The sequence below is a fragment of the Bubalus bubalis genome, chromosome 19, assembly GCF_019923935.1.
Source record: "Bubalus bubalis isolate 160015118507 breed Murrah chromosome 19, NDDB_SH_1, whole genome shotgun sequence".
Taxonomy (NCBI): domain Eukaryota; kingdom Metazoa; phylum Chordata; class Mammalia; order Artiodactyla; family Bovidae; genus Bubalus; species Bubalus bubalis.
In genome coordinates this window covers 7147068-7219156 of record NC_059175.1, presented here as the reverse complement: position 1 = coordinate 7219156, position 72089 = coordinate 7147068, and the positions used below count along the sequence as shown (strand labels likewise).

Sequence of the window (72089 nt, the reverse complement as noted above, 5' to 3'; positions counted from 1 at the left end):
ACTTCCTGATGTTCAAGCTGGTTTTAGAAAAGGCAGAGGAACCAGAGATCAAATTGCCAACATCCGCTGGATCATTAAAAAAGCAAGAGAGTTCCAGTAAAACATCTGTTTCTGCTTTATTGACTATGCCAAAGCCTTTGACTGTGTGGATCACAAGAAACTGTGGAAAATTCTGAAAGAGATGGGAATACCAGACCACCTGACCTGCCTCTTGAGAAATCTGTATGCAGGTCAGGAAACTACAGTTAGAACTGGACATGGAACAACAGACTGGTTCCAAATAGGAAAAGGAGTTCGTCAAGGCTGTATATTGTCACCCTGCTTATTTAACTTCTATGCATCATGAGAAATGCTGGACTGGAAGAAACACAAGTTGGAATCAAGATTGCCGGGAGAAATCTCAATCACCTCAGATATGCAGATGACACCACCCTTAGGGCAGAAAGTGAAGACCTAAAGAACCTCTTGATGAAAGTGAAAGAGGAGAGTGAAAAAGTTGGCTTAAAGCTCAACATTCAGAAAACGAAGATCGTGGCATCTGGTCCCATCACTTCATGGGAAATAGATGGGGAAACTGAGGAAACAGTGTCAGACTTTATTTTTTTGGGCTCCAAAATCACTACAGATGGTGACTGTAGCCATGACATTAAAAGACGCTTACTCCTTAGAAGGAAAGTTATGACCAACCTAGATAGCATATTCAAAAGCAGAGACATTACTTTGCCAACAAAGGTCCATCTAGTCAAGACTATGGTTTTTCCTGTGGTCATGTATGGATGTGAGAGTTGGACTGTGAAGAAGGCTGAGCGCTGAAGAATTGATGCTTTTGAACTGTGGTGTTGGAGAAGACTCTTGAGAGTCCCTTGGACTGCAAGGAGATCCAACCAGTCCGTTCTGAAGGAGATCAGCCCTGGGATTTCTTTGGAAGGAATGATGCTAAAGCTGAAACTCCAGTACTTTGGCCACTTCATGCAAAGAGTTGACTCATTGGAAAAGACCCTGATACTGGGAGGGATTGGGGGCAGGAGGAGAAGGGGACGACATAGGATGAGATGGCTGGATGGCATCACTGACTCGATGGACGTGAGTCTCAGTGAACTCTGGGAGTTGGTGATGGACAGGGAGGCCTGGCATGCTGCGATTCATGGGGTTGCAAAGAGTCGGACATGACTGAGCGACTGAACTAACTGAACTGACAGCATATTAAAAAGCAAAGACATTACTTTGCCAATAAAGGTCCATCTAGTCAAAGCTATGTTTTTTTCCAGTATTCAGGTATGGATGTGAGAGTTGGACTATAAAGAAAGCTGAGCACCGAAGAACTGATGTTTTTGAACTGTGGTGTTGGAGAAGACTCTTGAAAGTCCCTTGGACAGCAAGGAGATCCAACCAGTCTATCGTAAAGGAAATCAGTCCTGAATATTCTTTGAAAGGACTGATGCTGAAGCTGAAACTGCAATACTTTGACCACCTGATGTGAAGAACTGACTCATTTTGAAAAGACCCTGATGCTGGGAAATATTGAAGGCAGGAGGAGAAGGGGATGACAGAGGATGAGATGGTTGGATGGCATCACTGACTCATTGGACATGAGGTCTGAGTAAACTCCCGGAGTTGATGATGAATTGATTGCCATGCTGCAGTCCATGGGCTTGCAGAGTCAGACACGACTGAGCGACTGAACTGATTTGATGCTGGGCGTGGTGCAGGAAAGAGGTATGATCTGTGGGCTGGAGCGGTGAGTGGGAGCTGAATCCATGTGAAACCATAGCAGTCTCCCTGATAACTTGTGAGTTTTTGTTGTTTTTGGTTTCAGTTTTACTTTTAAGTATTATTTGTTGTTTATGTTTCAGGGTAAGAGTATTAACTAGCTTAAGGCATTTGTTTATAATTGTGTAACAATGTTTCATGAATACATCTTTGAAAACTCACAGTGTTCTTTGAAGTTATGCTATCTTAACACTGGAAACATCCTTTGTAGCAGCTAAATCAGCCTGCAGACATCCTGTATATAGTATTGCAATCTTTTGCAATCCTTCTGAGTAAAGAGGGTAAGTGACAACAGAACCCTTCCAACTCCTCAGAGGAGGGAGAGGAGACGGATCACATGTACCTAAACTTCTCATGTGAAAAAGTCAGTATGTGCTGGAGGCAAATGAGGGTTTAATATTTGACCAGGATGGTTCTCAACCTAAGGTGCACCATAAAATAATCTGGGGAGCTTTTAAAAAGAAATGCCAATGACTGGGGTCCCCCTGGGCCAAAAAGCCTCTTGATGAAAGTGAAAGTGTAGAGCAAAAAAGTTGGCTTAAAGCTCAACATTAAGAAAACGAAGATCATGGCATCTGGTCCCATCACTTTATGGGCAATAGATGGGGAAACAGTGGAAACAGTGTCAGACTTTATTTTGGGGGGCTCTAAAATCACTGCAGATGGTGACTGCAGCCATGAAATTAAAAGACGCTTACTCTTTGGAAGGAAAGTTATGACCAACCTAGATAGCATATTCAAAAGCAGAGACATTACTTTGCCAACAAAGGTCCATCTAGTCAAGACTATGGTTTTTCCTGCGGTCATGTATGGATGTGAGAGTTGGACTGTGAAGAAGGCTGAGCGCCGAAGAAATGATGCTTTTGAACTGTGGTGTTGGAGAAGACTCTTGAGAGTCCCTTGGACTGCAAGGAGATCCAACCAGTCTGTTCTGAAGGAGATCAGCCCTGGGATTTCTTTGGAAGGAATGATGCTAAAGCTGAAACTCCAGTACTTTGGCCACCTCATGCAAAGAGTTGACTCATTGGAAAAGACCCTGATACTGGGAGGGATTGGGGGCAGGAGGAGAAGGGGACGACATAGGATGAGATGGCTGGATGGCATCACTGACTCGATGGACGTGAGTCTCAGTGAACTCTGGGAGTTGGTGATGGACAGGGAGGCCTGGCATGCTGCAATTCATGGGGTCGCAAAGAGTCGGACACGACTGAGTGACTGAACTGAACTGAACTGGGGTGGGATCTGGGCAGTGGTACATGTTTTTAAAAAAAGCCTTTATTGAATTTGTTACAATATTGCTTTTGTTTTGGTTTTTGCCATGAGATATGTGGGAGGTTAGCTTCCCGACCAGGGATTGAACCCTCACACCCTGGATTGGAAGGCAAAGTCTTAACCACTGGACCACCAGGGAAGCTCCAGTGGTATTTTCTTAAAGCTATGAGAACCACTGGGCTGGGAGGGTTTCTCAGGCCCTCCTTTTGTTCACCTGACTTATGGATGAAAGTAGAAGGGAGAAAATGCTCCAAAATGGGACAAGTAGGTCACCCCGGTGAGCCTTGATGAGAAGAGACAGTGGAATAAGTGAAGGACCACCGGCCTAGGACCAGGAGCACCTCCACCTAACTGGTCTGTGCACAGGTCCCACCCACTAGTTTGGTTCTCTCTTCTTGTTATGAGATCTCAAGGTTCTCATGATCCAGAACCCAATTTTCTTCTGTCTTGCACTGTCTTCTGGAGCCATGGGTCACACCCTACCTCCTCTCAGTACGGTTGTCAAGCTGGGATCGCTGGCTCCAGCCTGAGTTTCTGCTGGTTTTATCCTCACTAGCATTCATTTATTTATTTATCATCTCCACAAATCTTCATCTTCACTAGCAAATTAGCTGGTACCTGGCCTATGCAGGTAGAGAAGTAACCAGATTTGAGGTTCCACGCTGGACCCCTGAGGTTATGGTGCTACCTCTGTCCCGAACCTTAGTGATCATTTCCATTGTCAAAGACTGGCTCACAGGACGCAGCCTGCTGATGGGCTGTAACAAGCTCCCCCAAACCATCCGTGCTCAAGAGATGGAGGCTTCGATCAACCAACATGGTACATAGCCTGATAAAGGATGATGCCGACCAGTGCTACCCAGGGTTTGGAATCATCATGAGCTAGAAATTTTCCTCTTTGATGGTAACCCTTTTTCCTGGGCCATGATTTCAAAGGAAAGGCATTATTTGGTATAATTTTTTTTTTTCACTGATCCTTTTCTTTGGGTCATGCAGACTGACTTTTTGTCACCATTTCTGCTGCTGAAGAGGTCTCCATCCACAAGACATGAATAAATGAGGGTACGTTTTGTAGCTTATCAGAGAAAGAACAGATCAAAACGCTCCCTTTGAGTGTGCCACAGGTTGATTATTTTATAATTGCAATAGGTACATGCCTTTAAAAGTTTTCAGGCCAGGGACTTCTCTGGTAGTCCAATTGTTAGGACTTAGCCTTCCAATGCAGGGGTTGTGGGTTTGACTCCTGGTAAGGGAACAAAGATCCCACATGTCTTGTGGATGAAAAACTAAAGCATAAAACAGAAGCAATATTGTAACAAATTCAATGAAGACTTTAAAAATTGTCCACATTAAAAAAAAAAAAGTTTCCAGACCAAAGTTGACTCAACTTTATTTTATATGGGAAATTTCAAACTTCAGTGGGATAGCTGTTCAGATAATTATTTACCCATGATAAATTCTAGCTCTAACTGTATAAGTAGGGGGGATTTTTAGCCTAAAACCAGGGAAAGGAGAGTCCTACCTTCATGAGGAAGAAATGTTTATCTCATGATAAGACTTCAGACTTGACACCTGCACATCAGAGCATATAGCTCACTTTGCTTTCCAACACATGGACCAGTCTCCAGATTTTGTCTAAGGATTAGCAGAAAAAATGAGTTCTTGAGAGCCAGTGTCTCTGAGTCATGTTAAACACCCATTCCTCTAGGCTGTCTGAGCTCTATCTGTATGTTAAGATAAATCACCTGAAAGTTATGGATCTGGACCACATTAACTAAACTCCCCAAAGAAATATCTTCCCTGAGTTATGATTTAATACACAGCTTGTCCTCAGTGCTCATTGCAGTTTGGTGGAAGAAACGGCTGGAAGAAAATCATCTCTACATCTTCTACAGAAGCCATTTTCATTCTATCTTGTTATTTATATAAAAATCAATTAAACAAAAACCTCTAAGAATTTTTGCCAGGAGAAAACAAGTTCTACCAAAGAACTCACACACTTTCCGGGTCAGACACAAAAGTGTGAAACTCAACATCTCTCTGCTTTTCCTCTGATTGCTGTGAGTCTTAAAGCTCACCTCAGGGCTCACTCATGGTAAATCTTGGGTCTCTGATGTGCTTCTCTCCTCTCCCTTCTAATTTCTAGCCTCCGACTGGTTTTGATCCTTATTTTCATGGTTCTGTTACATGTGTCTTCTTTTGTAAATGGGTAACTGTGGAAGTGGGCTGAAGCATCTACGCCTCACTGCTTGACCTTCCTGACGCATAGGCTCATGTGGCTCTTGTCTCCCAGGAGGCAGGTCCCGAAGGAGCACGATGTGAATCGTGTGTATATTGATAGGGTTTGGGACCACCCATAGGAGCTGCAGTGGGGAGTTCTAAGCACCGTGGGGAAATTGTTCTCTGAGTTAGGGAGACTGAGAGTGCTAAGTGTGGTAAGCGATGTGCTAAGCGATGGGTCCCTGAAGACACACTTGTGGTCTGGAGTCAAAACCATCAGCTCTCAGACTATATCAACTATGTGTACTTTTGCCTGTTAAAAATGACATGTGCTGAATTGTCATCATAGTTCAAGGTCATCAAAGCAGTACTTATTATAGGTACATTCATTTTATTTCCTTCTCATGAACAAACCAAGAGTTAGAGACCAGACTATCATGTACTCCTAGGTCAGTGGGTTCAGGGTTCAGGCTCATGCCTATTTCTAGTTACATGTAGCCCTTTCTTTATGCAAGGGGGCTGATGGTTGCAGGTGTGGAATATCTGGGTCAGAAATACAGGTCCTCTGTAGATTTCCCACACTCTGTGGATCGAATGGAGGGGGAAAAAAGGAAGAACAACCTGAAGGACATGTGCAAAACCTTGGGTAACAAAACAAGGCAGAAGGAAAGTTACCCTGGGGTAGAGGCGGAAATTTACCAACGGGAATTGGACTTGAAGTGAAGGCTGAATGTGATGAGAAGCAGGTAGAGCAGAGGGGCAGAGAATGGTTAGAGCTTTGGAAACTGAGAGCAGAAGTTGGGGGTTGAGGGCTTGCAGACAACGGTTTCAAACAGGGAAGTGAGAAGTAATTGCCAAAGAAAAAAGATGATGAATAGAGACACTAAAAAAACAAAACAAAACAAAACAAAAAACCAAAGGTCAATATGCATGGCTCAGGCAGGTAAGATCAAGAAAATGATCCTCAAAGAATGAGCAGGTATGTATAGGTTCTGTGGCATTGTTTTAAAACTGAATCAGTAAAATTCATCTTGCCAAGTTGTAAGACTATTTGAATTATGTGAGCTCTAACTTTAGACCTGAATTTAGGTTTCTGTATAGATACAACGGGATCTTAAGTTTGAAAGAAAACAGGATTATTAGTGGAGATCAAGAGTAGTTTTGGACATCAAATGGTTCTTACAAAAGGACATTTTGATTGGTTATGTATAAATGAATCAGAAACACATGATAAAATTTGTCTTGAAGCATATAGATGTTTTCAAAGAATTAAGACTGGAGAGTGCTGACACAATGCATTTGGTGATCTGACGAATAGAAGAAATGGAAAACGGGGTTTGAGACATTCTGCTCAACCCAAACCACTAACAGGATCTCATAATCCTCCTTTGTCATTTGGGGAGTAAGATTCCTGTTCTCTCTCAGTGACTGTATTTTGTTAACCTCACTGAATGACTCACTCTAACATCAGCCTGACAAGTTTTTAAAACTTCCTTATACTTCTGAAAATGCTATTAATATTTCTTAATCTGAGACTAGATCAGGGACATTGCCTTACTCTGAGCCGCTTTAATACCTAGCAGAATTTGTAGCTTTCCTTGCATCTCTTAGAAATGCCCTTGTTCCATTCTTCTGTGATATATTGATTATATGAGTGGCTTTGGTCATGCCTCTGGTGGCAGAGGCAGCCTGCTGCCTCCTGTTGTCTTTCTAGGGAGGGATGCTAAAGCATGAACAGTGTTGGCTTTGTCTCCACTGTGAAATCCCTGGTCCTGGTGATCTGGGCAGAATTATGGACATATGAGGGAGCCTGAGGTAGAGCTAGTGGTAAAGAATCCACCCCCCAATATAGGAGACACCTGAGATGTGAGTTCGATCCCTGGGTTGGGAAGATCCCCTGGAGAAGGAAATGGCAACCCGCTTCAGTATTCTGGAGAATTTCATGGACAGAGGAGCCTGGTGGGCTATAGTCCACAGGGTCATGGAGAGCTGGACATGACTGAGCACACACACCCATGCATATATGAACACTAAGTCTTCTTCTGCCTCCATGCACTTGGGCTGGAATCTAGCCCTCTTCACCCCAGTTGCCTAAACCTGCACCATCCAATAGAAATACAATGTGAGTCATACATGTGAGTCCCAGATATGACTTTAATTTCCTAATATCAGCTAATTAATTTTAATATATTCTGCTTAATCCAATATATCTAAAATATTACCATCTCAACATTTGATCAATGTTAAACATTTATGCATAAAATGCTTTACATTTTAAAATTTGTATTAAGTCTTTGAAGTCCTATGTATAAATTTTGCACTTAGAGCCTACATTTCAAGTGGTCACTGGGCTCTTGTAGCTAGTGGCTGTTACCATCTTAGCACATTTCTGGGACTACATTTTAATACTGGTCTTGAAACTGTATCACTGATGATGAGAGAAGAAATAAGATGTTGAATTAAAAGAGTGAAGAAGCTAAGAAAAAGGAATTTTGTTCCTTTAAGAAACGTTTCTCAGAATGCAACCAACAAACTTCCTGTGTCAAAAATCACCTGGGATACATTTTGTTTTTAATAACAATGCAGAGTCCTGGGTGTGACCCTAAAACTACTTAATCAAAACCTCTAAGGAGGCACCCAGGAATCTGCATTTGTAAAGCCCCTAGTCTCTTTCTCTTGTGTACTTAATCCTCTGGTGCCCAGAAGAGGTCACATCCATGGGCCATTCTCTTCCCAGAGCAGCTCTATTTGCTTTGTCCCTAAAAAGTGTTTTTAAATTTCCACCATAAAATCAAGAACACATACATGCACACACAAATTTTTTAATTCTTTTCAAAACTCAGAGGATCTACAAACTGAGGCCTGCTTTGCCACCTGGGAACAACTCGCTGCAGGTGACCAGTGGGCATTCCTAGAGGCAAGAGCTGGCTAGCTTGTGACTGCCCCCAACGTGGCCCATTTCATCCCTCTGAGTTACATGCTAGCCCCCAAAGACTTTTCATATTTAGTTTTATAGTAACTTTATACTTATAGAAAAAGTGCAATGCTATTTGTGGTCAGAGATTTCTCCTACCCTCTTCGCTCAGCTCCCTCGGTGTTAACATTTTCCATAACGATGGCATGTTTGTTGAAACTAAGACCTTAACATTGGTGTAAGATTATTAACTAGACTGCAGGCTAGTTCACCATTTCTTCCATTCCTGCCCTTTTCTGTCCCAGGATCCAGTCGGAGATTCCTCATTGCATTGAGCCACATAGAGCCTTCTGAGTTGACCCTCCCGGGTCGAGTGCAGTGGTCGTCAGCTGTCCGCTGCATGCCTCCTCTCTTCTGGACCTTACCCGGGTCCCCTCAGGCCCACCAGGGCTAGGCAACTTGTCCCAAATGGTGGGCAACCCCAGACACACTTTATCACCACCAGCTGCACTGGCTGTGCGTAACAGCCGCGGCTGTAAAACGGAAGAAAATCTCACATTCAGTGTGGGGAAAACTCGTGCCGTTGGTCCTGCAGGCACGCCCGCGCTCACAAACGGCACTGCCAGGGGCACCATCTTCTAGCAGGTTGGGCGGCAGTGGGATATACCTGGGAAGATGCTCATGCGTCTGTTGGGTTCAGGTGGGACCAGAAGCCGGTGGATTGGTGGCCACACAACTTTGTATGCAGGCCCTTTCCAGTTTCCAGAACCCAGTGTCTTTTTGGTGTGTGGAAATGCTTAAGTACATCCCTTAACCTGAGTCTCCCATCCTGAGCAATGAAATTGAGACACACAGAGCTTTCCTCTCCTTTTCTGGCTCAGCTGAACCTGTAAATGCTCTTTCAGTCCAGTAGGACTAAACCTCTTGAGAAGGTGCTTTTTGTTTCTTGGCCAACCTTTCCTGGAGCAAAATTCCAATTTTGCGATGCCTGAAACCACTAGCTAGCATATATGCTGATTTGTCTTAAATGCAAGAGCAAATCCAATTAACAAACCCCCAAGGAACAGGCTGGAGCCGAGCCATTCTCCCAGGTGGAACCAGCTTTCTGTTAGCCCTGCCTCTTGTACTCTTCAACCCTGTCCTCTACATGTAATCCTTGTACATATAATCCATGGCCTGCCTGGGGGAATTTGGAGTCTCATACATCCATCTTCACAAGATCTGGGGGCCAATGGCTAACATGTTCAAAACCTTTTTTTCCCCTTATTTTTATCATTTCCAGGGCTGTATCCCGCTAATTCTGACACCTGAAATAGTTCAATAAACAACTGAAAGCAAAGGCTTTTTGCACACAGTGAAATTCTGGAAAGGAAGCCAGTTAAGATCACATAAAAGCCAAGATCCAAACAAACTGAAATAACTCAAAGCCTTGATTTGGTTTTGTTTTGGGCTGCTGGGTTGTTGCCATAAAATGTCTTCTATCTGAAGTAGCTGTTCATGCAAACCTGGAGTCACTCAGTTTCCTGAATGACTGTCTGGCAGTTTAACCACTGGGTGTTGTTGTATCTTAAAGGTGATAAGACCTCCGAAGAATGCATGCACTGTTTATAGACAACATTCTGACTTTTAAAAGTATCAGTTCACTTCCAGTTTACCAGTTAGTACTTGTTCATCTTCAAAAGGTCAGCTCTGCCTTGCACACAACAAGAGAAAGACCTTAGAAAATAATAGCTCAGATTTGCAAGAGTCTCAGGTTTTCAAAATATTTTCAAACCTATGATTTCACTCTATTCTCTCATTGGCCTTGATTGGGGGTGAATAACATGTAGAATGAGTATTATAATCTGTCAGAGGAGAAGCTTCATTCCTAAAAGGCGTTAAGTAACTTTCCTAAAGTTATAAACCTTCCTAGCAACCGTGAGTCTGGAAAGAGAACAGCTAGCTTTGTCTCAAGACGTCTGAGCCCTATTCTTCTGTCATGGTGCCCCATGGGCCCCTTGGGCCTTTGTGATTTCTCTCTTCTTCCCAGCAAGATGCCTCACTTGGGACACTTAAAGGTGTTACCTATTCTAGAGCTGTTTGTATTTTAATGGAATTCAGAGCTTTAAAGTGAAGCTACAGCAGTAGACTTTCACAATGAACTGGAAAATTCTGAAAGAGATGGGAATACCAGACCACCTTACCTGCCTCCAGAGAGATCTGTACGCAGGTCAAGAAGCAACAGGTAGAACCAGACATGAAACAACAGACTGGCTCCAGATTAGGAAAGGAGTACGACAAGGCTGTATACTGTCACCCTGCTTATTTAATTTATATGCAGAGTACATCATGCAAAATGCAGGGCTGGATGAAGCACAAGCTAGAATCAAGATTGCCGGGAGAAATATCAATAACCTCAGATATGCAGATGACACCACCCTTATGGCAGAAAGTGAAGAGGAGCTAAAAAGCCTCTTGATGAAAGTGAAAGAGGAGAGTGAAAAAGCTGGCTTAAAACTCAACATTCAAAAAGCTTAAGATCATGGCATCTGGTCCCATTACTTCATGGCAAATAGATGGGGAAACAATGGAAACAGTGACAGACTTTATTTTCTTGGGCTCCAAAATCACTGCAGATGGTGACTGCTGCCATGAAATTAAAAGACGCTTGCTGCTTGGAAGAAAAGCTATGACAAACCTAGGCAGCATATTAAAAAGTAGAGACATTACTTTGCTGATAAAGGTTCATATAGTTAAAGCTATGGTTTTTCCAGTAGTCATGTATGGATGTGAGAGTTGGACCATAAAGAAAGCTTAAGACCAAAGAATTGATGTGTTTGAACTGTGGTGTTGGAGAAGACTCTTGAGAGTTCCTTGGACTGCAAGGAGATCAAAGCAGTCCATCCTAAAGGAAATCAGTCCTGAATATTCCTTGGGAGGACTGATGCTAAAGCTGAAGCTCCAATACTTCGGCCACCTGATGCAAAGAAATGACTCATTGAAAGAGACCCTGATGCTGGGAAGGATTGAAGGCAGGAGGAGAAGGGGGTGACAGAGAATGAGATGGTTGGATGGCATCATTGACTCAATGGACATGAGTTTGAGCAAGCTCCGGGAGATAGTGAAGGACAGGGAAGACTGGCATGCTGCAGTTCAGGGGGTCACAAAGAGTCAGACATGACTGAGCAACTGAACAACAAATTTGTGTTTAGAGTCTGGGGACAGTGGAAAGGGCCTCCATTCATTCAAGAACTCAAGATAATTCTGGCTAGGTACAGACCTGCTGGTTGTTAACCTTCCAGAACTGTATTTCAGCTCCAAAGTCAAGCTCAGTTTCCAAAGTCAGGGTCAGTAACAAGGCCTGATTAAAGAGCTTCTTAGATTTGTGAAATCAATTAGATTGAAGAAAACTAATTGTCTGAGGAGTTTGTCAATTCCAAGTCAGTCTTTGTTTTATTTTTACTAGCTGGACAAACTCATTATACCATTGCTAAATAATTAATTCTCTGCTAAAATGAAAAGTTAATGTTTCTACTGTAATTCCCAAGACAATGCTTCCAACCAACCAATCAAACGGTGTTGAAACTGGGAGAAAAAGAGAAAATTCCAGAACTGAAATACATTTTACTCTCACGTTAATTTCTTGTTAGAGGCAGTTCCCATTGTCTGCCTATCTCCCTCCCTCTAGGGGTTTTCCATGGGTCTTTGTTTTCCCAATACCTCTGAGTACCTGAGGTCCCACTGATGTCTCTTCCTCCCAGAAGTGTTTTGAAGACCTTGGGGGTGGGGGTGGGCCCTGCACCTCTCCTGCAGAAGCTAGTGGCCCTCATGTGGTTTGCATGTGTTCCTAATGACATGCTCGGAGTGTGTCAGCCAGTACCATCTGGGGCGCCCAGAGCAGTGTCTAAGACCCTGTGACAACTCAATCCCAGGCCAGAGGACAGGGGAATATATTGGATGATTGCAATTCCCTTTCAGGCAGAGAGACTCTCTGGCATAGAGTGTCCACATCTGCTAAACTCATTATAGCCCCTGTTCCTCATGAGTATTATAATAAGAAGAGCCATCAATCTGGCTAAATCACAGCTCCTCTCTGCCCACTATGCTCCAGTCTGATCTGGTCTGTGCTGCCTAAGCACATTTAGTGTGTGTCAGGCTCTAGTGGGGGCTCCTGACCAGCCTTCCCCCTGCCTATGTCAGAGAAGTCAAATCTGACAGTCCCTGAAAAGTCAGAGGCCTCATATCACCCTGGATGTTAATTGCTGGGAAAAGGACCTGTATTCTGAATTTAGCACATCTGGCCCCTAAAACGCCATGTCTCTACCAGGGGCATCTCAATCCTTAGAATGCATAAAAATTACCTGGAGAGTTTATTTAAACATCATTCTTGAGCCCCATTCCCCATGAATTCAGATTCAGTGGGTCTGGGGAGGCACCTGGGAATCTGGTGATCACACTTTGAGTAATATTGTTATATCTCCTTGTAACAAAAAGTGTGGCCCCCAATACCACCAGCACTGTTGGAACCTGGGAACCTATTAGAACTACAAGTACTCAAATCCACTGAATCTGAATTTATTTTTTAATAAGGATATTCTTTGCACCTTATAGTTTGACAGTCACTGGTCCATACCATTCATTTTGTGCTGAACACAGAGTGGCATATCATGGACTAGGAAAACCATTAGTTGAGATGCTCTAGGTCCTTGCCTTCAAAATGTAAGGACTTCTATTGTGTGCTGTGCTTAGTCGCTCAGTTGTGTCTGACTCTTTGCGACCCTATGGACTATAGCCCACCAGGCTCTTTGTCCATGGGGATTCTCCAGGCAAGAATACTGGAGTGGGTTGCCATGCCCTTCTCCAGGAGATCTTGTCAACCCGGGAATTGAACCCCAGGTCTCCTGCATTGCAGGTAGATTCTTTACTGTCTGAGCCACCGGGGAAGGCCATTTATTAGGTTGGTGCAAAAGTAATAGTGATTTTGGACCCTGAATTTTAAATCCTTATAACTAGGTTTGAACACATCTTTATTAATCAGAACAGGAACCATTACAATCAACACATTTTTGCCAACAAGAAATAAGTTTATTTATTTCTGTAGCAAAAATAATCCATGCTTCAAGACTCAGTGAACTCTTGGAAAATATTTTATGCGTCCTACTGGTTGTGGAAGCATTTTCCCTGCAAAAAATTGTTGAGTTGCTTGAAGAAGTAGTAGTCAGTTGGCCTGAGATAAGATGCATATAGCAAATGAGGCAAAACTTCGTAGCCCAATTCATTCAACTTTTGAAGTATTGGTTGTGTGCAGCGGGGCATTGTCAAGGATTGGGCCCCTTCTGTTGACCAATGCTGGCTGCAGATGTCACAGTTTTCAGTGCCTCCCACTGATGTGCTGAGCATATTTCTCAGATGTAATGGTTTCACTGGGATTCAGAAAGCTGTAGTGGATCAGACCGGCAGGAGACCACCAAACAGTGACCATGAGCCGTCTTTGGGTGCAAGTTCAGCTTTCGGAAGTGCTTTGGAGTTTCTTCTTGGTCCAACCACTGAGCTTGTCATCACTGGTTGTTGTATAAAATCCACTTTTCGTCACACGTCATAAACCGATGGAGAAATGGTTCCTTGTTGTTGCATACGATAAGAGAAGATAACACTTCAAGATGATTTTTTTGATTTGCGGTCAGCTCACAAGACACCCATTTATCGAGCTCTTTCACCTTTCCAGTTTGCTTCACATGCCAAATGACCATAGAGTGGTGGATGTTGAGTTCTTGGGCGACTTCTCGCGTAGTTGTAAGAGGATCAGTTGGTTGTTGTCAGCTTCTGATGGTGGGCTTCTACGCACCTCATCTTCAAGGCTCTCGCCTCCTTTCACAGCTTCTTGACCCACCACTGCTCTGCATGTTCATTAGCGGTTCATGTTGCCCGTTGTCTCTGCTGCTCGATGATCCATTTTGAACTTGAATAAGAAAATTGCTCAAATTTGCTTTTTATCTAACATCAATTCCCTAGTCTAAAGTACATATACAATAAACAGCAAGGCATAAGTCATTAGCAAAAAGCATAAAGCAAGAAAAATACTTTAAATTGATCTATATAACGTAGCCACATTTATTTAAGAACATATTCCAGTATCAAATGACAAAGTTCAACAATGCAAAACCTCAATTACTTTTGTACCAACCTAATACATTGCTTTGGTTTATCAACTTTCTATGGATACCTGTGTCTTTCCCCTAAATTGTAATAACCTCAAAAGGCAGAGGTCATGTCTTAAAATCCTTGCACAAAATATCCTGCTTATAGTAGACATGTATCAAGCATTCATCAGTCAACTGGTTGATTGTGACAACATTGCATAGACATCGCATAAAAGGAAGGTACGGTCTCTGTTTCATTCATAAAGAAAGCTGTATCACCAGCTGTCATCTGTGTTTAGTTTTTCATGTAAATTTACAAAACAGAAAGCTGAATAACAATGTCAGATTTCGTGTCTAAACTCTCACTGGCATAACCCCCATGTACCAAGGCGGTGTTTATGGAGAAGGTAGCTACAGTAAATAAAGAGTTGGCTGGGAAGCCCTTGTTCCTCTCAACTCCATCCAGTGCTGTATTTGAAGTTTTACTTAAAGGAATGATGTAAACTCTAAATCAGGAGAACTTTAAACACAAACAAGCAAAACTCCAGTCAAACACAGTAACTGATTTTATCATCAGTCATTCCAAATAGACTAGTTTATCATTCTTTTGGCATTTTAATAAAGGGAAAAGGCCTCATCAAACCTTCATGCTTGAATGAGAAATATCTTTCAGTACTAGCTGGCTTGCTCTCACCTAAAGCTGGAGACTTGGCTCTTTCCTGCCCCTGGGGGCTGGGAGGAACAAAAACATAACCACAAGTGTTTCATCAGTGGCCTACTAGGATTCAGTGTGGCCCACCAGCAGCATCAGCATCTCCTGGGAGCTCCTTGGAGAGGTAGAATTTAAGGTCCAAGCCCAGATCTACTGAATCAGAATCTGCATCCCAGAGATTTGTGTGAGCACTGAAAGACGAGAATAACTGGCATAGAAGGGCTCTATAAGGGCAAGGTACAACATTAAAGTCAAGACTCAGTGATAAAAAGAAGAAGCCTGCTATTTGTCTGGTCAGGAGCAGAGCAGTCAAGCACAGGAAATAAAGTTTATTGGCCCAAGACCTGAACTGTGGAGAAGAGAAAGAAGGCCAGTGTGGTTGGAGCAAGCACGAGAGAGGCAGATGGTAAGAGAAGTAAAAGTCAGAAATAGGAGACTGATCTATTATTCAAGAAGGAGTCTGTCCTTCCTTGAAGACACTGTTGGGAGATAGATTTTTTTCTGAGGGCAAAACACGGCACTGATAGATTTCAGGCAGGGAAGAGTCACGATCTGATTCAGATTTGGGATATGCTTTTGAGATAAAAATCCTCAGGCTTAGTTGATGAATTGGATGTGGGATGGGACTTCAGCGAGTTGAGTATGATAAAACAGAACTTGAGGAGAATTACTTGATTTTTGGAAGATTATGAAACAGTGGGTAACAATTAGTCAACTCCATTTCACCTGTCTTCACTAATCAAGGTCATTTTAAGACCTACCTGCCCTTAAGTGCATGTGGCCTAAACAAGAAGAGGTTTGCCCAAGTTGTTTTCCAGGAATTGGAGTCGGCTATGTCTAGCTGAAGCTGAGCTGGTTAAGACTGGATAGGACCACAACCCTCCAGCTGGGAATGCATGAGTGTCTTTTTGTGACCTTTTGACATCAGAGGGCTGAAACTTCACCCTCCAATTGCACTAAGCGCCTCCATTTTAGAATGTGCTGATCCCTGGAGCTTAGTTACACCTGAGCAGAATGATGACTTTTGCAGCTTTTCCCAACCCTTTCCCCATCCTCCCCACGCCTGAGACCACTCTACTTCTTTACTCACGATTCTACAAATACCCTTAGTCCTTGACTTTGCAGAGGTGGGTGTGAGTTTTGTTCTGCTGTCTTCTCGGTTGCTGCCAAAGCTCAGTGTCTCAACAGTTTAGTTTGCTGTCCACCAGGCAAAACAATCCTGGTTACAGCATTACTTGTTAAGATGGGGATACTAGAGGAAGAGAGTGTGGAGTGGAGGCAAGGGAGGGCAATGGAAAGTTAAACTTCAGGTGCTATGAGACATCCACATTGGGGGGACTTGGCAGCTGGATAGCAAATCTGAAGATGAAGGCAGAGCAGACCCAGAGATATGAGCTTGGCGTCTCTAGACTCTCAGCTGCCACACTGTCCTCAGTTTTTAAGTTGCAGGCAAAGGGCCCTTCGGCATACTGTCAACATCCTAGTTCCAGTAACGTTATGTCATTCTCAGTGTTATCCTTGCTATTCTGCGGGAATACAGAAGCTCCACCTTTCCACAGGGCCATGAAGCCAACAGTTGCTGTGCTTGAGACTTACTCAGAAGTAAACAGAGATAGACTCTGAGCATGCAACATTTTGAAATCCTGTTTATCCTTAATTTATCCGTAGCTCCCCTAAGTGTGATTATTCACATTCCCAGACCAAAGCAAATGAGAGTTGTTCGTGAGCGTGCTTATTGTTTGTCTCTCCTGCTGGCAGGGCTGCTCCATGGGGCCTGAGTCTTGACCGCTGTGGGCAATAGGAAACATTCAAAAATAGGCCTCGAATAAGCGTGTGGCGCGGGGGAAGGTTCCTAGAGACAAGTACAGCAAGACAGTGAGGAGTAAAGGTCTGCTATCTAGGGAATGGTTAGAAAAACTGTTAGAGCTCAATAAATCTAAGACCCCAAGACATTTACCTAGGAATTTTCCCCGTGCAGCTTATAACTCACCAGACTCTGACGTCATTGCTTCTCTGTCGGGCAGTAAAATTATCCACATTGACGGTGATGATGCTGAGTCATCAAGAAGAGGTTGAAATATGTTCAGTCACTAGATTTAAAATGGCAAGAAATATGACATCTTTAAAGTCTCTTTTTCAAAATAATGGTTGAGATGAATGTTTTGGACCTGAAGTCTTAGGATAACCCAGCAACACGTATAAATGGAAAATGTTATCACCCTCTGACACTATCTGTATAAGAGACAAACTGCCCTGTTCTTCATAAGCAATTACCTTCTGCAAACCGTAGTCAATTTATGTTTGTGATGAGTACATGGTTCTAATTACCTTGCAATGTCACTGAAGATGAACAAAACTCTTTTGGAAAAATTACAGACTCTTATTCTGTGCTAACGAGGGCATTCTCCTTCTGAACATGGTTACCACAACAAACAGAAGAAGGCTGGAGGTATCTGCCAGAGAGTAAACAAAAGCAAAACCCCTCCTGAGGATCGCCAAGCAAAGGGATGGAAACCATGTGCGTGATTCCCCTGGAAAGCCTGGCTGAGGCAGCCAGGAGCACAAGCCGTGCTCATGAATCCCGGGCTGGGAGCAAAGCTGCATGTGCCTTGCACACGGTGGGCGCTTAAGGAGAGCACCCACAGGAGAGGACAGATACAGACACGCTTCTTTCCTGCTTTGGAAGGGCGAGGATTAGAGCTAGGGTGCAGGCAGTTTCAGTCCTGGGAGCTTTTTCATCTGTAAGGGGTCAGAATGGGCGTGTTAAGATGGCCATCTCTGAAGAAACTACCTAAAACTTTGTCATCATGGAAATATTGAGCTTGGGATGATGGTCAACGCCAGGCTGTGTGCACACGTGCCATCACTTCAGTCAGGTCTGACTCTGTGACCCCTGTAGGGACTGTAGGCCTGCCAGGCTCCTTTGTCCATGGGATGTTCTGGGCTAGAATACTGGAGCATGTTGCCATTTCCCTCTCCGGGCCATCTTCCTGACCCAGGGATCAAACACATGTCCCCTGCATTGGCAGATGGATTCTTTACCACTGAGCCACCTGAATGAGTGAGTGAGTGAAAGTCGCTCCGTCGTGTCCGACTCTGTATGACCCCATGGACTGTCCATGGAATTCCCCCAGCCAGGATACTGGAGTGGGTAGCCTTTCCCTTCTCCAGGGGATCTTCCCGAGCCAGGAGTAGAACCAGGGTCCTCCCGCATTGCAGGAGGATTATTTACCAACTGAGCTATCAGGGAAGCCCCCTAATGCCAGGTTGAAAAGCCAAAGTGAAAGTCACTCAGTTGTGTCTAACTCTTTGCGACCCCATTGGCAATAGAGTCCATGGAATTCTCCAGGCCAGAATACTGGAGTGGGTAGTCATTTCCTTCTCCAGGGGATCTTCCCAACCCAGGGATCAAACCCAGGTCTCCCACATTGCAGGCAGATTCTTTTTTAATTAATTTATTTTTTAACTGAAGGGTAATTGCTTTACAGAATTTTGTTGTTTTCTGTCAAAGCTCAACATGAGTCAGCCAAAGGTATACATATATCCCCTCCTTCTTGAACCTCCTTCCCCATCCCACTGGAGAAGGCGATGGCACCCCACTCCAGTACTCTTGCCTGGAAAATCCCATGGATGGAGGAGCCCGGTGGGCTGCAGTCCATGGGGTTGCTAAGAGTCAGACACAACTGAGAGACTTCACTTTCACTTTTCACTTTCATGCATTGGAGAAGGAAATGGCAACCCACTCCAGTGTTCTTGCCTGGAGAATCCCAGGGACGGGGGAGCCTGGTGGGCTGCTGTCTCTGGGGTGGCACAGAGTCGGACACGACTGAAGCGACTTAGCAGCAGCAGCAGCTCCATCCCACCCCTTTAGGTTGATACACAGCCCCTGTTTGAGTTTCCTGAGACATGCAGCAAATTCCTGTCATCTAGCTATTTTGTATATGGTAGTATAAGTTTCCATGTTACTTTCTCCATACATCTCACCCCTCCTCCCCTCTCTCCATGTCCTAAGTCTATTCTCTGTGTCTGCTTCTCCATTCAGTTGGGTCACTCAGTCGTATCTGACTTTCTGCGACCCCACGGACTGCAGCACACCAGGCTTCCCTGTCCATCACCAACTCCTGGAGCTTGCTCAAACTCATGTCCATTGAGTTGGTTATGCCAGGTTAGCACAGATGAAAGAAAGCTCCTCTTGAAAGATGCTTACTAAGTTCTCCTCAGTAGCATTAGTCACCACACACACACACACACACACACACACTTACTCCTGAGGGCTGAGACTGTGTTCTACTGCAGGAAATTTAGGCTTCATTTGGGGGCTGTAGGTGAGATATGGGTTTGAGAAGCAGTTGTTTATTTCTGTCTCACCTTTTGACAATATTTGTTAGCAACTTGAAAGTTCGAATGTTTTAGGTCTAGGCCCATTGGACAGCACAGGGATGTGTGTTTTCCAGCATCCCTGCCAGGCTGGCATTAGGTATAAGCGTGCACGTAATACGCAGTTCAGAATGACTACACGTCTAGCCACAGTGAGTCACTGAAATCAAAAACCGAATCTCCTGAAGAACTGCATCTAGGGGGAAAAGATCTGTCAGCTCCCAATAAAAGAGGCCCACTGGAGCATGAGCTACAATCATAATAAAAGCTAATGATAATCCCCAGTAAAACTTTATAGAGAACTTCTGTGTTAGCACAACGTTAAAGCATCTTAACGGACCATCTCGTCTAAACTCCACGGCCCCTCGCAGAAGGTACGATTAGCTCTGCACCGGCAGCTGGGGAGACAGGGAAGCCAGGGAGAAGGCTCCGGCAGCAGTTCAGGTGAGAGCGAAGGGGAGCAGAGCGGGCGGTGAGGCTTGGAGAGGAGGAGACTTTCCTGAGGTCTCGGGACAGCAGCTAGCTGGTTGGGGCAGCAAGCACTCCCACAGCCTCCCTGTGAGGGGCCCAGGCTGGGCTCTTGGTGGGCTCCAGGATTGTATACTGAATGCGTCAGGCCCCCAAGCAGACCCCTAAGCTCACTGGAGCTAAATAAAGTGAAATATGGAAGACAGGCAATTAATAGGGCAAAGAGAGCCTTTTCAATTCTTCTCATAACAGCTGGGCCAAGATGTTAAGTTTTATACATATCAGAATATGGTGCTTTGAGTATTAAAATACCTCCAGATACACAGACATGTCTTTACGGTTACTTGGGGAAAAGAAGTTTGATAAGAGAGAGCTACCACGCCCAGGAGTTTAAAAAAAAAAAAAAAGTCTGAAACTCTAAACTTTTGTGAAGCTGGCTAAGAGCCAAATGTCAGCATTTTTCACCTCTTTTCCCATATGGCAGGAGGCATTTCACACTGCTTTCCATAATTTCAATAAATCTGGTAAGTGATATGAGTACTCTGCATGCCAAGAGACATTTAATATGTGTATCAAAATAGATGTCTAGGTTGGCTTGTGACAAGAACCAGATTTCAGCAGCTGAAGTGAACAAATGTGGCCTGGCTCTGGCTCAGCGAATGGGTACACAAGATTCAGGATCACTTTCTGCTTATTTTCTTTTTCCTTCAGTTTTTAGTTATGTTTCTTTTAGGTTTACTCATTCTCTAAAAAACCTCTGACCATCTTGATAATTTCTTCTTATTAGCATTCCCTTCATTACTTAGAGCCTTACTGGGCACTGTTGCCAGCTGATGATAATAAGAGCAGGAAGACCCAGGAATTCATTCCTCTATCCAGTCAATATTTAGTGAGCTCCAGCCCTGTGCCAGAAATTGTTTTAGGTGCTGGGGACAGTGTAGTGAGCAAAAGAAAGCTCCCTGCTCACACAGAAAGGCTGACAATAAACAAGTGGACAAGCTCATGCAATATGTCAAGTGATGATGAATAAAGAAAACAGAGGATGGATAGAGAGTGACTGGATGTGTCAAAGTCCTCTGTGACAAAAACACCATTTTAGCAGAGACTATGAAAAAAAAAAAAGGAGCCCTGCTAGTGAGCGAGCATAGCAAGTGCAAAGGCCCTGGGGTACAGACTTGTCAGAAAGCCAATGAGGCCAGACCAGTAAGAGAGAAGGTCAGAGTTCGCTAGGCCTCATGGGCCCAACTAAGGACTTTCGATTTTATTGAGTGAGATGGAAAACTATTGGTGGGTTTTGAACAGAAAAGGGATGTGGGCTGACTTACATTTTCACAGTTTACTCTGGCTCTTGTTGGAGGGTCTATTGATTGTGGAGTGGGAGAAAGCAAGTAGGGAAGAGGGAGGCTTCTTGCAGAAGTCAGCCTAATGATGACAATGACTGGGGCTTTCTTGAAGGCAAGGACTACAGAGATTGCTGATAAGATGTTGAGTGTGAGGGAAGTTAAGATAATTTCACGTTTTTTTTTTTTTTTTTTTTTTTTAATTTTGGTTACAACTACAAACTTGGCAATCGAAATGCATTGCCTGCAACAAAAAAGATGGTTATACCCCAGCTGACAGCCCATTTTGCGTGGTATTTTGTGCACATTTCAATCCATCAGCAGGGTGATTGGAGCCCAGAGTATGAGGCAACGGGGCCATGCTGGCACTGAGCTCTAATCACGTGTTGTTCTGGAGGGTCCCGAGGAGACCTGTCCCTTTTAAGTTTCCATAAAGTAATTATTAAAGATGAAAATGGGTGGTTCTCTGGAACTCTTTTAAAGGGGTGACTCTAATTTGCACCATCCTGTTGTAACATGATCCCTATAGAAAAGTCAGGAAAGAGCAAGCCAATTTTCACATGAATTTACAAGATTGTCCATTTAGGTGTCAACCGGGCAAGCTAAGCTCTGTGGATAAGCTGCCTTTGTTTCTCTGGGGAATGACGCTAGTTTTCCATGTGTTAAACAGTACAGAGGTGGAAGCAAGAAGAGGTGAAGACCTTTGCCACTGCTTGTCTGCACCTTAAGCCCACTTAGAGGCTTGTTGTCCATTTTAACCCGGCAAGTAGCCTGGAGCTCCTTCAAGGTGGGTCCTATATGCTAATCATTTAGACGCAAGCAAGTTCGGTCTTTCCAGCTGACTTTGATTTTCCCTCTGGGTGATTGAACACACTCCTCCTCTCTGGGCAATTACCATATGCTCAGGAGCAGATCCAAGCCAGGGGACCACGAAGAGAAGCCAGCGGCTCCTGGGGACTACTTCCCTTTCCCACCTCTGCTGACCTCTGCTACTGAGAACCAGAGCGGAGGCTGCAGAAGGCCCATTGCCTGGTGGTCTCTGGCCCTTCTGATCTCCCAAGGAGGACTGTGAGTAGAACCAGAGGGCCCAGGCCCCAGAGTTTTCTTCTCTCCCCCAGTGAGGAGGGCAGAACAGCACAGGGAGGGTACAGAGACGAGTTCTTCCAAGGGAGCTTATGATTTCAGCCTCGCAGACTCCTCCCTTGATCCACTTCATGCTTGTTTTGGGAAGTGCATACATAGAGTAACAGTGGCAGGAGCTTCAAAATGCTATGGGCAATGCAGGGAGATGGACCAGGATGTGGGCATGGGGGCTTGCTGGGGTGCCGCTGGCATCGACTCCCAGTTGGTCCCACTGCACGTGTTCTTCTAGAACCAGGTATGGTGGCTTGAGGAAGAGACGGCAGTGGTTGAGTCGTTGGGGCGGGGGCGCCTGGGAGGAGGTGGCTGGGGAGAGCTCACAGTGAACTCGGTGGCTCTGCCCCTGTGGACCTTACTGAGACTACATGGATCTCAGAGACCTTTGCCCTTACCTGGGCAGACATGAAAAAGATGCGAGGGACTTCCATAACATTTTGCTAAGCATCCCAGGGGGAAGCTCTAAGAACACCTAATCACCAGGTCACATACTAATACTGCAACCCAAGTGTCTGCCTTCCTGATAACTTGCAGGTCTTCTCATTTTGAGGTCCTTAATGTTCAAAAGCAGCAGCTTGAGCTTTCCCCTTCTAACATACTATGGCAGTCCAGATCCACCCATTCCCCTTTTCCTTCTTTTCTCCAGCATCCTTTCTAGAAGCGGGGTGGGGTTCCATTTGGTCCTGAGACAGTTCACACTGCCCTGGTTTTCTGCCGGCTCCTGGATCTGCGGCATCATTCTTGGCTCCTATAGCTCCTGTCCTCACTTGGTACCACTTCTGCCAACTCTAGCCCCAGCTGCTCCACCTTCATCCCTCAAGACACCACTCACTAAGGTATCCTGAAAGGCAGACACTGCTACAAAGTTCTGACGGTGAAGAAGGGAATATCATTGCAGGAAAAAAAAAAAAGTCCAAAACACAAGAGGCCTCAAGTGAACCACTCTGTTTTTCAGCTCAGCCTCCCTGTCCTGAAGCTCCTCTCTCCTGAGAACCTTCTCCATTCCACTTTGTCACTGGTCCTGGACTGCCTGGAAAAGCCAAAGTTCTGTTAGTGTAGTGAGAAAAACAATTAAGTTCTCTGGTTCAACTTGGACTAGGCTCTAGCCCAAGGAGGCCAGGAGTGTTCATTGCCCGTGACCACAGAAGCTCATTAAGGTCATGGTGGACGTGGAATAAAGGGCCTGTCTTGCCAGACTCGCAGCATGTGCTCTGAACCACTACCCCACACTGCCTACTTGCCCTCCCTTTCCAGGCTCAGCAGGGAAATGCAGAGATAACAAAGGAAGGCGGAGGAGGAAACTCTCTCCCCCCAGCTCTCTCCAGGCAGAAGTTGCTGAGCAGAAGGAGACATTGCATCCAAAGGAACAGACCCCATGCCTGCACACCCTCATTAGCTCTCTGCCTGGACCTTTATTTGCCACAACTCCAGCCGTGGTCAGACCGAGAGATCAGACCAAGTCTGGCTCTAGTGTCTCTTGTAGGAACTGCTTGGGGCCCAGACAGCTCCCGCTGAGCTGCTGAAGTCCTAGCATTGGTCACATCCCCTCCGTGGCAACCGGGGCTGCCAGCGGTGTCCTGCTGAATTGTTCCCTGGACTTTCTCTGCTCAGTTCCTGTGCTCCAGCTCTGAGTTTATAAATGTTTACCATACCCAGACCGAGCAAATGTTTACAGTGAACCTTTACACAGAACCCAGGAAAGCTCCCTTTTAATCCAGAAAAGTGTCCTGGCAAAAGGGAAAAAAAAAAGCCCACCGTGTTCAACGTGTGCCCAGCGGCTGCCTGCTGCCTGCAGCCCGCCTGGCTCTTTGTAAAGGCAATGGAGGCCCAGCTGCAGCAAGTGTCCGTGCCTGTGGTCTTTGTGGAGTTTTCAGTGAGGACCTTTATTCAGAGAGAATACTGTTCTTTCACTATTCCCATAAATCAGAAACTGCAGACGTCAAAGAGGATTAGGTCACTTCGGGGGCTCCTGACTGAAGTTTAAGAAAGAGAGAGAGAGAGGAAAAAAAAAAAAAAAAGCATATTATATACAGTGATAGAAGCAGGGAGGTGGGGGAAATGTTATGAATTGTGTTCTGAAAAATTCAGCTCAACAGTGCTAATAGGGCCAATATTTAGGCTACAGTATTTGGCTGGGTCTGTTATGCAATTCATCTTCAGCAGGCAGACAACACATAATCTGACCCAGAGCCAATTTTTTTTTTTAATGGAATTAAATTAGTCACTATTTATAAGCCGAAGAGATTTCAAAAAGGCTGTTTAAGGAGGGGCCATTGTTTTTCCTGCTGGTGTGTTTGCCTTTCCATCATGCTGGATTGCTTTTGTTTGACTGTGGTTTCTGAGGCAAATAGTGGGCAGTATTGGGCAGGATAATTCCAGCTGTCTGAGTACTTGGATCATTCATCCTTAAAATGGGGGTGATAGATTGGGAAACTCTAGACTGAGCAAGCATTTGTGGGTTGGCATGACAATGGAAGAGAACTTCATTCCCCAGAATGGCTTCAATCCCTTTCCCATATTTCTTTCCCCAGTAGATCTAGATCTAAAGAGATGTCCCCCAAGTCACCTGATCCAACACCTGCTGTGACATAGCGCTAAAGCTACCTAGAGACCCACTCCTTAGCCTCCCACTCCAGCTTTTCCAAAATCACCCATCCTTTCTTACTCCTTTCTATCCAAGTTCATCTTCAGCAAACAAATATTGCTGACCCCAGGGAAGATGGTACCAGTGGGTAAAGAACCCGCCTGCCAATGAAGATGTGAGTTTGATCCCTGGGCCAGGATACCTTAGAGGAGGGCATGGCAACCCACTCCAGTATTCTTGCCTGAAGAATCCCATGGACAGGGGATCCTGGAGGGCTACAGTCCATGGGGTCACAAAGAATTGGACACGACTGAAGGCAATGGCACCCCACTCCAGTATTCTTGCCTGGAAAATCCCATAGACGGAGGAGCCTGGTAGGCTGCAGACCATGGGGTCGCAAAGAGTCGGACACGACTGAGCGACTCCACTTTCACTTTTCCCTTTTATGCATTGGAGAAGGAAATGGCAACCCACTCCAGTGTTCTTGCCTGGAGAATCCCAGGGACGGGGGAGCCTGGTGGGCCACCGTCTATGGGGTCACACAGAGTCGGACACGACTGAAGCGACTTAGCAGCAGCAGCAGAAGCCACTTAGTACTCACACAGGCAGGGAAGAACATCATAGAGTCACAGTGTTCAGCTGAATGATCTGAGCAATCATTTGTTAAGAAACCACCTTTTACAAAGCAGACAGCAAGAGAAGTAGAGAATTCACAGCCATAAAAAGGATATCTGATTTAGGGCTAGAACTCAGCTCCCCATAGAATACCCAGGAAGAGACAGCCGGAAGGGAGACACTGGTCTGGGAGGGTGAAGCCAGATGTGGCAGGCTGAACCCACCACCCTGTGGTGCCAACAAGGTCACTCACCTACCCCTCATTAGTCAAAGACCAGGTCACAGAGCTTCTCTCAGGCCAAAGATGCTCCAGACAAGCGTTTCTGAACTGTTTCTCCCCACTCACCTCTCCTGGCTCCTGACTGAATAGCTTCCTGCTCTCCTAGTGCTCAGTAACCATAAATCACTCTACCAAAATGCCCGATTTGTACCCAGATTCTATCCCATTTTCTAGTGGGAGTCATCCAAACACATGTAAATTACAGGACTCGGGAAAGAAGTAATCAGCAACTTTCTTGACCACAGAAAAAGTAACAATGCCTTCCTGCCCCCTCCTCCCGGGTGCTTTCTCTCAATGCCATTACTGTGCTCTCTCTGCACCAGCTCTGGTCCAGGACCCTTCTTCCTCTTGCTCTCTTCTCAGGATCCCCTCATCTTCTTGCCTCCATCACACAAGGACCCAGAAAGCTTCCTCGTTTGCCCCCTCAAAGTTAGGTGATACATTTACAAAGTGCAAAATAAAGAGCCGCATCATGTAGGTACAGTGTCTTATCTCCCATTCTACATTCCAGAATGCTGATCACTAACAAAAAAAGCTGTGAGCACTGATTCAAACCAACTTTGTCATGCATTGTCTCAAATCTGCCACCTTCAGCAAATTACAACCTTCAATTATCACTCTCTCACCTATTTCTCATCTATTAATACAAAGTGGGGATGATAATAGGAACCTATATGGTGACATTTGTTGGGTGCTGCCTGAGTCTCTGGACAAAGGGGAACCCCAGATGAACAAGGTGAGCCCCAGATAAACAAGGTGAGATGCCTACCTTTAGGAAGCTAGTAAAGAGGACTCTGTACAGAGGATGGTCCCCCACATCAGGAAAGTTGCCCACTCTTGCACTAAACTAAAAGTCAGTACCTAAGAACTTGAGAATATTATTAATATCTTTTTGGTTGGAAAGCTACTTGCAGAGAAAATCCATCTTATATTTTAACAATAGAGAAAGTTGAGAATTATTTGAAAAAACTTGCACTGGTTTCCAATTATAACTGTAAAATAGGGCAAATGTAGCAACCTTTGAAACTCTGTAACATTGGAATTTGGGGGTGAAACATTTCTTGTGTTAGACCAGTGTATTTAAAATAAGAACACTGATCAGTAGATAAGATGAAGCAATTCCTAAAACAGCATTCTCTGAGTCAGACAAAACAGCTAATAACAAACTTGAAGCTCTGAAGGTAGATTCAGTGTTTCTATGTCACAAGTGTTTTCCTTGCACTTGCCAAGGTAGACACTTGCCAAGGCTGAACCAGCTCCAGCAGGAAATAAAGGAAAAGGCTACCCATGGCTTTACTATAACTGAGCAAGAATCTGGATGGGAGGAGAAGACAGACACAGGAAAACATGCAGTTCAATATGGTGGCACCAGAAGACCTAGGAGGGCCCTGGATATCAGGAAGGGTTTTCAGCAATGGCTTACAAGAGGACCTGGGCCTGCATGATGGTGGATTATGGATGTTTGTTCCACGGGAAGCAGAATTAGGAAGAGGAAGTAGGCTTTCCTCATAGCTCAGTTGGTAAAGAGTCTGCCTGCAATGCAGGAGACCCCAGTTTGATTCCTGGGTTGGGAAAATCCCCTGGAGAAGGGATAGGCTACCCACTCCAGTATTCTTGGGCTTCCCTTGTGCCTCAACTGGTAAAAAATCCACCAGCAATGCAGGAGACCTGGGTTCAATCCCTGGGTTGGGAAGATCCCTTGGAGAAGGGAAAGGCTACCCGCTCCAGTATTCTGGCCTGGAGAATTCCATGGACTATATAGTCCATGGGGTCTAAGAGTCGGACACAACTGAGTGACTCTGACTTTGAGGCAGATGGTACCTGAGCCTAGGAGGCCCGTACAGTCTGGTATCTGGCTGCCTCTGCCCTCTTCCCACTGCTCTCCCCACTGCTCACCACAGTCCAGCCCCCCCAGCCTATATACACTGTCTCTCCACCTGCCCAGATGTTGGTCTCAGGGCCTCTGCACTTGCCGCCACCTCTTCCCAGATTGTTCATCCCCAGTATCTACACATGCACCCACCCTTCCTTCAGGTCCATGTCTGAATTCATCTCCAGAGAAGCCTCCCCTGTCCCTTCTCACCTCCCCTCAATGCTCCCTCTCCCCCTTCCCTGCTTTAGTTTTCCCCATAGCATTTGTCATCATTCGACATAGTCTATGGTTTATTTACTTGTTGTCATTGCCATCTCTCCCTCATGAACGGGAGAGCGGAGAATTGTGTCCTCTGCTCACTACTCCTAGAGCACTGGGGCTCATGGTGGTCTCTCCCTGAGTGTCTGGGGACGGGGTGAATGCTGCTGTATGGAACTGGAACTAACCATCAGCCTTCTCCCCAAATATTTTCCACTCAGCATCCCAGTGGATTTTTTCTATGGCCGCCAAGCTCTGAATATTGTAAACGTCAACTGGAAATGTGATGTGTTTTACCAGCATTGGCTCCATTTCCAAGCCTGCTAAACAACATCTACTCCATCAATCAAGAAATATCATTAAGTATAACATTTCTGCAGAATAACCACTAAGAGCATCACCAGCTCCATAAAAGCCCCTTTTATCCAACATTTCTGTAAAGAATGTGTTTTGCCATTGTACAAGTGGCCTGCATTCCTAGGCAATTTGGTGAATAAGGCACTTCTTTGGAAGCAATGTTGAGTCTACTACCCCTTTGAAGAAAATCCAACAACTTGTAATATCATGGTCAAGTAGTCCAGCTTTCACCAAGTTCCTTGCAGACTGTGTCATCCTTCTATGGTGAATGCCTTTCATCAAGGAACCAAAATTTCTTTGGGGCTTTCCCAGCAAGCGCACATATGTATGTGTGGGGTTCTTCTAGCAGGGCAAGCATCTGCTCCCTGGAGGGTCAAAGAGTTGGGGCTGCAGGCACAGAGGAGGTGCCAGAGAAGCTGGGGGGTTGCCCGCTGACCCTGGTGGCATGTGTCACCAGGACCAGACTGTGTTGGGGGGAGAACTGGTTAGTATCTTTATTGGAAACATGAGGATTCCCTGGGTCCTTGGCTTAAACATATCCAAGAAATTAAAGGGAAAGAAAAGATGTATTCTATTAAAGAACATAGGGTGATTTATAGTTCTGGAAAGTACCATGAACTTTCCTCTTCTCCTCCCCACGTGCTGCTTCTATCACTTCCTAGGCCATCCAAAATCAGGAGAGACTCACTGAGTTAGAAGAGCTTCAACCTCCCCCCCATGCGTGTGTGTGTGTGCGTGCATTCTCAGTTGTGTCTGACTCTTTGCGACCCCATGGAATGTAGCCCGCCAGGCTCCTCTGTCCGTGGGATTTCCCAGGCAATAATACTGGAGTGGGTTGCCATTTTCTTCTCCCAGGGATCTTCCCGACCCAGAGATCGAACCTGAATTTCCTGCATTGGCAGGCAGGTTCTTTACCATTGGGCCACGAGGGAAGGCCCAGTCTACCCCGATGGAGTGAGACAATTCTAGTACAGAGAACTATTTCCCCAGGAAGTAATTCTTTCCTAGTTCTATGAGAAATCTCCTCACCAGGGAGGAGTGTTAAGGCAGAATAAACCTTTCTCAGGGATTCGTGTAAACCAGCTAGTGACCCAAGCTTTCTTGACAAAAACTCCCATCCCCAGGAGGTAAAATGGCTCAGCTGGGTGCACAGAACTCTGCAATCTCATCTGCTCAGCAACTATAAAGTCAAGGAACCTAAAGGGGCTTTTTCAGCCAAGGAGAGCTGTTGGCCTCTTGTTGCTGTTTCTGGGCCCTGCCAAGAATGACATCATCTCTCTGGATTATTAGCAGGCCCTATCAGCAAACACTATCCCATCACTCACATCAATGCTGCCCCACATATGTTCACGCTGGTCAGGGAGCCAGTTTCTGTCAGCTTTGTGCCCTGCTTTTAAAATTTCTGAGATGGTCTCATGAATAGAAAAAAACACTCCTAGTATAACTTTTTAAACAGAGGGGAAACATTTAGCAGGACACCATGATAACAATATACTAATATGGAGATTCAGATATACCTCTGGTCAAGCTGTCCCTTCCAAAATTTAAAGCAAAACATCAGTATTTATGATAAATACCTGGATTAGTGCAACCAACAGCAAGGTGAGATCTACCACAAAGCTCATAAAGAAATGGATATTACTTCTTCTTTCTTGGTCAAATATCCCCCCACCTGTCGTGGGAATACCCCAGAGCAAGGGGGTCACAGTGTGGTTTTTCTGGGGTAGAAAATAGCAGAAATGATGCACTGTTTGGAAGACATGCTGTATCCTATGAACCCCCTGCAGATTTATCTGGGCTGCTTAGTATTCATGCTAAGATGCATACTTCAGGGCCTATTAGCCCAGAGAAGGACCTAGAGCTCACTCATTCCAACCCCTTCACCTGGAATTCAGTTGTTTAACTGTAAACGGGGCAGTCTAAGGCCTCGAGAAATTCGATGCCCACTAGACAGCTAACTAGCTAACCCAAGGTCCTGACCTAGCATGAGGGAATTAGCAAGGTGAGTGGTTTGATAGGTATAGGAAAAGAGGAAAGGGATGTGATTCTTTGTTTAATGATATAACTACCCAGGCTAAAAGGTTACCAGGGACCAGTGTTCCTGCCTCTGAGACATAACTGCTCTGCTTTGGAATCCGTGAGAACCTCTATCAGCTCCAAGGGCGGCACAAGCAGACACGTGGGTTAGTGCTGCTTTCACGAAGGGGCAGGTGTGCAGGTAACACTCCCAATCGGGACCCACCATAAACAATCTGGGCTGCTTTCTCTTCCCACTTCCCACTTTGGAGACTCTGGCTGCCTGCAGCAGCCGAGTTCATTGTGGAGAACATCAGGGGACAGAAGGGCCTTCTGAAGTCAGTCAGTCTGTCTGTCTGCCTGTTGCTGAGGCTCTACTCTGTGCTGGGCTCTGCGTTTTACTGCTTTTGAGGAAGGACAAATGGAATTGCATTAAAACTGGCACAAATGATTTCAATTTCCTGAATCTTAAATAAAAATGCATCTGACAGCATCACTAACTATACCCAGTGGAAAATACCGTGTGTGTGCTTTCTTTTTCAATGTTACTGCTTTAAAAATACAAGCTAACTGAATTTGAATCAGAATTGGACCTCTACACTTTCTGAAGCCTTTGAATTAGAAATATTGTGCTCTCCCAGGACCTCCAGGACATGACTACACATGCCAGGATTTATGAGGAGAAATGCAAGAAAATTAGGAGGAGCTGGCAACTGCTGGGAACACCGCAGTCAGACTGGGATGCAGGTCTGACCCTGCGGCAGGGGAGGGGGCTTGTGGGGAGATGGGTGCAAGCATTCCAGCTGCCCTGTGGTGCCAGGAAGCTCCAGCAGGGCTTCCAGGGAGCCCACAGCCCAGCACCCACTGCCACAGGAGTCCCAGGACACCAGGGAACAGGCACTGAGCGGGCACCTGGAAGAAGCATGACCTCAGTGCCCACATGGAGCAGGATCTCAGGGGACAGCAGCTGGGCCCCTGATTATGTTCCCTCCAGCAGGAAGTTGGTGAGGCATGTACTCCTGGCATAGACGGGCAGCTGCCAGGACTTCCCTAGTGGTGCAGTGGATAAGGATCTGCCTGCCAATGCAGGGGGAACAGGCTCAGTCCCCAGTCGAGGAAGATCCCACGTGCTGGAGAGCAGCTAGGCCCACGCGCTACAACTGCTGAGCCTGAGCTCTACAGCTGGAGAGCCACAGCCACGGAGCCCACGTGCTGCAACTACTGAAGCCCGTCATCCCGGAGCCTGTGCTCAGCAAGAGAAGCCGCTGCAAAGAGAAGCTGCCGCACTGCAAAGAAGAGTAGCCCCTGCTCATCACAGCTAGACAAAGCCCAAGCAGGGCAACGGAGACCCAGCACACCATAGTAAATGCATAAAATAAAAAAGAGCAGTTGCCAGAATCCAGTCTGGAGCCAGGCGACCTGTTTTTGACTCTGGCTCTGTTCTTACCAGCAGCGTGACCTTGGGCTCGCTACTTAACTTTGTCATGACTCTATTCCTTCAGTTCTAAATCTGGACTCTAAATAGTACTGAATTGAATTCTCACAGCCCTGTAAAGTATTGACAATGAATTGATGTAAAGCACTGGGAGCAATACCACATTCAGAGCAGAAATGCTCAATGCACGTTAGCTTTTCTTATTAGACTCCAGCTGAGTTGTTGTCTGTGATGGGTTGAATTGTGTCCCCCGCCCACCAACATCAAAAGGATGGGTTGTAGCCTTAGTCCCAGCACTTCAGGATGTGACTTTATTTGGAAACAGTCCTTACAGAGGTCATCAAATTAAAACAAGGTTATGAGGGTGGGCCCTCCTTTGGACCCAGTCAATATGACTGGTGTCCTTATAAAAAGGGGAAATCTGGACACAGGGACAGATGCTTATAGAGGAAAGGTGATGTGAAGAAACACAGGGAAGAGACAGCAGTCTACAGGCCATAGAAAATGACCTGGAGCAGACCCCCTTACAGCTGTCAGGAGGAAAGAAGCCTGTTGGTACCAAGATCCTGGACTTCTGGCCTCCAGAACTACAGGACAGTGTTTCTGTTGTTTAAGCTATGCAATCTGTGGTACTTAATTATGGATTGTTGTTTAGTAGCTCAGTTGTCTGATTCTTTGCAACCCTATGGACTGCAGCACGCCAGGTTTCCGTGTCCATCACCATTTCCCGGAGCTTACTCAAACTCATGTCCACCGAGTCAGTGATGCCATCCAACCATCTCATCCTCTGTCGTCCCATTCTCTCCTGCCTTCAATCTTCCCCAGCATCAGGGTCTTTTCTAGTGAGTCAGTTCTTCGCATCAGGTGGCCAAAGTTTTGGAGTTTCAGCTTCAGCATCAGTCCTTCCAGTGATTATTCAGGACTGATTTCCTTTAGGATTGACTGGTTTGATCTCCTTGCACTTCAAGGGATTCTCAAGAGTCTTCTCCAACACCACAGTTCAAAAGCATCAATTCTTTGGTGCTCAGCCTTCTTCATAGTCCAACTCTCACATCCATACATGACTACTGGAAAAACCATATCTTTGACTATTGTGCAATAAAAAGTAATGTCTCTGCTTTTTAATATGCTCTCTAGGTTTGTCATAGCTTTTCTTCCAAGAAGAATGCGTCTTTTGTTTACGACACCCCTAGTAAAATAACCCATCGTCCATTCTTAAATTCTGAAACTGATCCTTTCTGATAGTTTTGAGTGACAACACCTGCCAGAAGCGGGTGCATCAGGCCCTGGTTTAAAGGGATTGCTGCTCTTCCGGCATCTTGAACTGAGGGGCATTCCCGCTGTCAGAGCCCATCAGGAAGCAACCCCTTCTCTGCGGCTGTACATGCCCCTGCATGTGGGTTCCCACCCTGAGGCACAGAGCAGGCGCCTTGCTGTTACGTGGACCGTGCACAATTTAACGCACACTGGCAGACTTGGAAATTGACATTTGCCCATAATTGCTGTGACCTGGCACCCGCATTGCTAGCGAATGACAGTGCTGAGCTTTATCAGAATCGGATGCGCCACAGAATGAGATTACAGAACTCAATATGCTGTTTGCTGTGATTTCATGAAACTCAGCCCAGACACATGTGGCCAAATCAATTGGATTCATTCATGAGATTTGGGGGCCCTTTTAAAACCCAGCCAGAATCTAATTTCTCCATCTGAAATTCAATAAGATCTTAATTCTTGTGAACAGTTCTCTCAGCAAAGAGACTTGGGGTTGGGGAGGAAAAAGAGTAAAAGAAAAAATGTAACATTTCTCTGATGTTCTCTGTGGTTGTCTGAGAGTCCGAGCAAGTTTAACGAGCTTTGATCTGAGTTTCAACCAATTGGATTCCTTCCATTATCTAAATGGAATCGGCTTCTCGCTGTGCCTCTGATACTGTTTAAAATAAGGATGTGTTACTCCCCTCTGGTAGCTAGGTTGGAGACACTCCTGGAGACGTCACAGCAGAGGTTAAGGCAAGAACCACCTCCAGGGACTGTGGCCCACCCCTCTGTGTGTCTGGACTGGACATCTCCTGGGAGAATCTATTCAACTGAAGCAACTTCTGAGCAAAGGAATAGGTGGCCCTGATACCACCTTACCTGCCCAGTCTCTTGAATTGATGAAGGTCTGTTACCCTGGATGTGTCATGGGGTAAGAAGCTAGTCGAAGTGGGGTGGCTTCTTGTTTTTATAAATAACTTGTTGGTTTTTATTTTTGGTTGCACTGGGTCTTCACTGCTGTGTGTGGGCTTTTCTCCAGTCTGTGGCGAGAAAGGGCTACTCTCTGGTGAGGCACACAAGCTTCTCTTTGCAGTGGCTTCCTCAGTTGCGGAGCACAGGCTCTAGGTCGTAGGCTCAGTAGTTGTGGCTTGCAGGCTCTAGAGCACAGGCTTAGTAGTTCCGGTGCATGGACTGACTTGCCCTGAGGCTCGTGGAATCTTGCTGGTGGTTGTTGTTCATTAGTCATTAAGTCAAGTCTGACTCACTGTGACTCCATAGATTGTAGCCCACCAGGCTCCTCTGTCCATGGGATTTCCCAGGCAAGAATACTGGAGTGGGATGCTATTTCCTCCTCCAGGGAATCTTCCTAACCCAGGGATCAAACCTGCATCTTCTTCATTGGCAGGTAGAGTCATACCCACTGTACCACCGGGGAAGTCTGGCTTTTTTCTTTTTAAGATTGATTTTCAATGGGTGTGCAGGAAGAACTGAATGCATGAGATTGGAGACTATTTTGCACACGGTGGATATTTCCAGGATAAAAGAAAATGCCTACAGGAGGAGCAGATGCTCTCGGTTAAGTAGGTCTGGCCATGGCAGCGTGAAGCTTGGGGAGCATAACTCTTCCTCCATTTCCACCTTTCTCTGTCTCTCGGCTGGGCTCCACGTTGGTAAATTTATTACTTATTTTATCATCTGATGCTGGAGCGTGGATGAGTAAGATCAACCCCTGTATCCTAACAGATTTAGAACAGAGGGTGTGGATGAGGAGAGAGTAAATCACTGGTTCTCAACACTGTCTGTGCTTTTGAATCACCTGGAGAGCATTTAAAACCACCTTTCCCAGCTGGAGCTCCAGATATTTTGATTGCAGAGGGCCGGCTGGGACTCAGGCAATGGTAGCTTTGAAAAGCTCCCCAGGCTACTTGTGTGCAGCCTGAGTTGCAGAACCATGAAGCAGTTCCTCACCTCAAGCGATGAAGTAACAACCCAGAGAAAGACTGGCTCTCCACCCCCAGGTGCAGCCCCAGCCAGTCGGCCCTCAGTGATGGAGAAGCTTCAAGAAATGAAGGGACGCAGCCCAGCTGAGCGAGACCCTAAGGCCGCCCAGGGGAGGGTCCCTTAGTCCATTCCTGGTACCACTGGAATCAGGAAGTCTGGAAAGACTGCCTAAAAGGGCAGGGGTTGGGGTGTAGAGGGAAGTGTGAAACTGGTTATGCCAGAAAAGAGAGGCCCAAGGGTTTCTGCCAAAAAACAGGAAGATGGAGGCGGATGTTACAGAGTTTGAACCTGAAGCCAGAAATTTGTGCAGCAGCAAGAGGGTGCCATGCTGTGGACCTTCCCTCACGTCCCAGCATCCCTGGTACATGAAGGGCAGGTCACAGTCTCAAAGGTACAGTAAAGGTGGTTGTCTTTTTATCCAGAGAAGAAATACTGGGTTGGCCAAATAGTTCATTTGGGTTTTCCATACGCTGGTATACGGAAAAACCCAAATGAACGCTTTGGCCAGCCCTATGCATGCGTGCGTGCTAAGTTGCATCAGTCATATCTGACTCTTTGAGACTCTATGGACCGTAGCCCACCAGGCTCCTCTGTCCTTGGGCAAGAATACTGGAGTGGGTTGCCATGCCCTCCTCCAGGAGATCTCCCCAACCCAGGGATCGAACCCATATCTCCTGCATCAGCAGGCAGGTTCTTTACCACGCGTGCCACCTGGGAAGCCTGGCCAATCCTATAAAGGATGCTATTTCTCCTTGGAGGTTGATGTTTTTGCCTGTGGTTCTACTAGGACATCAGTTGCAAACTGTGCTGTTTTTCTCTTCTGGGAGTTGAGGAGCATGCGGTGTCTGTAATTGGCAATGCCCTTCCTGGGGCCTGCTTCACCCAGGGCTTAGGCTCCCCACCCTTTGGTGTCTGAAAGGTAGGCTTTGCTCAAAGTGTGGTCACCCAAGCTGAGGAAACTAAGGGGAAGTTGATGGGCGTGGGGTGGGTGCAGTCATTCAGTGGAGGGTCTGAGTCTTGCCTCAGACACTCCTCCTGCTGATGTGAGATCGAGGTGAACACACAAGCAATGAATGCCTCAGGTGTGAGCGGAGCCGTTGGTGGAGGGCTGCGGACTGCACCCTTGCCTTGTGTATTGCATTTAAGCCCTGTCATTGGAAAATAAAACCAGACTGGCTGTTAAGTGCTCAAAGGAGGATTCCAGAACAAGTACCTAACCCTGCTGCTTTTGTCAGCCAGGACTTTAGTCTTTGTGGCCCTGAAGCTTTGTGAATGCAGGGCAAGAGTGTCCCCTACCCGCCGGCAACCTGAGAGAAGCAGGAACCCACCTGGGGTAGATCGGGAGAAGGAACTGCATCTTCTCACCTATTACATTTTGCTTCTGGGGTTCGTTCCTTCTACCTTATCTGGATTAAAAATTTATTGAAGAAATGTTTTTGGCACTCGCCCTGTTGAGGCATTCTGTCTCAGATGGAACCGCCCCACAGAACCGTGTCAATGCCTCCTGGCAGTCCTGTGTCACCTCGCCAGGGCCCTCCAGTTCTCCCAGAGGGCACCCCGGCCTCTGTCCTAACTGGAACGGGGTTGAAGTCCAGAACAAGCCGGCAAGGGAACCCTGGGGCCCGCAGCTGCAGCTTCTCCCTCCAGACCATGACTGGAGAGGTGTCTGTCCTGTAACTGGTTGGAAGAGACACCTGGGAGAAAAATCAAAGTCTATAAGAGCCGGGGTGCATTTTGAAACTGCCAGCAGCTAATTTTCTGAAGGAGACAGAAGTGTGTGTGTGTGTGTGTGTGTGTGTGTGTGTGCACGCGCACGCACACATACTCACTCAATCGTGTCTGACTCTTTGTGAACCCGTGGACTGTAGCCCGCCAGGCTCCTCTGTCCATGGGATTCTCCAGGCAAGAATACCAGAGTGGGTTGCCATTTCCTTCTCCAGGGGATCTTTCTGACCCAGGGGCTGAACCCGCATCTCTTGCACTGGCGGGTGGGTTCTCTACCAGATGAGCCACCAGTGAAACCCTGGAGACACAACTGGTTTGGCTAAACTAGATTGCTGGGCTCATGTTGGCTGCTCTTAACCACCTGTCAGTGACCACAACTCCAGAGGAGAGAGAAAAGCCGTGGAAATGACCACTCTGGGGAGGGTGTGGGCCAGGAGGGTGGGGCGAAGGGAGGCAGCCTCTCTCCCCTCTGCTCCTCCTCCCCAGGGTCAGAGCGGGTCAGGCCACACGCCATCCAGCCATGTGGCCCTGATAGGCTTCAGAGTCTGGCCTGGGAAGATTCCCTTTGCCTTGGTCTAGTTCATGACTTCTCTTCCTTCACATCTCAGCTCAAGCCTTGAGTTCTCAAGAAACCTACCCTGACTTCTCTGACAAGGTTCAATGTCCCTACTTACACTCTCAACACACCAGGCCCGTCTCTTTCAGGTTCTCAGCAACCACTCTCCTTTACTGTTTAGCCTCCTCAGTAGAGCAGAAACCCCAGGAGCCAAGCTCTGTCTGTTTCTGCTTTCCATTCTACCCCCATCACTTTACATGGTCTCTGATGCATGGCAGGTATTCAATGTTTAACCGATTTACTGCTTACAGTAAGGTTTGTGTGCGTGCCTACACTTTGTGAGTTTTTTGTCCCTTAGAAAGGACCTTAGACTTGAAACTATGATGTACATCACTACCCCCACCTTCCCAAACACACACAACAAATACACACACTATAAGCTTACAAGAACTGATCTCTCCCTTGTGGTTGAATATGGGTTGTAAATAAAGCCATGGCCAACGCCTTGGGACACTGGGTCAGGAGACCAGCCGGCCCCCACCCGCTTAGCCTTCCACGGCTATTCTGAGTCCCCGAGTCAGCCCGTAACCCATTTGGGCCACAAACAGAGTAGAAAAGGAATGACCTTTGGGGAAGTGGAAAGGAATATGAAACCACAGGACTGTGCTTTGGGAATGCAGAGTATTAGAACAAAGCTTTAAGGATCTAATCTCACCCTCAGACACAGTATTCCCAAACCATACACGCTTCTGACAAGTGTTGGCTCCGCCCCCACTTATTAAAGCCGTCTGCTGGCCATTTAAGGAGGAACAACTCGGTTCTGAGCTTTCACTTTCAGTATTGTAAGGTTAAAGGCACAGGCAAACAGATGCACTTGGAGATGTGCCGCTGACAATTTCCTGACCGTGGAACCTCACAGACTTGCCTCCATCCAGACCCTCCTGGGAGAGAGGGGGCTGCCAAAGTGCCATTAAGTAGCTCCATGCAATCATCTTGGATGACAGGGAGAGCAGTAGGTCCAATGGGGCTTGTTTGGACTTGAGCACATTATACAGATCAGAGTATGGACTGGCCCCACATATTATAAAGTAAACCACCTTGTGCAATTATTAACCTTCTCCTCCCCATATTCCTCATGCAAAATAGGAACTATAATGTCTCTATCTCATTGAGCTGCCATAGGAATTAGTGAAGTAATCTGTGTAAAGCACTTTGCCTAGACATAGCAGAAAGTGTGTTAATGGCTCAGTTGTGCCCAACTCTTTGCAGCCCCAAGGACTGTAGCCCACTAGGCTCCTCTGTCCATGAAATTCTCCAGGCAAGAATACTGGAGTGGGTTGTTTTTCCCTTCTGCAAGGGATCTTCCCAACCCAGGGTTTAAAGTGCTGAATAAATATTAGATATTATTATAGAAAAATCTATACATTTCTAAACATTCAAATTAGCCCCTTTCCAAGTGATTACATAAATGAAATACTATACTATTATGCATTTCCTTCTATTATTAAACCCTGGAGAAGGGAATGGCTACACACTCCAGTATTCTTGCCTGGAGAATTCCACAGACAGAGAAGTCTAGCAGGCTACAGCCCATGGGGTCTCAAAGAGTCAGACATGACTGAGAGACAAACACACTTTGTTATTAAAATGTTTTAAAATGTGCTTACTGTGCCTGCCCACTGGTCCTCGCGTGGTTTCTTTTAGGCTGCCTGGTATATGAGGTCTGGTTGCATGTTTTCAGAGAATTGTTGGTAAGGAACATTTTGGGTAGTTTGGGTACCATGAATCAGGAGAAATTTGAGTTCATAGGATTATTGTCTTTTCTGTTGTTGAAAATCCCAGCAATTCATGAAAAATTCTCTTTAAAGGTATATTCAGGTCTGGAGGGGCTAAAGCATAGTTTGTCTAAATGATATGTCTTTTAGGACATTCCTTAAATTATTTGCTTTGTTTGAGGCTCTTTTAAGAAACCACATGTAATTATGTTCAAGTATTCAGAAGGTTAAGCCTCAAACTAGCAAATGCCAAGAAATTAGAAGTTCTGATTGCCACCCCATCTCTAATTGCAGCAAGCGGGCCTTTGTTCCTCCCCTAAAGCATGATGCCTTCAGAAAAGAATGCAAGCTGAAGTGTCCATGGCTTCTGGCTTCTCTCTATAGCATTCTTTCCCATTATTTGGGCAGGTCTTCTGATATTAATCAATTCTAGTATTTATAAACAGTCCTGTCTAGGGAAAAAGACAGATACATATTTTAAGACAATCACTATGTGCTAATGATGAAGTATTGTGAGATTTTTTTCAAAATGTAAGGATGAGTCAGAAATGAAAAAGATTCTAAAACCCAGTTCTCAATGATTTATTATTCCTTATTTTGACTAACTTGCTTCTAACATGTGTATTCATGCCTCCTGCATGTGGAAATATTACTCTTATTAATCACGGACTAGATCTCCATTGAATTCAATATTCTAGTCTTTCAGACCATTGTGACCCCAGATGTTTTTTCCCCCTTATTGTTGCTTAAATTATCACTAGCTTATAAGGCAGAAGCTAAGAGATATAAAGCCATGTCTACAGGAAATCAGACTTCACACAAGTGTTATTTGTAATTAATGATGAAATGTATAACTATTCTCTCCATGACCAGCCTCTATGCTGGATTCTCTTGAGCTTTTGATGTTCAGAGCATACCAGATGAATACCTATAGTGTGAATGAAGAAGCAAAGAGTTGCTGGGGAGAAAATAGCTTCATCCATCCATCCAGAGAACAGATAGTGATGTCTAGTCTGAACCAAGTACTCTTCTAGGTGCTGAGAATACAGACAATGCTTGCCTATATGGAGCTCAGTTTGTAGTGTTGGGAAACAGACAATAATGTAGGGGTGTATGGCATTTCACAGAGAAGGCAATGGCACCCCACTCCAGTACTCTTGCCTGGAAACTCCCATGGACGGAGGAGCCTGGTAGGCTGCAGTCCATGGGGTCGCTAAGAGTTGGACACGACTGAGCGACTTCACTTTCACTTTTCACTTTCATGCATTGGAGAAGGAAATGGCAACCCACTCCAGTGTTCTTGCCTGGAGAATAGCCTGGTGGGCTGCCGTCTAATGAGGTCGCACAGAGTTGGACATGGCTGAAGTGACTTAGCAGCAGCAGCAGCAGCATGGTATTTCAAGGTAAAGGGTATGTCATGGCAGGTGGAAGTGATATGGAAAGAAATACAACAAGGAAGAGGGATTGACGTTTGTGGGAGCACAGGACAGGTGACTATAGTTTATAAAAAGTAGTCAAGGTAGTCCTATTAGTATTTGAACAAAGTCCTGGAAGAACTGAAAGAATGATCCCTGTGGATATCTGAAGAAAAAAGCTATTGCAGCAGCCATGGAAGCCTACAAAGAAGAGATTAGCAGGACTGCAGTTGAGGGAGAGGGTAGAGTGGCAGCAGTTAAGGCTCAAGAGAAAGGAGGGACAGTTTAATTTCGGCACTATTTGTCAGGACTTGGGCTTTTACTCCAAGTGGGACAGAGCCATCGACATGTGAGCCTGAGTGATAGAATCCAGCTTCTGTTTTAATAAAGATCCCTTTGGATTTGGTGTTAAGAGTGGGCTGTAGAGGGGCAAAGGCAGAAGCAGAGAGACCACTTTGGAAGGCTCTTATAGACTTGGACCAGAGATCTAAGAAGTAGCTGGATCCTGGATTATTTTAAAGGAAGAACTAATGGAACTTGTTAAAGGATAAGAGGTAGGTTGTGAGAAAGACAAGAGACTAGAATAACTCTAAGATATTTTGGTATAAGAACCAAAGGACAGAACTGTCATTTTTTGAGAGGAAAGAAAGTAGGAAGGGGGTGAGAATTTGAAGATGGATGTGTTAAGTGTGAGATGCCTATTAGACATCCAAGTAGAGATCTTGAGTAGGCAGTTAGAGAGACAGATCTGGGATTCAACAGAAAAGTCCAAGCTTGAGACATATTTTTAGGATCTTATGAGCATTTGGATGATATTTAGACCCATGAGACTGGCTGAGATCACTCAGGTAGTGAATGTATGTGGAAAAGAGATGAAGGACTGAGCCCTGAGGCACTTTTTAACATTTAGGAGTATGTAGATGATGCAACTCTGGACAAGTGTGTTGTTCACAAGTGTCTAGTCCTTCATAGTTTAGAAAACCTTGTTTTGTCAAATCAAGTAATGTAACATGGTCTTTCTCCAAATGTTCTCAACTGAAGTGTTTCTATAATAAAATAGTGCTTAAACATTAAATGACAATAACTAAAGTTTTCCATCTTGGTGCTAAAGGAGTCTTTAGTCGCTGGCTTTCAGAAGCAAGTTGCAAAAGCTTCTTTGTCAATGACTAGGTTAGTACTGCCTATCGAAGACAGAGATCAAAGTATCTTTTTCACTGTGTACATGCAGGCAAGGGGGCACTCTCAAAACCAGGAGGGTGAACTCCAATCTTGTGTTTCACTGAGATAGTTATCTTTAACTATTAGTTATTTTTATCTGCCTAAAAGATTGCCCCCAACCCCAATTTAGTTGCTTACAACAATGATTCATTATCTCACAGTTCCTGCAGGCCAGGAATTCAGGTACTTTTAGCTAGGTCTCACACAAGATTGTAATCAAGAGGTGGGTTGGGACTGTGGTCTCATCTAAAGGCTCAACTGAGGCATGATCTGCAGTTGATCAGAAGCCACCTCTGATCATGGGCCTCTCCAGCCTAATTGATTAGAAAAAACCTGTGAGAAGAGCCAGAGAGAGAGAACTAGTAAGAGAATAAGAGAGCAAGAAGGCAGTCACAATCTTTTGTAAGTCAAAGTGAAATTGCTCAGTCGTGTCCGACTCTTTGCGACCCCCGTGGACTGTAGCCCGCCAGGCTCCTCTGTCCATGGGATTCTCCAGGCAAGAATACTGGAGCGGGTTGCCATTTCCTTCTCCAGGGGATCTTCCCGACCCAGGGATCAAACCCAGGTCTCCCGCATCACAGGCAGACGCTTTCACCTCTGAGCCACCAGGGAAGCCAACCACAAAAAAAGGCATCCTGTCACCTTTACTGTATTCTATGAATCAGTCTCAAGTCAGTGGGCCCAGTCTATATTCAGATGAAGATGTGAACACCAGGAGGCAGGAATCCCTGTGGGTCTGTCTCCAACAGATAGCATGGATAATTTCTAACACCAATGAATTTACATTTACACCATTACTTGCAGTACAATAGACGCACTTTCAAAAGTACTGTTTGTCCTCTGAAATTAGTTATGATATCCTAATGTTTTCTAAACTGTAAGCTGCTGCTGCTGCTAAGTCGCTTCAGTCGTGTCCGACTCTGAGTGACCCCATAGATGGCAGCCCACCAGGCTCCCCAGTCCCTGGGATTCTCCAGGCAAGAACACTGGAGTGGGTTGCCATTTCCTTCTCCAATGCATGAAAGTGAAAAGTGAAAGCGAAGTCGCTCAGTCGTGCCCAACCCTTAGCAACCCCATGGTCTGCAGCCTACCAGGCTCCTCCATCCATGGGATTTTCCAGGAAAGAGTACTGGAGTGGGTTGCCATTGTCTTCTCCAAGCTGCTACTATGTATAAAATAGATAACTAATAAGGATCTACTGTATAGCACAGGGAACTCTACTCAGTAGTCTGTAATGACCTATATGGGAAAAGAATTTTTAAAAGAATGGATATATGTATATATATATAACTGACTTACTTTGCAGTATACCTGAAACTAACACAACATTCTAATTCAACTATATAAAATAATATAAAATAAAATAATAAATAAAACTGCAAATTGCAATTCCTTAGTGAGTCATGAAATAAGTTTAGTGGTCATGGCCAGTGTTAAAAAAAATAAAATGGAATAAAGCCAGCACCGTCAGGGTGCATTGCATGTATGAAGATTTAGAAGAGGCACTAGGTTGTGATATAAATCATATCTCTTTTTAAGGGTCATGTTCAAAATTAGCGATTTTCATACTACTACTAAATGTGAATGAGCCACTAAAACATAATTTGGTAAAAACAGCCACCTCCAAACTGTACAAAGGAAAGAATGTCAGAACCAAAAATAAAACCAAACAAAACCCCAGTGCACTCAGGTGAGCTAAAGAAGCATGAGCTTGCCACTTCATGCTTACAGACCTCAGCCCCCTCATGGGGTCTGCAAAGAGTAATCAATAAGAGACTGCAAAACCCTGAACAGACATGACAGATATGACATCTTGCCTCAGCAGAGGTAAAGCAGACACACCACAAACTCATGAAAATACCCTGCACAATTCTACACATCTTGAAAGGTCAAAAGTGAGAATCTTTTTGACAAGAAGCCAGCTGTGAGTGGCTAAAACCAGTAGGCTTCCTAAAGACAGATGAGGCCAGTTTTTAGCTGAAGCACTCTCTTCCTTCTCAAGGGAGGCAGCCACCAGCGACAGGCACGTCTTCCTGCCATAGACAGAATGCAGTCGGTACTTTGCTGAAGCCTTGACGTGTTTGGAGCCTGAAGTGCGGCCACTCTGCGCCTACCACCTCCCCATCTCCAGCTCCTGCCCATCTAAGCCTCCAGGCAGCTCCAGCATTAGCAGTGATTCCCAGCAGGGTGGAAAACAAAAGGCTGTCCAGCTTAATTACCTCCTTCATCTGAAATGTCACTTTTAAGATCAATGCTCAGATTCTGCTGTAGAGACAGCAAAGAGAAGTCTTCATCTCTCATTCATCCTTATCAGCCAGACGGCAAACAAGCCAAGTTTCGATTAGAGTCCAGATTTGAAAAATCCATCATATGCCTGATGTTTCACATTTTCCACAGTGCTGCCCTGCAGATCTTCCTGGTTTCATGTGAGAGTGCTTCAGAGCAGAGAGCCTGAAACCAAAGCCAGGAACTGGGGAGACACGCTGAAAGTCAGGGCGCCTTGGCACTGTTGACTGGGTAGGAACAGAGGTTCAGTTAACAGCATGTGCAACCTATTAACATTCGGCTTTGAGGGAAAAGGCAAGGAGAAAGGAGAGCCTGAGGCAGACGGGCTTGCTCTGTGGTTTGCTTTAGGCTCCCCTAATTCCTAGAGATGAAAAGAGCTAAGCGTCTTGGAGGCTTTGCATAAAGTAAATTTGGAAGTATTTCTGCATTTTCATATAGTATTTAATAACCATAGTCTAAACAATTTCATTCAAAGTTGATGATGGGCCAAAAGATTTGTTGTTCTACTCATCCCATGTGTTGAAGACATATAATCACACAGCCTAGGAGCCTGAACGTTAACCATTGTTTGCTGATATAGTATGTTATTAATTAGTTAATTCCAAAATAACTTTGACATTAGAGTGGGGGTAGTGTCTAGGTTTTAGACCAACTAGAAGTTGGGAAAAAAAGAGATATTTCTCCTTTTCTGAAAAATGAGTTACATTCCTGAAAGCTTTTTACGTGATAAAATCTTAGAGACACAGCAGGAGGCTTATTTTTTTGCCATGAAGATGAAAGGGCCAAGTCATCTTTAGATTTATAAATATCTTGAAGAGGTCTTTGTAAATGACTGTTTATGATCTCATCAGAAAAATAAAATGTGCAAACAGGAGAGACTGTTACCCATCAAGTTTGGGCCCCTTCTTAAAGCACTTACATTTATATTAAGTTTAGATTTAGATGATTAAGTTTAGATTAAGGGTATAGTTAGATTTAGATTAAGAAGCCAGAGAAGGCAATGGCACCCCACTCCAGTACTCTTGCCTAGAAAATCCTATGGACAGAGGAGCCTGGTGGGCTGTAGTCCATGGGGTCGCTAAGAGTCGGACATGACTAAGCGACTTCACTTTCACTTTTCACTTTCATGCATTGGAGAAGGCAATGGCAACCCACTCCAGTGTTCTTGCCTGAAGAATCCCAGGGACGGGGGAGCCTGGTGGGCTGCTGTCTATGGGGTCACACAGAGTCGGACACGACTGAAGCAACTTAGCAGTAGCAGCAGATTAAGAAGCAGACTAAAAATAGCTTTATCTTTAATTTTTTATAAACATTTAATTCTATCAGTGAGGAATGCTTTGGGCTGCAATTATAGCAAGTCCAACTAACACAGGCTTAAACACACAGGGATTTGCTTTGCCTATCTTAGGATTTCTTACTATGTGATTAATGTCCAGAACTGGTCACTATGTTAAGAACCCAGGCTCTTTTTACCATTTGCTCAATAGCGTCAGCTGTTGACCCACAATAGCAAGATGATTGCTGCATCTCTACCCATCATGTCCATATTCAAGGCAAAAAGAGAAAAAAAGAGATGCTGACATTAGAAACATTGGTCCCTTTTATCAAGAATGCTAACAATGAACAAAAGATTTTCTTTTTTAAAAATATTTATTTGTGCATTTATTTTGGCTGTACTGGGTCTTTGTTGCTTCTTGGGCTTTTCTCTAGTTGTGGCAAAGGCGAGAAGGGGCTACTCTCTAGTCGTGGCACATGGGCCTCTCATTGTGGTCCTTCTCTTGTTACAGAGCACGGGCTGTAGGCACATGGGCTTCAGTAGTTGCAGTTCCCGGGCTCTAGAGAGCAGCCTCAGTTGTTGTGGCACATGGGCTCAGTTGCTCAGCAGCATGCGGGATCTTCCCCGATCAGGGATCGAACCCGTATCTTAGGCATTGGTATGCGGATTCTTTACCACTGAGCCACCAGGCAAGCCCAACAAAAAGTTTTCTTGTATCTCATTCTCCCCAGTTCAGCCTCAAGGCAAAGCCTACCTTTGAGGGAGGTGGAGGAAGCAAGTATATAGCTTTTCCAGATGGTAAAGAGTCTGCCTGCAATGTGAGAGACCTGGGTTCAATCCCTGGGTCTGGAAGATCCCCTGGAGAAGGAAATGGCAATCCACGCCAGTATTCTGGCCTGGAGAACCCCAGAGGAGCCTAATGGGCTACAGTCCATGGGGTCACAAAGAGTTGGACACAACTGAGTACTTGCACCCATTGTTTAGCATGGAGGTGGGTGGGAGAGAAGAGTCTTGGCAATGAGGTTGGGTCAGCAGGGAATCCATTAACAGAAATTCCTTGATCCAAGGAAGAGCAGCTCTAGACAAGGAGGCCTGGAAGCTCACCTAGGACTTCTGCTACCCCCTCATGGAAGACAGACATTTACACCCACATAGATAGAAATGTAAGCAGAATCTGGACTTTTAAAGGCCAGTGGGGAAGTTCAGTACTGTTTCTGTGTTGTTGTATGGGATGCTGTTATTGAAGACCCAATTTCATGGTCACAAATCAAAGTTCAGTTCAGTTCAGTTCAGTCGCTCAGTCGTGTCCGACTCTTTGCCACCCCATGAATCGCAGCACACCAGGCGTCCCTGTCCATCACCAACTCCTGGAGTTCACTCAGACTCACGTCCATCGAGTCAGTGATGCCATCCAGAAGTTACATAAGTATAAACAAAATATCTTATTTTAAAACATCAAGTCATGTTCATTATAATGATTATGTGCAGCAAATGAGAGATGCATGTTTTCAATGAGAATCAGTTTAAGCCATGACATTTCTTATCATTTCTTACACAGTTCCCATCTATGGAGTCATTCATTCAAATAACTTGATCATTTAATCATTCATCTAAATCATTCAATATAAATTTGTTTGTGCCTTTTGCCAAGTGCTGGTCTAGGCACTGGGGACGTGGGGTGAGCAACAGCAGTGGGCACAGTCCTTGCCCTCAGGTTAAATCACAACCATAATCTATACTGCTATACAGTACAAGGTGTTATGAAATCAAGCCTTAGGAGAGGAGCAGGGTAAGTCAGAAAAGCCTTCTTGAGAAGGTCAGGTGTCTTGAGTCCCAGGAGATCACCAGGAGTTGGCCAGGCAAAGAGAGAGAGAAGGAGCAATCTCCAGAGGGAAGCAGACTCTCCCGGGAGCTGGAAAGCAAGCATGAAAGCAGCATGATTCAGATTTCAGAAGAGACACTGAAGAATGCTTCTTCAAGCTCATTCTGGGGATGTTTGTTTGCTTTTTTTACTACCCCTAAACTATATTACAAAAATGATTGAGAGTGTTATGTCAAAAAATATACACATATGATTATCACATTTTACATTCACATGGAAGTCTATCCCATTTACTGAAGATGAAAGCTATTTCATTTCCAACAAAAACTCTAACTATAAAAATGTGGTTCTCTAAGATTGACATTATTTATGTTTTAAGCATGAAATGAAAATAAGTTAATGAGTAAATTAATCTCAGGAGGTTTACCTTGAACATATTGTAATATATTCAATTCATTCCAAAGATTCATTACAAAGTCAGTGCGGTTCTTATAACCTAACAACTTAGGACATCTTGCTAGGGCCATAATGGGAAATTCAGTAACTGTACAGTTACTTTTGACCATTCAAGCTCATACTGGTTCAATAGCCAACTAGAAACTTCAAGCTCTGATAAATGAATGATAACACTGATTATGTGCTAAAAACATACTAAAAGCCAGAGGACATGTGACTCTGAAGACTTGGATGGAAAGAGAGGAGCTTGTAACATTGGAAAGGAACTCAAGTATTGGCTTAAGTACTGGAAGAAGAGAATTGAAGCAAGCAGTGAATACAGAAGTCATGTCTTAGAAAGTGGAAAGGGAAGAAACAAGTGGAAATCAGTACTGAATTGACAAGACCACATGGGAGGTGACGTGGAAGGACACAGTAATGGAGAGGTGGACACCCAGCTGCTTTGGCCAGAGGCTGTCTCCAGGAGGACAGACAGAAATGAAAGCACAGAGGCAGGAGAAGAGAGGGCTGCTCACGAGGGAGGCGGGGGGCTGCCGTGCCCAAGAGGAGAGACGAGCAGGGTTAGGAGAGCCTATGCTACTCTCCCAAACACTGGCCTCTGGAGGCCTGGGCTCCTGCTTTGGTGACATATAAAGTCACTATTTCTAGAACAGCACTGTTGAATCTGTTCATGAATGGCCTTCTTGCCTAGAGCAGAAGTGACTTTTCAGCAGGTCAGACTATGAACCTGGGCAGAAATCTGTTGCCACCAACTGGCTTCCTGCTGCAGAGCTGAGCCACCAGGCCCCTGCCACTGCTGCCAACTCACTCTTTCAGACAGAAGGAATGAAGCTGCCCCCGCCTCGAACCTATGGCCCTCCTCGCTCCCTAACAGAGACTGACGGAGAAGTTGCCCTTCTCTAAGGGTTTAATTGAGACCTTAAAAGCATAATTTCAAAGTTCCAGGCAGATCCTGTGTGTAAAACTGTACGTGGTCAGCAACGGTCAATTTCTAATTTCCTGCAGGCTCAAAAACAGTTTGGAAAGGAGAGTGAGAAAAGGATAGGAAATGAAATCTAATTCCTATACTCAGAGAGGTCATGCAAATTCTGGGACAATTAGGACAATATTTCCTTTTCTTATGCTTTTAGCCTTGAATGCCTTTAAGAACAAATATTTACTCTTGAAAGGGCTATGTGTGTGTTCAGACAGTTACCAACAAGACAATAAGAAAAATAAGATGTATCTCTAACTCACATTGATGGGCATACCTCCATGTGGACTGGTTGAATGATCCCTGGATGAATATCTGAGACTCAGACGCCAATGGGAGATCAGGAGAGCCCCAGTTCACTCTGATAGTGGTAGGCCGTCCCTCTGAAGTCCTCTTGGGTATCACTATGGGCTGAATAACCCCAGCTTAAGGAAATATACTATTAGAGAAAAAGAACTCAATCTTGGGGCCATAAACAACTTCATTGATAGAGTTGGAATTTCTCAAAAAGCAAGTGAAGACTATCATGCAGGCTTTATAAAGGAGGTTCTCAAAGAGATGGGGATGGACATCAGGACAGACATGTGTGATCCCTGTGGAGACTTTGGAGACTTTTCCCCTGCAATCTGGGCTGAGTCATGCCCATAATGCAGTTTTAAATGACTTTCTTCACATAATGTTGTTCCTTTCAATAGTCTCAGTCTTTCACAAAGTATGATGAATCCATACAAGTATGGATCATGCGTTTGCCAAAGGATGTGAGAAACACAAGCTGCCCTCTCCATGCAGGCCCTTGTGGAGACAGCAGAGATACAAGTGAAACCACAATCCATTATTGGACGCCAAAAGCCTCGGCAAGGGGAGCAGTGACCTTCAGAGGAGCTGGAAAAGACACACTTTATGGAGGAGCAGCTGGCTGTTTTGTGACAATTTTGGAGCTGACTTGAGAGAACCTCCATTTCTCAAGAATACCAGAGGGAAAGCATCCTTTAGGGAAAGAAAACATTGACCCTTGGTGTGGCCGTTTTAAGACAAGGCCACCAATTCCTTGACATTCTTCCCATTGAGAAGTGGAGTTTATGTCCTCTCACCATGAATCTGAGTGGGCTTGTGCCATGTTGACCAATGAAGTATGGTGGAAGGGATGTTACATGACTTCCAAGGTTAGGTCATGCAACGTCATGGGATTCTGCCCTGCGTGCTGGTTTACTCTTGGAATCCTGAGCCACGTAGAGAGGCTATTATAAGTGTGCTAGCTGACAGTTCCAGCTGAGCCCACCCTTCCAGTCCTCCCAGCCCAGACACCAGTCATTTACATAAAATTTCCAGATGATTCCTGTCCCCAGCTGTTCTGATCAATCTCAGATGAGGCCCTAGATATTACCAAGTAGATAAGCCATGCCCACTGTCTCCTATCCAAATTCCTGGCCCACAGAATCTGTATCATGAAATTTTCTGTATCAGAAGGACATGAGTTTGAGCAAGCTCCAGGAGTTGGTGATCGACAGGGGAGCCTGGCATACTGCAGTTCATGGGGTGGCAAAGAGTCGGACACAACTGAGCAACTGAACTGACTGAAAATTTAAGTATCATAAAATTTGCTGGATGACACTGACTTTTGGGATGGATGATTTGTGTAGTAGCCATAGATAACCAGAACAGTTGGGTTACATACATGATTTAACTACCTGCCATCTTCTAGTCTCCCAAGGTTTACAATCTCTGCCCCATTAACTCATTCCAGTTGGAGTCAACTGTGCCTGTCTTGGCCATTGTTTTATGCAACAATCTTTCTGAAGGGAAATTTAATTGCATCAATTTCCAGTGAAGTGTGTACTGTGCTAAAAGCATGTTAATAAGGTTTTGAGTCAGCATGTTGAAAGGAGGAATTAGTACATTGGTCACATCAAACCTCAGAAAGCCTGGCATGCCCACCATGGGTTACATCAGCAAAAATCACCCCCAAATGAGCCCCACTATTTTAACCAATAAAAATTAAATCAGGAACCTAACCAAAGAGCTAACGGCAAATTTTAAATTGGCTGAAAGTCTCTAAGCTAGATATGCCAAGAAGAAAGATGATGGTTAACTGGTCCAGTGAGCTTCTCTGGGAACATCTAGACTCAAGAGACAGAGAGAGAACATTTGGGAGTTGCCAGTAGAAGGCCACAGAGAAAGTGATACGTAGAAGTTCTGAGATGGTAAGAATCATCCGAAAGGGACACCAGAGTGGACGAAAGTCATGAGTCAGCAGAATCTGTAAGAAAAGAAAAGGGAGGCAGGTCAGGTGCCTGTGTCAGAAACAGGGGAGCAAAGATGGAAAATGGTGCTAGGAATCAGCGAGTGCTGATTTCATAGGGGGCTGCAAGACGCGGAGGCCACTAGAACTGCATTTTATCCAAGTTTTTATTCAGGAACATGAACATACCCCTCGAATATAACACTGCTCTCATGGGAAGTGAATTTTCATTCCATCAGTTGGTGCCAGGGTGTCTTATGATACCATGTCTAAGAGACTGTCTAGACATAAAGCACACACTATATATCTTTCCCATCCATTTTTTTCCCACTTCGTAAAGGGACATGATAGAATCTTATATGGGTTTGATAAGATGCTGTTGGGGTCCCTTAGCCCCACTCTTGTTGACACTATTGCCAGAGCTGAATTCCCACAGAGCTGCAAGTTCCTAGGAAGCATCAATCACTACAAAGTCCTGGTCTAAGAGATGCCCACACAGCAGATTCCTCCATCTTTCCTGTCAGGTTGCTGTAAACCCAGCAGAGGACTATCATAAAGTGGCCAAAGAAGGGCCATGGAGGCCCCTGGACAACTCCCCAAACCCATTTCTCGGGCAGGGGCAGCAGCCAGAAGAACAGTTAGGAAAATGCCACAGCTAGTCAGTCAATCCAACAAAGCGTCATTGGGAGAGTCCACTATGGAGAGGTTTTAAAAGGGACACCAAGTCATTTTGAGACTATCTAGGCCCTGAACTGAATTCATGCTGACACCTCAGAATACAGAGCAGGTCATCCCCATAGATTTTGTCTGAGCAGCTCCCCAGGTAACCCATACTATAGCCTTGGTCTCCAGCAGCAGCTGTAAGATAAGAGCTCAAGGATTCGAGGCTGGAACAGGGCTGTCCACTTCCTGTCCTGAGGACCACATCTGGGTGCACTTGGAAAGGCCCCAGACGTTTTCCAGAGAACACCACAGGAAGAAACTCCATGCGTTAGCAGCCTCCACTCTATAGAGTAACTAATGTTGAAAGTGTAAGTCACTCAGTCGTGTCCGACTCTTTGTGATCCCATGGACTGTAGTCTAACAGGCTCCCCTGTCCGTGGAATTTTCCAGGCAAGAATACTGGAGTGGGTTGCCATTTTCTTCTCCAGGGGATCTTCCTGACACAGGGATAGAACATGGGTCTCCTGCATTGCAGGCAGATTCTTTACCATCTGAGCCACCAGGAAAGCCCAAGTAACTAATGGAGACACTGATTTCATAGAACTGCTGCTGTTGCTGCTGCTAAGTCGCTTCAGTCGTGTCTGACTCTGAGTGACCCCATAGATGGCAGCCCACCAGGCTCCCCCGTCCCTGTGATTCTCCAGGCAAGAACACTGGAGTGGGTTGCCATTTCCAATGCATGAAAGTGAAAAGTGAAAGGGAAGTCGCTCAGTCATGTCTGACTCTAGCGACCCCATGGACTGCAGCCTACCAGGCTCCTCCGTCCATGGGATTTTCTAGGCAAAAGTACTGGAGTGGGGTGCCATTGCCTTCTCCGTTCATAGAACTATACTGTGCCAACTTCTTGCTCACTGTGGATCTGGGCTTAAAACAAGAGGGCCTCTTTATACCAACCCTGTTGCTCAGCAGCATCCCTCCTAAAAGCAAGCAGTCTCTCAGTCTGAGGACAACACAGGGTGTGTCTGAAAATGCTCGTTAATGGATAAGAACGGTTTGCCCAGACATGGGCAAACCAATATGGCAATGTGGTTTATTAACCATATTGGTTAATATGGTTAATTGGTCTATTAACCAATATGGCAGCTTCATGTGAGTGAGAAACAGCGGGTGCAAGAGCCGTGCCAGCACTGCCGGGTGGATGCCCGAAGTCCAGGAAACAGGAAATAATCCAAGCCTGCCCATGTTTTCATGAAAAACATGGTTTAGTAACAACAAACAGGTGCCCCTAGAGATAAAGCAGAGCGGAGCTGACCCTACAGGTGCAATGCATAGGATTAGGCATGAGGAGGAGGAACCAAGGAAGAGCCAGTTGGTGTTTTGGGCAAACAGGGCGATGGGACAGGTGAAGCGCACGTGTGTACACACAGCGGTGGACGGGGCTGTGATGGCCTCCATCAGCATCAGGCTTAGTAACTTTAGATGTGCTTCCAGGGCTGACTGACGTTTGTTAGTGTATCCTTTGGCAACAACACTCCCTTTATTAAGGGAAGAAATAGGAACCCTCACCCGGTTTTGAACGCTTTTGTTGACCTTTGGCCCCTGGGTCCGTCATGGCACCGGGATGTGTATCTCGGGTGCACTTTCACGGTTGTGACCTGAAACTGAACGGTTAATCTTCATGCAGCAGAGGAAGGAGCCTCATGCTGTGGGCCGTAACCTACCTCAGGAGGCTGAGCCTCAAATGTCAGATCTCAAGGGCTGGGGGGTGGAGGCACAGCCGCGATGCTCTAAAAAAGGGCTCCGTTGGTCTTCAGCATGCCCTGCTTTAGATTTGGGAATAAGCTTCATCCCTACACTGCTCTGCCGGTTTCCTTTGCCACAAGGTATCACCCAGCACGACCCTTCTCTGAGGACAAACCTACCTTACTCTGGTGAGAGGAATACAGACATTACAGGCATTACAGAGCACTTCCTGAAAGGAGAATTCTCCATGCGAGGAGTTCGCTGAACCCATCCACCCAGACTCCTGTTTACCTGGAGGCCTTGTGGCTCAGCTGGTAAAGAATCTGCCCGCAATGCGGGAGACCTGGGTTTGATCCCTGGGTTGGGAGGATCCCTGGAGAAGGGAAAGGCTACCCACTGCAGTATTCTGGCCTGGAGAATTCCATGGACTGTATAGTCCATGGGGTTGCAAAGAGTCGGACACTACTGAGCGACTTTAACTTTCTTTCTTTTTCCTCCCAGGGAGACCTCTGCTGTGACAACATGGAGCTTTGTTCCCAAGAGGAAGTCGTGCTTGCAGAGGAGCCCTCATTCACGTGACAGTCTTAGAGTCAGTTCCTCCACCGCTGCTTCTCTCTGCTCACCATCTCCTTTAAGCGTTGCACGGAAGGCCACAAAGTGCGCATGCGCTCTCCAGGCTCCCCACCTACGATCCCCCAGCCCCAATCCAGCCTGGACGGAACTGTAGTGGAGGCATCTCTCTACGCTGCTGCGGCACTCTGCCCTGACGTCCGCACCTCTCATGCCCAGGGAACCCTCTCCACTGCCTGCTCAGCAAGCCTCCTTTCTGTATCAGGCCATCTCTGACTCACTTCATTTGTTGACCGCCCCACGCGCATTCAGGATTTCAGTTCCCCAACCAGGGGTGGAAACGGCGCCCCCTGCATTGGGGAGCTTGGAGTCTTGACCACTGAGCCGCCAGGGAAGTCCGAAACTCTGACTCATTTTAAATTGTTATTTACATCATCTGCATTTACCAATAACAACAAAGGGGAATTGTTTGGGTGTGGAAAAACCTCAGGGAATAGACGCTTCGGGCTGTTTGGAGAACTATGGCCCATGTTTGGGAAGAATGAAGTGTGGGACATGAAGTACAGAAAGTGAAACGGGCGTGGAAAGGAAGCATGAGAGTAACTCCTGCAGCATTCAGTTCAGTTCAGTCGCTCAGTCGTGTCTGACTCTTTGCGACCTCATGGATTGCAGCACGCCAGGCCTCCCTGTCCATCACCAACTCCCGGAGTTCACTCAAAAAAATACGGAACGCTTCACGAATTTACGTGTCATCCTTGCGTAGGGGCCGTGCTAATCTCTGTATCGTTCCATTAGGTCCCGACAACGCTCTGGCTTGAGAAAGGAAATGACTCATTTGGATTTGCCTACCTGGTAGCACACGTCACATGAGAAACACTGATAACTTGCTGTGTATGGGACCATCTGATTCTCATTCTGGCCTAGCCTCCCCCAAGGGAACCCTGCCCCGACATCCTGTCACCACCGCCCCCGCCCCACCCTCACATCCCCCCCACCCAACCCCAAACAGGCTACAAAACACAGCAATAGACCTAAATGAGGTAGAGTCTCTCTTATCAGGACTTCCGTGGTGGCTCAGACGGTAAAGAATCTGCCTGCAATGTGGGAAACTTGGGCTCGATCCCTGGGATGGGAAGATCCCCTGGAGGAGAGCATGGCAACCCACTCCAGTATTCTTGCCCAGAGAATCCCCACGGACAAAGAAGCATGGTGAGCTACCCATGGGGTCGCAAAGAGTCAGACATGACTAAGCGACTAAGCACAGCACAACACAGCCTTCTTATCAGAGTAAAGTTTGTATCAAAAAACCTTCAAGATTTCCATGGTCAGGATACAACCCTGAGATGGATTAAAATCAAATCCTGATTCCCCTCCCAGCACCCAAACCCTGAATCATGTTCTTATGTCCTAATCTTGCTCTAAGGGTTTTCAAAGCACACAGCTAAATTGCTCAGATCCATTTATGTTGAAAGGGACATGGGCTCTGCCCTAGGACAACAAATAACTGACTTTGCTTCTTAAAGTCCCAGTGTGCTCCAGCCATTGAGAATATTGTCAGTGGCGGGGTGAGTGAGCCTAATGGACTAGAGGAAATAGTAATGATGACATCTGCTGCAACTGACTCTGTGCCAGGTACTTCATATACATGGTCTCTCATGTGTCCAGTGGCCCTGTAAAAATGATGTGTCCATCTCAATTTTGCAGATAGAAAACAGAGTCAAATAAGACAAGCAACTTGTTCAAAGTCACACAGTAAGTTACAAGGTTAAGTTCCTGTTATAGGGTGAGTTCTCCATAAGCAGAGAGTAAGAAGAATGATGGATGTGAAAGTACTTTATTAGGAGAAATTCCTAGGAAAACTGGTAGTGGAGTAGAGAAGTGGGACCAGAAAAGAAACTAGGCCAAGTAAAGACCCAATGTCAGGGAAAGTCTCAAAAGTAAGCTCTAAAGACAAAATTGGTTGCAGAGTTGATCCAATCAGGAAAAGAGATCTGGGGTATTTATACCCCTGAACCAGTTGGTTCTAGGCTAAGGACTGCCCCCACACCCCCCTCACCGTGAAGATGTAAATTCTCAGATAGTTCCCTGCTCTGCTTGCTGGTTCAAGTGTGCTTGAAGTTCAAGTGGTTCAAGATATTGCTTCATCAGTGTGAGGGAAAGTGCAAAGAATCAGGGGCTGGCTTCTGGGAAGAAAGCAGGCTGAGAGCCAGGTGCTCGCAAATGGTGGGGGCCTTGTCTTCTCTGCTGGGACATACCCCTGTCCCAGACACAGTTCTGGAGCCATAGACCTTCTGCATCCAGGGACCACCTTGTCAGACCTTGACTGCAGCACTGTTGGGGTCCAGGCAATGCTACACAGTCATAAAAAACCTCAGTTTTAAACCTTTGCTTCTAGCAAAGATAAAGTGAGAGACTGGAAAGATGTCTTCATTTAACTTTAATGTCTCAGACCCAGCTTGTCTCTAATGCACTATAAATTAATGTTTTCTTTATTTCCTATGATTATCTTTTAATTAGCAAATTTATATTGTGTGACACTTTCTTCTGTGATGGGACTTTTTGTCTATTTTTAGAATATCATCAAGAGATTATTAATAGAATATAACAATGATCTAAAACATCAGTCATGACATTCTCATAAGTCATGACATCCTCATACTAGTCATGATTATCAGTGTTTAAAGTTACATTATTTAAAAAAAGAAAAAAAATAAAGTTACATGATTTGCTATAAAATTTTTTGATATTTCACATTGGTCACATGTTTTTAAATCATATTTTGTCATGTATAAAAATGAACAAAGTGTGACATTTCATAATAAAAGCATCATTTTCTTAAATATAACTATAAAAACAATGTGTCCAATTCTTGTTAACTTGTTTTGGCATCTTTATTTAACACATTGGAAACCATGATGGGGCTTCCCAAGTGGCACAGTGGTAAAGAATCCGGCTGCCAATGCGGGAGATGAGGGTTCAATCCCTGGGTCAGGAAGATCCCCTGGAAGAGGAAATGGCAACCCACTCCAGTATTCTTGCCTGAAAATTTCCATGGATAGAGGAGCCCGGCGGGCTGCAAGTCCATGGGGACCGCAGAGAGTCAGATACAACTGAGCAACAGAGCACTGGAAACCTTGGTATGAGAGGGAGGCTGACCCTCTCAAATCCTGAGAAAACTGCTGAGAAAGCAGTGGTGAAGCTGTGGTGACACCCAGTAGTGGGGCAGCCACCCTCCTGGGCAGAGAAAAAGAGCAACCAAGACGTCAGGCTCAGGACGTCACACATGGGTGCGAATGGCCACCAACCGTTCACTCTTCAGGAGCCAGACCAACCGTGCAGGATGGTACCACATACTCAGTAAGTGAAATGATAAAGTATCCTAAAGACTCATGGGGAACAGTTCCAGATGAGGTAAAAGGCCTTTGAATCTGGAGGGGCTGAGCCAGCAGCCTGAGCTGCCAGAGCTTGGAAGCCAGCACAGAGCCTGTCTTGCTGCAGCCCTGGGGCCTCCAGCGTGGGACACCCCCTCCCCCAGCCTCCTCAGCAGCATGGCCAGGGCTGACTCACTCTTCACACCCACCTCAGGGGGAGCTGCCTCAGAGCCAAATGCAAGGGTACGTTTGACATTACTTATAGCAACGATCTGCAGGCTTTTGCTCAATATCCATATTGTTGAAAAAATAATTTTTTTTAACACATCCTTAATATCTGCAGAACAAAATTTTGACCTAGATCTTTCTGTCATTGGCTGACAAGGTGACGTACGTGTTATGGGACTCATAGCACATTTTCAGATTAACTTAACTTCAATTTTATCTGGTGCGAGCCACTGGGCCCTGACTGAATGCCAAGCAGCATGCTGAGTGCTGATATCTAAAGATGAAAAAACCCTATTCCCTGCCTTTCAGAAGCTTATGGTCCAGTGGGGTAAATAAATAATCCATCCATATGAGTTGGAGGTGAGGGGGCAGAGGGATAAACCTAGAGATTAACAATGGGTCACAGAGGCCCATCAGGCTAGAGGGAAGCTCCATTTGGCCAGTTTAGCTCAGTTGGTAAAGAATCTGCCTGCAATGTAGGAGACCTGGGTTCGATTCCTGGGTTGGGAAGATCCCCTGGAGAAGGAAATGGCAACCCACTCCAGTATTCTTGCCTGGAGAATCCCATGGACAGAGGAGCCTGGCAGGTTATAGTCCATGGGGTCACAAAGAGTTGGACATGACTTAACGATTAAACCACCAAAGAGACTATGTAGAATTATCATCCCAACCAACTCATCCATATATTGATACCCAACCTCCAGGCCACAGATCTGTACCTCCTGTTGAGAGAGTCAATTCCTAGGCAGGTTGATAAGAAGTCTGGGGTCCCCAAGGAGGAGAGAAGGGTCTGAGGACTCTTGAAGTAGAGATAGGGGTCTGGAATTCTCAAGGAGGAGGAAAGGACAAACTTTTTTTTTTTAATCTACATTCCTTAGTCTTAGTCATATAAAACTTTTTTTTTTCCCTTTAAACCCAGAACTGATGATTACACAACAAACAACTCAGTTTAAACTCTGTACTAAGGATTATATAACAACAATGTATCCTGCTTCAGGATAGTTTCTTCTTCCTGAAAACCTTCTGGCTAATCCTGTTATCTTAAAAATGTAAATTATGGGAGTGGGTCTAGTAAGATCTTTACAACCTTGAGACATTCTTTTGATTTATTGTAATAACTAATTTTAAAAAGTATATAACTCCCTTGATAAAGACTAGCAGGGGGCGCTCTCCATCCCCCTTTTGATGTCTATGTCAGAAGTTTCTCTCTCCCTTTTCATTTTAAGAAAACTCTGCTATACAAAAGCTCTTGGGTGATCAAGCCTGGTCCCAGGTCCCAAAGTTAAATCTTCTTCAGAGATCATGATCCAACACCATTCACCGTAAGCTATCACCGTCAGATGAGCAGTAGCATTAGATTAAAATAAGGTGCACAGTGAATGAAATTCACTTGAATCATCCCCAAACCATTCTCCACACCCTGGGCCGTGGAAAAATTGTCTTCCACAAAACCAGTCCCTGGTGCCAGAAAGGTTGGAGACCACTGTACTGAGAAAAATGGAAGTTTCTAAGTCTAAAATATAGACCTTCTTCTAAGGAACAACAGGAATGCACGTTTAGACCCAAGGCGAGGCGCTCTGGGTGGGAACTCAAAGGTAAGAGACCTTTTTGTAAGAAGCAGACCCCATGGAGGCCAACTCTGAGCCCTAGTCTCCATTGGCTTCAATCTGATGTTAAAGCTTGATAAGGCTGGGAGGCAGGAACAGGGGCCAGTGTGCACCCCCACCCCTCGTGTGTGAGTTCCACCTTCAGAACAGAATAAATCACCAACTATCTCCCCTTCTTGGTGAACTGATCTCCTGTAGGGCTTCTTTGTCCTTCTACCTCCCTCCTGCCACTCTCTCCATTCCCCTCACCCAAAGTGTGGAGTCCTCTGCTGCCACCTGTCTCAGCCTCCTCCCTGCTCCCTGTCCAGAAGGGAGCAAGGAAACAGAAGCAGAAGCAGCAGCAGAGGCAAAGACAGCAGAAGCCCTCCAGGTGAGGGAAGAATGCTTCCGCGGTAGCCTAGTGGTTACCTTTGCCAGTTTCATCGCTTCTCCCCGGGGAACATAGGACCTCAGATGTTAGTGACTCACCTGGGCAGACTTAGTATTGCTCAGTGATGAAGAGCTGACAAGTAGCTCCAGGTTAAAATGGCTAAACATAGGAAGCAGTTCCTTGACTCATTTTCAGAATCCTCTCTCATGCAGATTGTCCTCTAATTCACCTGAAATACTGGCCTTTGTGGTCCTGTTAACGTGTTCACCCCACAGAAAGCAAAGTGCTGATTACGGCCCTTCTCTGACTGTGGACAGAGCTGTGTTTCAAGGTCACCCTGTAGACGAATGGTCTCAGAGTAGAGTTTCGTCAGTCATCTCATCAGAATGACTTGGGGCGTGAACTATTCAGATTCCTCTTCTCTTCTGGGGCAGAGTAGAGGAAGAAGGGGGATTCTGACTCAGTAAGTCCAGGCTGGTACTTAGGAATTTGTGTTTCTCCAAGTGTTCCTGGCGATTCTGATATGTAGTCAATTTGGGGACTCATTGCTCCAGGGAGAAATAGCTTTTCTCCCCAATTCAGAAATGAGCTGGTTTTCTTAAAACTTGTGGATGTTCAGACTCCCTGAAAGCCTTGTTTTCCCTCCAAAGGGAATGACATATTGAGATGTCTCCCCCGCTTGGCTGCACACATTCTGCCTCCCCAGTCCTGTTCACAGCCAAGCATGGGGCTCGTCGCCCAGCTGGTGGGCAAGTTCTGGCTGTCCGACAGCTCTGCAGTCATCTCTTTAGAATTCATCATAAAATGTGGGCAAACGACCGTTTGGCGTCGCTGTCCTAGCTGTCTGCAATGTGACACTCGTCCAGGGGATCATGTGTGGAGGAAACGTGCCCCTTTGACAGAGATATTATTTCAGTGGGTCTCCTCTTTCAAAGAGTTCCCCATTTATCTGCACTATCAAATTGTTCCTGGTTCCATAAAAGCAGGGCAGCTATTGTGATGGAAATGTATATACACTAGGTAAATGCCGGGCTTGTTTGTTGTTTGAAAGAAGCTGCTGGAAGCTGATGAGATCAGGTGTGTCCTGGGCCTTCATCCAGCGGCCAGTTCAAAGGCTGGACCTGCAGAGAATTCCTCCTCCCTCTTCCTTATTCAGGTTACCGAGGAGGAAGCCAGAGCCTGGAACCAGCCGAGCACAGTGAGCCGCCTCCTCACCCTCTCAGAGTCCCGCTTGGTGTGTGAGGGCCTGGACTTTGGGGCAATAATCTCCCTCTCCATCTCCTGGGAGAACTCACTGATCCTTTTTCAAGTACAGTCAGTCAGTTCAGTTGCTCAGTCGTGTCCAACTCTTTGTGACCCTGTGGACTGCAGCACACCAGGCTTCCCTGTCCATCACCAACTCCTGGAGCTTGCTCAAACCCATGTCCATTGAGTCAGTGATGCCTTCCAACTATTTCATCCTCTGTCGTCCCCTTCTCCTGCCTTCAGTCTTTACCAGCATCAGGGTCTTTTCCAGTGAGTCAGTTCTTCACATCAGGTGGCCAAAGTAGGAGCTTCAGCTTTAGCATCAGCCCTTCCAATAAATATTCAGGACTGATCTCCTTTAGAATGGACTGGTTGGATCTCCTTGCAGTCCAAGGGACTCTCAAATGTCTTGTCCAATACCACAATTCAAAAGCATCAATTCTTTGGCATTCATCTTTCTTTACAGTCCAACTCTCACATCAATTTTTCAAGTACAGAAACACTTTTTTGGTATTTACTTTGCCCACCCCATTAGTGGGCTTCTGCTCCTGTACCTGCTTTCACAAGAGACGAAGAACTACTCCTGACACACTCCAGAGTGAGTACCTCAGGTCTGGTTTGTGGGCAACAACACAGGAGTCATTCTCGGTGGAGAAAGTTTCTGAGTGGCCACCACAAGAGATGAGGTCGAATATTTCTAAATTTGGCAAGGACCTAACGTCACATTATTTGTGTGTTTATGCCTGAAGCACAAGTATTTACAAATATCTAAAAGATAGTAAAAAACACAGTCATAGCGCCAGGGGATTTTTAACTTATGTGTCCCTGTTGACAAAACTTAAAATTAGATGTATTGGCCCAAGGATAGGCCACACTGCCCAATATCTGTGAGCAAGGTGGAGGCATCCATTTTTCTCATAAAATATAAATGGGGGCAAAAGAAAAAAAAAAAAACGGTGAGAAGACATAGGGTACAATAGACTAGAAACTGGGAGATGAGTTGATATCCCAGTTCTATCAACAGTTGTGTTTCTTAATGAATGATAACAATGAAAGAAGGCAGACCAGAAGGGAGTTTAGGGAGAACTTCGCCAAGTCCTCTTTTGACGGATGAAGAAGCTGAGCACTCCAGGAGTTAACTGATAGGGCCCTGAAGGGAGCCCAGCAATACTTCACATAGCCGGCCCGAGTGCCATGCTCTTTGATTTCCAATCTGCACTCTTTCTCAGGGTGGCCTCAGTTTCATCATTCAGCACATGCGGACATTAATGCTTATCCTACCTACCTCATAAAAGTCTTGGAAAAGTCAACTGAGATAATATGTGGGTTGGATTGAATTATCTCTAAGGTAAAGTGGTATTTAAAGACCATATAAAGTTTATTTTCCTGTTTTCCTTATCATCATGAATGGCCACACCACCTATTCTGTTACACAGGATAAAAGCCTTGATACTTCCCTTTCTCACACCCCCAAATCCAATCCATCACTAAATCCTATTGAGTTTTCTTTAAAGGCGTCTTGAGTCTGTCTACTTTTTACCATGTCTGATTCATCATCCTGTCTAGCCACTACCATCTCTCGCTTGGACCAGTGCATCAGCTTCTTAATTGGTCTTCCTTCATCTACTCTTACCCCCTTAAATGAACTCTCAACACAGACACCAGAAAGATCTTTAAAAATTCAATCATGGTCAGGCCCATTCCTGCCAAAACCCTTCAATGACTTCTCTTGCTTTTAAATAAAATTCTTAACCCAGTTATATAGCATCAAAAAGAAAATAAAACACTTAGCAATACGTTTAACAAAGGTCCAAAACTTATACTCTGAAAACTATGAAACATTATTGAAAGATATTAAAGAAGAATTGAACAAATGAAGAGACACCTCGTGTTCAGGGACCTGAAAACTTAACATCATTAAAATGACAATACTCCCCAAATCGATCTATAAATTCAATTCAGTCTCTATCAAAATCCCAGTTGGCTTCTGTGTGGAAAATGACAAGATAGTCTTAAAATCATGTGGAAATTCAAGGGACCCAGAATAGCCAAAGCAGTCTTGAAAAAGAAGAACAAATTAGGAGGACTCATACTTTCTGATTTTGAAGCTTGCTGGAAAGTTACAATAATCAAAGCAGTGTGGTTATACTCATCGACATACTCATCAATGGGATAGAATTGAGAGACAAGGAATAACACACATTTGCAGTCAGTTATTATTTGATGGTAGTGCCAAAATAACTCAACAGGCAAAAAATAGTCTTTTCAACCAAATAGTGCTGGAAAAACTGGAAAGTCATATGCAAAAGAATGGCATTAGCTCCCTTTCCTCATACCATACACAAAAAATTAACTCAAAATGGATTGTAGATCTAAATTTAAAAATGAAAACTATAAAACTCTTAGAAATATTGAAGAAAATTTTGTGACCTTGGGTTAGGCAAAGTGTTCTTAGATATGACACCAAAAGCACCAGTTATAGAAGAAAAAATTAGATAAATTATACCAATATCAAAATTTAAGACTTTTATGGTTCAAATGATACCATTCATGAAAATTAAGAGAATCCACTGAATGGGAGGAAATACTTGCAAATCATGCATTTGATAATAGGCTTGTGTCTGTGTGTGCATGTGCATGCTAAGTCACTTCACTTTTGTCTGATTCTGTGTGACCCTATGGACTGCAGCCTGCCAGGCTGTCTAGAATATATTTAAAAACTCTTATAATTCAACAATAAAAATACAATTGACCAATTTTGAAATTGGTTATGAATAAAGATCAGTCCAGGAAAAGTATAAATAAGTCATAAAAATATTAAATTCCTGGAATAAAAATGCTCTAGGAATTCCCAGAAAGGAGTAGTGCATGCAGGCTGGAGGAGCAAAATTTGAGCTCAGTCCTTTGGGAGATTATTAAAATCATGATCTTCAAGTTGTAGAGCCTGTGTGTCCAGTAAAAATAAAAACTACTGAGTAAGCTTAGAAAAGAAAATGATCTGGAATTCTGGGCACAGGCATCTTTTGGGGGAATAAAAAGAAAGCAATTGGGGCAAGGCAGCGAGAGGAACCAAGGGAGATTAGGAGACAGAGAACTTTACAGACTGATTAGGGCTTTTAGACCAATATAATGTCTTTTTTTTTTTTTTCACTCTGAGTGAAATAGAGAGTCACCAGATGATTCCAAACAGAGAGACGTGCTCTGGTTTCGACATAAGGGCAGAAGGAAAGATATCAATCAGATTGTATACAGTAACTCAGGTGGGAGATAATGAAACTTGGATCCGAGACTGAAGGTGGAAGTGGGAAGAAGCGGTGAGATTTCAGAACAGTTTTGTAGAAACCCGAGAAGATGGAGAAAGTAGATTGTTTTTCAAGGATTGTGGCCAGCATTTGAAAATGCCTCCAGGGAAGAATCTTTCAGAACTTGGGAGGTGGGAGTTTGCGAAGCCTGGGCTCCCATTGACTCCTGCCATTGTCCTACGTCATTCCCAGAAGACACCGGGAGAGGCCATCCTCACCCCCAGGCAGTTCGTTATGGACCTTTCGGGTTTCTCTTTATCTGATCTGTCCAAGCTACGCATGGACAAGCACCTGACCTAAGTTGACTCTATCCTTTACATGGTCATCTTATCTGAAACAGTGAAGAGATTATTATACACAGTAATTTGCTTCATGATGTAAGATGCTGGACTCCTCCTAAACTGAATAGCAAACTGTCTAACTGTGGGAAAGCTGTCAAAGTCCAGATCCAGAAAGCCCCCTACCAACTCAGGTGGGTTTTAAAAAAACACATATTATTTTATAAAAAGTACTTCTGGAATTTTAAAATCACACAGCATTTTCACTTTTTATAGTTCATAAGCCACGTCCCAAGCACCAACTCAGATCCAAAGTTTGGCCTGATAAACCCAGATGCTAATTTTTTTCCCAAGAGAAAGGAACAAACATTTACAGATTGCCTACCCTGTGCCATACTCTTTTATGGTATCTTATTAACCTTCCTTTTAAGAAGAAAGCTCAGGCTTGGAGAGGTTAACTCACCTGCCAAAGGTTACACAACAAAGAATCAGCAGATCAGGAGCGATAAAATCAGCAGCTCTGCTCCACCATGCAGCTCAGATCTGTACAACATTCCTCTACTCCTAAGAACCCATCAGCCCTTAGCTCTCCCTGATGTAGTCAAAAGCGATCCTTCTGGAACAATCGTATGTGGATTCAGAAAAGTCAAGTCTCCCCTGAAGCCTTTGGGATATGAGAGATATGATCCCAAAGAATGAATCATGACTTACCTTTATTATTATTATTTTTTTGGACCTTCTTGGATTTTAAATATTTGAGATGTTTTGGTCTACAAACGAGGTCCATGCCCCTTCAAAGTTCCTAGAGCAGGGCATGTGGAGGCTGGCACAATCTTCAGTAGCAAAGACATGATCAACTAAGGATTTCCATTTCCATCAAACAGACTTGTGCTTATTAATAAGGCACAGTCTGGGGGGGTGGGGGCGGTGGTTCTGATTTCATCCCCATTTTATGAATGGGGTTCAGAGAGGTTAATTCACCCCAGACTCACAAACTAGTAATAATAGCAGGGCTTTTGCTTTGTGCAATAGCAATAAGATTATTCCTATTGTTTCTATGAGTAACAAACAGCCAGTGTGCTTATCTAGAGCTTACTTTGTGTGCTAAGTTGCTTCAGTCGTGTCTGACTCTTTGCAACACTACGGTAGCCCACCAGACCCCTCTGTGCATGGAATTCTCCAGGCAAGAACGCTGGAGTGGGTAGCCATTCCCTTCTCCAGGGGATCTTCCCGACCCAGGGATCTAAGCCAGGTCTCTGGGACTGCAGGCAGATTCTTGACCATCTGAGGCACAGGAAAGCCCTCACAGCAGCCCCATGAGCAGGGTGCCAGTATTATCATCCCTATTTTACACACGAGGAGACTGAGGCACAGTAATATGAGGTAACTCATTCTAGATCACATTGCTGGTAGGAGACAGGTTAAGGATGAACATCCAGACAGACAACCAGGATCTACCAACTATATGCCATTAGCCATTCAGCTATGATCCTCTCTCTGCCTCTCCTTCCAGTGCCAGATTTGAATGAGATCATCTGACTCTGAGTCCTGTGCTCCCTCATGTCTCTTTTGGTCAATGCAAAGCCCAGGTTCCAGCCCAGGGAGGCAAATGCACAAGGGGGGAGAAAGTATGTTGGGTGAATGCAGCCTGCAGCAGGCGCACGGCTCTCCAAGGAGGCAGAACTAGTTCCCCAGCCCGATGACTCTTCAGGCCACTAATGAGTTACACAAACACGGGCCCTGCTGACTGATGCCTGGGAGACTGGTGCGTGCCCTCTCATTTTCTCTCTCTCACAACACATACTCACGCTCACCTGCTGTGTCTTAGAATTTCCGCCATCACCCAGTTTCACATGTGGCCCTGCCAGTGAAGAGGAGGGGAAAAAAGCAAAGATCTGTAGATCTGGTTGGTCTGCACCTGTCAAAGGGACAGGTCTGTTGGCAAGCAGTGAATAGAGGGCACGCTCTGTGGGATCCTGGCATTGTCCAAAGCCAGGCAACATGGTGTTTTCTCCAGAGGGGTGTGAGGGTGGAAATGTGCGTGCGGGGGTCACAACAGGGACTATGACACCAGAGGAGTGAGTGTTAATAACACATAAGGAAATGGATCCGCACATATCAAAGGTGAGAAGTAAAGGCATTGTGATTAGGAACACTCGGTAATTCTGACGTGGGACAGAGATCGCGTTTCTCTTTCATGTGGAGCCAAAAGGAATTTAAGCCTGTATTGATTGTGTCTGAGAAAGCCCCAGTCACAGGGACACAGGTGAGTGTGACTGCAGCAGGAGGTGCTGTAGGGCATCTACACGCAGGAGGTAATTGAAGGACCTCACCTGAGACCCGGCCCTCAGGCTCCCTCAAGGGTCCCTCTGTCCACAGGAAGCCTGGTGAAGCCTACTGGGCACCTCACTTGGAAAGATCCCAGGGCTTCCTTAAAGATCCAGGGACGCCTTCCTTCCTGGACCATCTTTGCAGCACAGAAATGCTGGAGCAGTAGGAAGTGGTTCCAGGAATGGCTAGTGATGAGGAAAAAAGAACAAGAGAGGCACACAAGGAAGAGGAAATGAGCATAAAAACACCCCTCACCCCTGTCAACACACGCACACAAAATGCAAATCTTGGCGCGTGCTTCTGACCCAGCTGTGCCAGTCACACACTCTTTTTTGTGATTTGAGTTGAAGCAGGAGGCTGAGTGGGAGTTCTAGGACCTGAGCAGTAAGTTCACTAGCGAGGAGTGGTGTGGTAAAGAATATACTGCTATAAGCATTTTTGATCTCCTTCCACCCCCTCCTCACTCCCCACTCTAAAGGAAAGAAGTTCTTGAATCTTGCACTTGGCTGCTGCTACCTGCCTGGGCCTGTTAACAGAGTTAATGGAGTTTTAAGGGAACAGAATGAGATAAAACAAGAAGAATGAGAAGCTGAGTTTCCCCTTAGACAGGGTGGAAAGCGACTGAAGGAGAAACGGACAAGTCTGATAAGGAGGTGCAGTAGTTGTCAGGAGGGGAGAGGAGGAGTGGGAGGATCACACCCGGGAGCTCAGTTAAGGAGTCTGCAGTAGGGAGTGGATGGGAGGAAGGGAAGGGCTCTGGAAGCACCATGGGGAGGTGGGAGGAGGGGAGGGGGGCGAGAGAGGGCTCAAGGGGGCGGAGACCCAGAGAGAAATTATGCTCTGGTGATGAACTGAATATCCTTCTCATAGTTTTTGTTTGTTTGAATGATTTGTTTCATTTAAAACAAACAAACAAAAAAACAAAAAACATCTCAGTAAACATTTAAGCCATTTTTCAATTAATTTTCACATTGGGTTGATGTCTTCAAATGAGGGAGTGAGTTCAGATGAGTCACAAGGGAATTTTTTTAGGGTTTTATTCCATTTCAAGCTCCCTAGGCTTCCTTGGGTGTCCAGATAGAGAGGGAGTAGGGCAAGGTCAGCAGACAGAGCCGGGTCCTCCTCTATCTCAGCCAGAGTTACTATGCTCCATTAAAAAAAAAAATCTATTTCATCGATAACAATTAATTTAGTCCATGTCCCTTGTCCTATTGAGAGATAAACTGAGCCCTAGAGTTTGTGACTTGCCCAAGTCCAGTTGCTTGGTTCTCAAGCTAGCACCAACCCCAGGGTCCATCTGGACACACTAATATTTCCGATCCATCCTGTGCTCTGCTCCCTATCTAGGAGTGGGCAATTTAGGCTTTCACTGGGAATGTGACCAAAAAAATCTAAAGCCTAGGGAGAAACTATTCCATAACTACTACATCTAATATATACAAATGCCACCACACCAAATAGAACACCAGCTGGTGTTAGCTACGCCAGCTCAGAAAAAGTGCACTAATGATACCCGGCTCCTTGCTTGTACTCCCAGAACAATAAAGTTTATGTATTTGTTTACTTAATTCTAAACTCCACCAAGACCTTCTTCAAACAATTCCATGCCTAGTCCAGAGACACCCTGAAAGGAAAAGGCATGTTTCTTTGACTCCCTGGCTGAGAGCTCAGCATTACCACCAGCCCCCGAAGCTCCTTAAAGATACCTGCGATCTCCTTCCTAATGTCTCAGATCAGCTGCTATCAACCAGAATTTATGGAGGTGCCTTTCCTTAAATTCAACATTAAAAAACAAAAACAAAACAAAAAAAAACCTAAGATCATGGCATCTGGTCCCATCACTTCATGGCAAATAGAAGGGGAAAAAGTAGAAGCAGTGACAGATTTTCTCTTCTTGGGCTCCAAAAATCACTGCAGATGGTGACTGCATTCATGAAATTAGAAGATGCTTGCTTTTTGGAAGGAAGGCTATGATGAACCTAAACAGCGTAGTAAAAAGCAAAGATATCACTTTGCTGACAAAGATCTGTATAATCAAAGCTATGACTTTTCCAGTAGTCATGTACAAATGTAAGAGTTAGACCATGAAGTAGGCTGAACACTGAAGAATTGATGCTTTCAAATTGTGCTGAAGATGACTCTTGCCTTGGACAGCAAGGAGATCAAGTCCATCAGTCAAGGAAATCAACCCTGAATACTCATTGGAAGGACTGATACTGAAGCTGAAGCTCCAATACTTTGGCCACCTGTGGCAAACAGCTGACTCATTGGAAAAGACCCTGATGCTGGAAAAGATTGAAGGCAAAAGGAGGAGAGGGTGGCAGAGTATGAAATGGTTGGATAGCATTACCAACTTCATGGACATAAACTTGGGCAAACTCTGGGAGATGGTGCGGGACAGGGAGGCCTGGCATGCTGCAGTCCATGGAGTCACAGAGTCATATACAACTTAGCAACTGAACAGCAGCAACAACCTTTCCTTATTAAATAAAAATAGACAGCTGGGACTCTGAGAGGTGACATGACTAGCCCCAGGTTTTTTCTTCTCTGGTTCTTATATCTCATCTGTTCTCTGCTTTTTCTGGAAAGGCTTGTGCCGAGGCGGTTCTGCTCCCCAACTATTTCTAATCATCTTCAAAGACTCATTCAGAGCTGATGATTCAGCACAACTCAGGAATCTGATTTTGCAAAAAGGTGAGACTGTTTGGAAACATAACCAGCCTATGCGAAACAAAACTGTGGCATTTAACACACTAATTAAAGGTTAAGGAACAGCAACCACAAATCAGCTTTCTTCACACTAAAAAGATCCAAAATAAGCAGGCAACTTAAATCAAATCAGAAATGTATTGATTTAGTTTCAACCAACATCAATCAGTAGGTTGAAAGAATTATGTTCCAATTAAAAAATGCCCATTTGGGACTTTCCTGGTGGTCCAGTGGTTAAGGATCCACCTGCCAATGTGGGGAAATGGTTCAATCCCTGGTTCAGGAACTAAGATCCCACACGCCTCGAGGCAACTAAGCCAGCTCGCCCAGGAGCCCATGCTCTGCAACAAGAGAAGCCACCACAATGAGAAGCTCACGCACTGCAGCTAGAGAGTAGACCCTACTCACAACTAGAGAAAGCCAGTGTGCAGCAACAAAGGCCCAGCACAGCCGAAAATAAACAAATATAAATTTTTAAAAATGCCCATTTGACTAATCCAAAAAGATCAGGTTTAGGCTCTCATCTTTGGGCTCCTACTGGTAGGCTTGGAGTAGCCTTTTTCACTTTAAATTCTACACGGACCAATCTAATCCTCTATCCTCTATGTTGGGAGCTGGATGTTATGTGATTCTGACCTGCCTGCATTAAGCTCACAATCCGGGAGGGAAACAGAACCATGACATCTAAACAGAACAGAAATACAGTCCCAGCATGTTGAAGTGTGCTGAGCTGTGAGAGCAAAGACGAGGAAGTAATTTATTCTCCCTGGAGGCACGGTGAAGATTCTCTGCCCTCCTTAGATGACTGGCTTTTCTACGAGTGGTAGGATTCTCTGGGGATTATAAAGACACAGGCTTACGAGAACACAGGATGAAGCTCAGAAGGTTGAAATGTTGTGAGCTAGAGCAACACTGGGCAGGTAATGAGTACTTAAGACGGGTGAAAATGGAAATGGAGATGAAAATACACAGGATTTGCCACATTTAGAAAACATGACTTTATTCTGTGTGGATAATTTTTAAACATATGCATTTATCTTTTCTTTACAAAAGTAATGCATACTCATTGTAAAAATTGAAGAATTTTTAAATGGTGGGAAGAATTATCCATAGTCCTACCACCAATGAGGACAACTGTTAACATTTTCACTCAGTATTTCAGATAAACACACATTCAAGGGACCAGATGTACAGATGGTCTTGAAACTTGTTCTTTATTTAACCACATATTGTAAACATTTTTTACTTTCTATTGTGCGATATTAGACCATTTGTAATTTCACTATGTTTTAATGAAGCTATAAAGAGCATGCATGTACAATCCTGCTTCTGCAGTTGCTCATTTATTGTCATAATTTAAAATCATAATTTCTGACTCAAAGCAAATATACATTTTTAAAGCCTTATGTATTTATTGCAAAACATTCTTGAGAAAGTCTGCACCAATAAATACTTGATGTTTACTGAGGAATTATGTGAGGAAATTTCCTTATTTTCTTGCCTTTATGGGTTCTTGCAATTTTTTAATTTTTGCCAATTTGTTGGCCCAAACAAACACACCATCAATATTTAACTTGCTTTTGATTACTACAGGGGTACATTTTTTTATGTTCATCGACCTTTTGATTTTTCTTCTTTTGTGAAATGCCTATTCCTGTTCTTGGACTTTTTTTCTATTAGGAAATTTCTTTTCCTGATTTATAAAAGGCTCACATGTACATTAATGATAAAAACTTTTTGTCTGTTGCAAATGCTTTTTCCAATTTGTCTATTCTTTGTCATTTTGTTTATGGTAATTTTAGACCTAAACAATCTTTTACATTTCTACATTAAGCAGAATCACTGATCTTTTCTTTTATGCTTAAAAGGGCCATTTCCTTACTAAGATCAGACGACTTCTTGTCTTCATATTCTTTTAAGAGTTAAGCACATTATCAATTTATTTAATGTATAAGATGAGATGGGAATGTAATTCAGGCTGAATAATGGCCACCCAAAGATATGAGATCCTAATCCCTGGAATCTGCATTACCTGATAAATGGATCTTGATGACTGAGATTAATTTAAGGATCTTAATTGGCTTCCCTGGTGGCTCAGAGAGTAAAGAATCTTCCTGCAATGCAGGAGACTTGGGTTCAATCCTGGATTGGGAAGATCCCCTGAAAAAGGGAATGGCTGCCCACTCCAGTATTTTCTTGCCTGGAGAATTCCCTGGACAGAGTAGCCTGGTGGGCTGCAGAAGAGGCAGACACGACTGAGCAACTAACACTTCACTTTCACTTTAAGGATCTTGACATGGGGAGATTGTTCTAGATTATCTGCATGGTCCCTAAGTCCAATCACAAGTGTCCTTATGAGAGAGAAACAGAGGGAGATTTGACACATAGACTAGAGTAAGGTAATGGCGCATGAAGCAGGGTTGGAGCGACACATCTGCAAGCCAAGGAACGCCTGCAGCTACCAGAACCTTGAGGAGGCAGGGAGCAGGTTCTCCTGTGTCACCGCCAGAGAAAGTGAGGCCTGCCAACACTTTGTTTTTTTAAAAATATTCATTGATTTGTTTTTGGCTGTGCTGGGTCTTTGTTGCTGCTTGGGCTTTTCTCTAGTTGCAGCAAGTGTGGGGGCTACTCTCTAGTTGCAGTGCGTGGGTTTCTCATTGCAATGCTTCTCTTGTTGTGGAGCACAGGCTCTCGGATGTGCCGGCTTCAGGAGTTGCCGCTCCTGGGCTCTAGGCTCAGTAGTTACGGCACACGGGCTTAGGTGCTCCAAGGCAGGCAGGATCTTCCTGGATCAAGGATCAAACCTGTGTCTTCTGCATTAACAGGCAGATTCTTTACCACTGAGCCACTAGGGAAGCCCAACATCTTGGTTTTGACTCATTAAAGCTGATTTCCAACTTCTGGTCTTTAAATCCAAGAGAATAAA

At 45.0% G+C, this 72089-nt stretch overlaps 2 long non-coding RNA genes and 1 pseudogene across 3 annotated transcripts; 2 read left to right on the top strand and 1 right to left on the bottom strand.

Annotated features, from left to right (window-relative positions):
• Positions 1 to 19099: 19099 nt before the first annotated feature.
• Positions 19100 to 29078, top strand: LOC123330604. Of its 2 annotated transcripts, none has more exons than XR_006546626.2 (3): positions 19100 to 19828; positions 21863 to 21979; positions 28161 to 29078. It is a non-coding gene; the product is annotated as an uncharacterized LOC123330604 (long non-coding RNA). The 2 variants fall into 2 exon arrangements; XR_006546625.2 differs by lacking the exon at positions 28161 to 29078 and adding an exon at positions 23584 to 25085.
• A 3710-nt stretch (positions 29079 to 32788) lies between these two features.
• LOC123330570 lies at positions 32789 to 56269 on the top strand. Its single transcript, XR_006546583.2, has 2 exons — positions 32789 to 35396; positions 53654 to 56269. It is a non-coding gene; the product is annotated as an uncharacterized LOC123330570 (long non-coding RNA).
• On the bottom strand, positions 54441 to 54535 carry LOC112580733 (annotated as a pseudogene).
• Positions 56270 to 72089: the final 15820 nt, after the last annotated feature.